Below are 65,481 nucleotides of genomic sequence, written 5' to 3'. Positions count from 1 at the left end.
TTTAGTAGTTATTGTAAAAAGAAACCTCCTATCTTATGACTGACATATATGTATTATAATGAACTTTTAAGTACTCACATCACCAAGGTCTTTAGCCTCATCCAACCTTTAAGATTATCTAATAGTTCTGAGAAAAATTATATATACATAACCACTATGATGTACTTAATATCCTTTCTCATTCTATGATTCTATTTTTCTCTCCTTACCTAGGCCTAAGTAGATCAACCATCTGTTGTATGTGTAGAATTCAACTATCTAATATAACATAATAGGAAGCCATCAAAATCACTATAATAATCATCTTGGAATAGCCATATGACTCCTAAACAATGTTTCTCAAATTAGATCAGATAGTGAACCAACAAGCTATTTGGCTCCCTGATCAATCAGTGACATCTGCAAGATATCATTATGATGTCATAATTATATTTTTTATTTTATAAAAAAATAATAAATAAGAAATAAATAAAAAATATATCTCTAATTATTCTCTCTAATCTAATTTCTAGCCAAATAAATTAGCATAATATTATTTCTTTAATGATAAGTGGAAACTTATATCTTAATCACTAATTAAAGATCTAATGATAAATATATGATACCAGCTTAAAATGAAAAAGAGACATATGATGCACCGGACTAGATTTCTCTCACTTGAGACATAGGCCTCAATCACTCTTTCCCCTTTTTTCCTTCTCTTCCTCTCAGTTTATCCCCTCTTCTTTTTTGCTGGAAATAGATCTCGCCTCTCTCAAATCTCATAGCCTCAACTCTCTCCACTTTCTTAGCTCGATATATATAATAGATGGAGGTGGATATCAGTATTAGTATTATTAATATTTGTTGAACATTAGATAATAAACTTTAATGTTGATTGATGAAACTAATACTAGTATAATTAATACCAGCATCTATATGACTTCTGTCAGTTATATTTTATACCAAAAATTCTCTCTTATTTGATTTTATCTGTTATTTTTTATATTGATAATTTCCCTTCTATTTATGTTTACCTTAATTATTGATCTCTCAAATGGGTTGAACTCTATATCTTTCACTATTTCAATTTGCAAAGGGATTGAACTATTTGATTCAACTTCTAAATGGATTGGACTCTATTATTTCTCCTCTCTTCTCCCAAATATAGTTTAGTAGTCATTATAAGAGAAAACCACCTATCTTATAACTGACATGTATGTATGTATAATAAACTTTTAAGTACTCACATCACGAAGGACTTTAACCTCATCCAACCTTTAAGATTATCGAATAGTTCTGAAAAAAATACTTATACATAACCACTATAGTGTACTTAATATCATTTCTCATTCTATGATTCTATTTTTCTTTCCTTACCTAGGCCTAAGTAGATTAACCATCCGATGCATGCACAGAATTCAAGTATCTAATACAACATAATAGGAGACCATCAAAATCACTATAATAATCATATTACCTTAGAACAGCCATCTGACTCCTAAACAATGTTTTTCAAATTAGATCGGATAGTAAACCAGCAAGCTATTCGGCTCTCAGATCAATCGATGACGTTTGCAAGATATCATTATGATGTCATAATTCTATTTTTTTATTTTTTAAAAAAATTAGTAAATAGGAAAAAAATAAAAAATATATCTCTAAGAGTCTAATTATTCTCTCTAATTCAATTTCTAGCTAGATAAATTAGTATAATATTATTTCTATAATGATAAGTGGAAACTTGTATCTCAATCACTAATTAAAGATCTAATGATAAATATATGATACCAACTTAAAAAAAAAAAGAAGCACATGGTGCATCCAAACTAGACTTCTCTCGCTCCAGACATAGGCTTCAATTGTCCCCTCCATTTTTTTCTTCTCTTCCTCTCAATTTATCCTCTCTTTTTTTTTGCTGGAAATAGATCTCATCTCTCTCAAATTTCATAGGCTCAACTCTCTCTAACTTTTTAGCTCGAGCTTGACTGCCAACTCTCCACTAATGACAGATGAGGCTAACTCCTAAACCTTAGAACTACTAACCTTAGATTTGTACCTCATCAAAACCCTAGTCAGTAGTAACATCCTCATGACCTAGTTCTTTGCCTACATTGATGTCTAGAAACACATGTTTGACATGATGGGGATGCCTATCACCACCATTGCCACCTAAATTGTCGCCTTCATCATTAGTTCCCTAGCATTCTATAACAAATATTCCACCGGCTACACCACCTCAGCATCTTCCTCACTGTCTCCACCCCGACCCTATCCACGACCTTACCGGTCTCTCCAACACTACCACAAATACTTGGCGTGTCATCATGAACTCCATCTCCTACAACAAAGCCGACTTTGAGAAGGGCAACTTCCAAGAGCTTGATCAGATGACTATTGTGGAGGCCTTCATTGATGTTGCTCCTTGAATTGATTTTGATGATTACAAAGCATTTGAGGGGGTTACTAATGATTTTGGCTTGAAAAAATATTTATTATTTTTTAGGGGTAAAATCATAATTTTATCAAGTCCTAATTCGAAAGCCTCAAAAGCAAGAACAGAAAATTTGTGATATATTGGAGGAAATTTCATAATTTTTGAATGTATATTTTGAAAAAAAATAATATTTATAAAATTGAGTTGACCCCATGAGTCGACTCATGTTAAATGGAGCTAAACGGCATGCTGTTTTTTGACTGGCACACCTAATTGAGTCGACCCTATGAGTCGATCCCTGTGCATGAGTCAACCCTATGAGTCGATCTTTGTTGCTGTGCACGCCAAAATTATAGAACAATCATTTTTTGTTCTGTGCCACAGTAGTCGATCCCATGAGTCGACTCATGTGTATGAGTCGACCCTATGAGTCGACCCCTGCGATGGAAAAACTTCATAACGACTAGTTTTTCAGCTTATTTTGACGTATTTAATGCTCATTTAATGATCTCCAACGACTCTAAAACTATCCAGATCACTCTCCACCATCATTTGAAGCTATAAAAGACACTTAAAGGAGGGAATAAAAAAATTTTTTCAAGCATTCATTTCAGTCTTAAGCAAAGAGCCTTTTTGAAGTTAAAGAAGCTTTCATTTCAAGTTCACCAACCCCTCAAGAGCTCATTCAAATCTTCAACAACCTTGAGGAGAATTAGAAAAGCTTCTTCATTATTGTGTAAAGTATATTTAAAGCTTTATTTGCTCATTAAAGGAGCTACATTTGTATTTTCATGTGATTAATTGTTATACTCTATTTTTGAGTTGATCTTTAGTTTTAGAAAGATTTCAAAACGTGGAAAGGTTAATCCGAACCTTGAATCGGATTGTATTGGATTGGTTTGTACCCGAAAAATAAGTGTTCTAGCTTGAGATAGCTAGAGTCGGAGGTACCAACGTTATATTCTTGTTGAAATTGATTTAGTAGATTTGAATTTTCAAGTAGGAGCTTGGAGAGTGGATGTAAGTGCAAGGTTGGCACCGAACTACTATAAATCTTGATTGTTTGTGGTGTGCTTACTTGTTCTCTATCTTATTTTCTTTTTCTTCTTGCACTCTTACAACTAATATCTTCACTTTTCTTAAATCACTCACTTCAACTAACTTACCTTTTATTACTTAATCCTTGTGGTTCTAGATTAATTTTAAATTTTCAAAAACCCAATTCACCTTCCCTTTTGGGTTGCATAGCTGGGCAACAAGTGGTATCAGAGCTCGGTGCTCTAGTCCTACTTTGATTTAACCATCAAAGAGCTAAAGATCTATGGTAACTCAAGTTGGTGCTTCACTAGCCGAGGGGCAGTCCACAAACCGACCTCCACTTTTCAATGGATCAAATTATACCTATTGAAAAGCTTGGATGAAAATCTTTATTCAAGTACTTGACTATGATATGTGGAGTATCATAGTAAATGGACTACACACACCTACTAAAATAATTGATGGTGTGGAATCAACCAAATCCGAAAAAGAATGGGATGAGATTGACAAAAAAATAGCTCAACTTAATGCAAAAATCATGAATATTTTATATTATGCTCTAGATACTAATGAATTCAATCGTATTTCAATATGCATGTCAGCTAAGAAAATATGGGATAGATTAGAAGTAACTCATGAAGGAACTAATTAAGTGAAGGAATCAAAAATTAACATGCTTGTGCATAAATATGAACTCTTTAAAATAGAGCATGATGAATTAATAACTGAAATATTTACTCATTTTACTGATATTATTAATGGTCTAAAAAATCTTGGTAAGTCTTATTCTAATAGTGATCTCGTGAGAAAGATTCTTAGGTCTTTACCAAAAACTTTAAAGGCCAAAGTGATCGCAATCTAAGAAACCAAAGATCTGAATATCTTATGCTTGGAGGAGCTTCTAGGATCGTTAATGACACATGAGCTAAGTATGAAACAACATCAAGAAGAAGATGTCAAAAAGAAGAGGACAATCATCCTCAAATTCACTGCTCAACTTGATGAGGAATTCGATGATACGAAAAATGAAAAGCAAGATGAAAAAATGACCCTCATTATTAGAAATTTTAAGAAGTTTTTAAAGAAAAGAAGATAAAGAATAAGGAAGAGACCACTTACAAAAGGAAAACATAGCAAAGAGAAGGATAAGGAGCAACCTCTTATTTGTTATGAATGTAAGAAGTCGGGACACTTTAAGTCTGAATGTCCACAACTTAAGAAGGATCCCAAGAAGTACAAGAAAAAGGCTATGATGGCTACATGGAGCGAAAGTGATGAGTCAAGCTCCGAAGAAGAAGATTCAAATGAACAAGCCAACTTGTACCTTATGGTACATGAAAATGAGGTAAACACTGAAACTCCTAATGACTTTACCTATGAAAAACTTCATGAAGTATTTTACGATCTAATTGATGAACTAAAGAAGTTAGGGATAAAGAACAAAGAATTGAAATCAAAGAATCAATCTTTACTAAAAAAAAATGAGATTATTTCAAATAAAAAATTAATCTTATCTCAAAAAAATCTGAACTTAAAAAATGAGATTGCCAAGTTAAAACTAATAGTTGAAAAGTTCATTTTAAGTTTAAATAAACTTCAAATGATACTTGACAATTAAAAGACCATTTATGATAAAGTTGGTCTTAGATATAATCCTTTAAAGAAATAAAAACTTCTGAAAAATATCTTTGTAAACTCATCATGCAATAAATTTTCAAATATTACTTGCTTTAAATGTGGTAAAGTAGGACACAAATCCTATACATATTTTTCTAACAAATCTGAAAATTCTAATGTGAAGAAAATATGGGTTCCAAAAGGAACCATTGTGACTAACTAAAGAGGACCCAAGAAAACTTGGGTACCTAAAGTCAAAACTTAATTTTTGTATGTAGGTGTGTCTTGCATCCCAAAGAATAAATCGAAAATAATATCTTGATAGCGGGTGCTCAAGACACATGACTGGTGATAAATCTCAATTCATCACACTTGATGCTAAAGATGGAGGGATGGTCACCTTTGGAGACAATGGCAAAGGAAAGATCATCGGTATAGGTAACATTGGTATCACTCCCTCCAAGTATATTAAAAATATTTTATTAGTAGATGGTTTGAAATATAATCTATTAAGCATTAGTCAATTTTGTGATAAAGGATATAAAGTCATTTTTAAATCTTCATTATGCATAGTAACTAGTCCTATTGATGAAGGCATTAAATTTGTTGGGCATAGACATGGTAATGTCTATATGGTAGATTTGAATGATCTTTTCAAAATAAACATGCAATGCCTAGTAGCCTTGAATGCCGAGATTAATAAGACTAATTGACTTTGGCATCATAGGCTTGCACATATTAGCATGCATTCACTTTCAAAATTTATTAAAAAGAAATTGGTTACCGGCTTACCCAAATTGAATTTTGAAAAAGATAGAATTTGTGATGCATGCCAACTGGGTAAACAAACAAGAGTCTCATGCAAATCAAAAATATTGTTTCAACTTCTAGGCCTTTAGAGCTATTGTACATAGATTTATTTGGACCCACTAGAACTACTAGTCTAGGTGAAAAATGATATGACTTTGTGATTATTGATGATTTCTCTCATTTTACATGGACATTCTTTTTGGCACATAAGGATGAAACTTTTCATGTGTTCTCAAAATTTTATCGAAAAATCACTAATGAAAAAGATTTTTCAATTCAAAATATTCGAAGTGATCATGGAATCAAATTTGAAAATCAAGATTTTAAAAAATTTTGTGATGAAAAAAGTATTGACTATAACTTTTCAGCACCTAGGACATCCCAACAAAATGGGATAGTAGAAAAAAAAATAGAATATTGAAGAAATGGCCCATACCATGCTATGTGAAAGCAACCTTCCAAGATATTTTTGGGCGAAAGTAATTAACATGACATATTACATATTAAACCATGCTTTAATTAGATCAATTTTAAAGAAAACTCCCTATGAGCTTTGGAAAGAAAGAAAACCAAACATTGCATATTTTCATATTTTTGGTTGCTGATGTTTTGTTTTGAATAATGGTAAAGAAAGACTAGAAAAATTTGATGCAAAATTCGATGAAGCTATTTTTCTTGGTTACTCCTCTTCTAGCAAAGCTTTTAGAGTTTTCAACAAAAAAACTTTAGTAGTAGAGGAGTCAATACATGTTGTTTTTATGAAACTAACAATCTTCCTTCAAGAAAGAATGAAGGTATTGATGATGTAGATCCTCTTATAGAAAGGATGAAGGAGATCACCCTAAAAGACTCAATAATTCAAAATGAAGAAGAACATGAAAATAAATAAGAGGATGAAGGTGAAGAACAACAAGAACAACCTCAAAGCTCAAATGATCTATTTAAAGAATGGAGGTATGATCACAATCATCCCAAAGAATTGATCATTAGTGATCCTACATATGGAGTAAGAACTCGTTCCTCTCTTAGAGATGCATACAATCATTTTGCATTTGTTTCTCATTTTGAACCTAAAATCATAGATGAAGCTGAAAAAGATTACAATTGGATAAATGCAATGCAAGAAGAACTTAATCAATTCGAAAGAAATAATGTATGGACTTTAGTATCAAGACCTAAAAATTATCCAGTAATTGACACAAAATGGATATATAGAAATAAACTGGATGAATATGAAAATATAATTAGAAATAAAGCAAGATTGATTGCAAAAGGTTATAATCAAGAAGAAGAAATAGATTTTGATGAGACTTTTGCACCTGTTGCTAGATTAGAAGCAATTAGACTTTTACTTGCATATGTTTGTTTTATGAATTTTAAGTTATTCCAAATGGATGTCAAAAGTACTTTTCTAAATGGATATATTGCTGAAGAAGTTTATGTAGAATAACTTTTCGATTTTGAAAATCATACTTTTTCTAATCATATTTTTAAATTAAATAAAGCATTATATGGTTTGAAACAAGTACATAGGGCTTGGTATGAAAAGCTAAGTAAATTTTTACTTAATAATAATTTTTTAAGAGAAAATATAGACACAATCTTTTTCATTAAAAGAAATCAAGATAATATCTTAGTTACACAAATATACGTTGATGACATTATTTTTGGATCTACTAATGAAACTCTTTATCAAGATTTTGCTAAGCTCATGCAGGGGAAGTTCGAGATGAGCATGATGGGAGAACTTATATTCTTCTTTGGACTCCAAATCAAACAAACAAATGAAGGAATCTCCATCACTCAAAGCAAATATATAAGAGAACTACTCAAAAGATTTGGAATGGAGGGTTCCAAAATAATTGGTACACCCATGAGCCCATCATGTAAGCTTGACAAGGATGAAGGAGGTAAAAATATAGACTTAAAATTTTATAGAGACATGATTGATTCTCTATTATATTTAACTGCTAGTAGACCAGATATTATGTTTAGTGTATATCTTTGTGCTCGCTTTCAATCAAATCCAAAAGAATCACACTTGAATGCAGTTAAAAGAATCCTTAAATATTTAAATGGTACACAAACTCTAAGACTATGATATTCTAAGGACTCATTAATTGACTTAATAGGATATTCAGACACCGATTTTGCTGGATGTAGATTAGATAGAAAAAGTACTAGTAAAACTTGCCAATTCTTTGGAGTTAACTTAATCTCTTGATTTAGCAAGAAGTAAAATTCGGTGGCACTGTCTACGACCGAGGCCGAATACATTGCAACCGAAAGTTGTTGTGCTCAAATCTTGTGAATTAAGCAACAACTTGAGGACTTTGGCATCAAACTCAATAAAACTCCCATAAGATATGATAATATTAGTGCGATCAATCTAACTAAAAATCTAATTCAGCACTCTAGATCAAAACATATTAAAATTAGACATCATTTCATAAGAGAATACGTTCAAAACAATAATATAATTCTTGACTATGTATGTACTGAGAAATAATTGGCTGACATTTTTATCAAGGCCTTAAGTGAAGATAGATTTTGTGAAATTAGAAGAAAACTAGGAATCCTTAGTCCATCAGCTTAAGTATCTCTCTAATTCCAAGTTCTTAATGCCAAAAATTCATTGAACTAAATTTGTTGAGCTCAATTCTCATCTCTTCTTTTCTCTTAAAAGCTCAAAACTATACTTCACATGATCAATCTCTAGGTAAATACTTTTTTCTCAAAGTTTCAAATTTTTTCAAATTTTTTCATCATTCTTATGAATTTTTCTATGCCATGAGTCGACCCCCAGGATCGACCCTAGGGTAAACTTGTAATTCTATCAAAACCCTTCGGACGCTCTCTTTTTATTGAAATTTTTTTTTGAGCCGACTCAGCCCTTCTTCTTCTTCTTTCCACCAAACCAAAAGCTCTCCCTCTCTTCTCCCTCAAACTGAAGATTTCTCTCAAATCTCTCTTCCCACCAATTTTCACCCTTCAAATCGCCCGTTTAGGAACCAACTTCCTCTCCTCTTTCTTTCTCGTTTGGGTGATTTGAGCTTGTCCTAGATTCTATCCCTCTTCTTTAAATCAGTGATTTATCTCTCCAAAATTCTTACTTTTTTTTTTCTAAAATTCTTTCCTCTCTACCTCTCATTTAGGCTCCTAAGCTCCTTGCAAGTCTCTTTTGTCCAAATGGCTCCCAAAATGAAGCTATCGCAAAGAAAAAAATCTGTTCACGGGTTGGAAGAGAGTATGCACAGAAAAAGAATAGCAGCCGAGCCCTCTCCTGCTCCAATCCCAACTCTAGGTCCTGCTTCAGCTTCTACACAGTCTCCAATCAGTCCAAGCAAGGTACCTCTCTCTGATCGAAAAGTAAAACCTGGGAAGAATATAAATTTCAAATTTTTTGAAAAAGAAGGATTTTCTATTGGATTGAAGATTAAAAATCAAAGATGGAAGTTTTACTGTTTATTAAAGAAAAATACTTATGTTGATTTGGTCAGAAAATTTTACTTAAATTTGAGTTATTGCAATGGAACAGTAAAGTCTATAGTGAAAGGTGTTGATATTATTCTTGATCCAGTGCATTTGGGACAAATTCTGCACTTGCCTTGTGAAGGCTATACTAATATGGAGCTCCCAATCAAAGAAGAAGGAATTAATATTATCTTAGAGAGAATTTTTACTGAAAATTTAAATAAATTAGAAGCAAAAATTCTTTCTGTTGAGATGAGGCTGTTATATCACATGGTAACCAAACTGTTTGTCCCTAAGAGTGACAGACATGACCTCTTATCTGGTAGAGATATTTGCATCATGTACCATGTGATCACCCAGACCCCCTTGAACCTTCCTGCTTTGATGTTTGAGGCCATGAGAGAGATCCTGAATAGGTCTAAGGCTCACTTGCCTTATGGTATGGCACTCATCCTGGTCTTTAGGAGGTTCGGAGTCAGTTTTGAGGGGGAGGTAGTTACTAGGTTGTCTTATTCTGACACCATCAACCGCCACACACTGCATCGCATGGATTTTTCAAAGACTGATGGCGGTTGGTCAAAGGATGTCGAGGAAATAGCAGAGGAAGAGAGACTATCTTCACCTCCTCGTGATCACAAAGTATCTCCTGATATTCAGTTCATGTCTGATCACGAGGCTGGTCCCTCAGAGTCAGTGAGGAGGCATGCTTTAGTTCCACAGTCAGGAGTAAGGTACATCCTTCAGAGTTCAGACTTGCAAATGATCAGATTGAGCTGATGTCCCAGCATGTTGCCTCCATTTTATCTCAGCAGTTTGCCACCTCAGTCTTTGCTCAGAGATCGACATCTCAGGATGACTCAGACCAGACTTTGATCCCTCATATCTCTATTATTTTTCAGATGCTCATAGCTCAGTCCGTACGACTTGAGGAGCTTGAGGGATGTGTTCTGAGACTGACGGGCAGAGTTTTAGACTTGCAGGGATAAGTTTTAGTCTTAGTCCATCTCCAGCCGTAAGAGAACATCGCGGAGGTCTCAAACCTATCTGCAGAGGTGGCTAGACTTCGAAGAGTTTTAGAGAGTGAATTTGACTTTTTGAGGAGAGAGATCAGGGGCTCTAGTGAGACTGTCTCTACTCAATTGGTGCTTTGATGCAGTCCATGTCGAGAGCTTTGGAATAATTAGACACCATCAGACTTTCTCTTCTAGCACAGTCCGTAGCTTCCCAGGCTCCAGGATCCTCTCGCCCCTCTACTTGTGTCGGTACTTTTATCCGTGGCCGAGGCAGACGTGGTCAAGGTCATGTCCGTGGATTTGATCCTACATCTCCTCATCATATCTCTGATTCTTCTGATTCTGATGACTCCAGCCATGACATCTATTAGATCTAGAATAGTTAATCTTTTTTTTATTTTTATCTAGGATCTATCTTATGGCCTTTGTATTTTGTTGGCTGATTGACTCTTGGATAGTTGTTATCCATGATTTTTGTATGATCTATGTATTTTGACTTAATGTATTTAGTCACATTTTGATATATATATTTTTTATGCTTTGAATTTCAATAAATATCTTTGGATTAATGTTTATGAATGAGATTAATTAAAATATTTTAATTATAAGATATGAAAAATGACTCATATATGTGTGATGAAATATCATGAATAGTAATATCTTCTAAATGAGCAAATTGATATGTCTTTTATAATTGCTATAGTGAGGGAGAGTAGAGAAATAAATAATGAAAGAGAGGGAGTAAAGAAATAAAATATGATATAAAAAAGGAAGAGTAAAGAAAATATATCCTTTATGTTATCCTTTTTTTTCTCTCTTCAAAATCTCTTAAGATCTTAATTGATGCTGTCAAAAAGGAATAGAGAATCAAAAATCGAGATCGAGCAATAAGCAATAGAGAAATAGAATCGAGAGCAATAAGCAAAATTGTCAAAGCAAATGAGCAAAATTGTCAAAGCAAATATGTCAAAGAATCAAAATTGTCAGCAATTTTCAAAGTAAATGATCTAATAAGCAAATTTTAAATTGATCTTTAAACTACTCATGATGCATTTCATTCAAATAACTGACTATGATGTTTAAGTGATGCATCTTCATAAATTTGAAATTCATGTTCAATGCTTTATATATGTTATACTCTACTTTTGCTCAAGTATTTTGTCATCATCAAAAAGGAAGAGATTGTTACTCATTGAATTGATTTTGATGATTACAAAGTATTTGAGGAGGTTACTAATGATTTTGACTTGAAAAAAGATTTATTATTTTTCAGAGATAAAATTATAATTTTACCAAGTCTTAATTTGAAAGTCTCAAGAGCAAGAACAGAAGATTTGTGATCTATTGGAGAAAATTTCATAATTTTTGGATGTATATTTTGAAAGAAAATAATGTTTATAAAATTGAGTCGATCCCATGAGTCGACTCATGTCAAATGGAACTGAACGGCACGCTATTTTTTGGCTGGCATACCCAATTGAGTCGACCCCTATGCATGAGTCGATCTCTGTTACTGTGCACGCCAAAATTACAAAACAATCATTTTCTATTATGTGCCACAGTAGTCGACCCCATGAGTCAACTCATGTGTATGAGTTGACCCTATGAGTCGATCTCTACAATGAAAAAACTCCGTAACGGCTAATTTTTCAGCTCATTTTGACGTATTTAATACTCATTTAATGATCTCCAATGGCTCTAAAACTATCCAGATCACTCTCCACCATCATTTGAAGCTATAAAAGGTACTTAAAGGAAAGAATAAAGAAGGTTTTTCAAGCATTCATTTCAGCCCTAAGCAAGAGCCTTCTTGAAGTTAAAGAAGATTTCATTTCAAGTTCACCAACCCCTCAAGAGCTCATTCAAGTCTTCAATAACTTTGAGGAGAATCAGAAAAGCTTCTTCATTATTGTGTAAAGTGTATTTAAAGCTTTATTTGCTCATTAAAGAAGCTACATTTGTATTTCTATGTGATTAACTGTTATACTCTATTTTTGAGTTGATCTTTAGTTTTGGAAGGGTTCTAAAACGTGGAAAGATTGATCCAAACTTTGAATCAAATTGTATTAGATTGGCTTGTACCCAAAAAATAAGTGTTCTAGTTTGGGATAGCTAGAGTCAGAGGTACCGACATTGTATTCTTATTGAATACGGTTTAGTAGATTTGAATTTTCAAGTAGGAGCTTGAGGAGTGGATGTAGATGCAAGGTTGGCACCAAACCACTATAAATCTTGATTGTTTGTGGAATGCTTACTTGTTCTCTATCTTATTTTCTTTTTCTTCTTGCACTCTTGCATCTAATATCTTCACTTTGCTTAAATCACTCACTTCAACTAACTTGCCTTTTATTACTTAATCCTTATGGTTCTAGATTAATTTTAAATTTTTAAAAATTCAATTCATCCTCCCTCTTGGGTTGCATAGCTGGACAACAATTGAGATGTTGCCAAGGCCATCCACATCTCCAAGATCCCCTACCTAGTCCATGAGGTGCTAGGTTTTGCCATTGTTGGATAGCCTGGTGGGTGCTATTTGGACCTTCACTCCAGAAATTTTGGGTTAAAATTAAAAAGAAAAACCAAATTGGATCAAGCAACCTGGTCTGACCATGTTGTCTAATTCTCTTTAGCTTGATCAAGTTTTGACTATCTTTAAAAAATTCTTAGAACTGAACTAGATTGATGACCCATTCATATTAAATCAGTTGAACCAACTGTACAGTCCAATTTTAAAACTATTGCTGCAAGGATCCGAAGGTGAGGTTGGCAATGAATCGAGCTGAAGTGCTGAGAGTTGTGCTAATATGAACCACGAGCAAAATCTGTAAAAAAAAGTTTCAAAATCATGAGGGTGCCCTCCGATTTAGGATCCTCCGATGTTTAAGTCAATCGGGGCCTTGAGAACAAATAGTGAAAATGGAGAAGTAGAAAGCTAAAAGTAAGAGTTTGAGTAAAAAAAAGTGAAAAGAACTTCAATTTTTTTTGAAAAATTTAGCAGAGTTTTATCTCTATTCACTTAGATTTGACTTACCTTCTGGAGAGCATTTTATTCTCCTTTTATAGAGGGAGCTCGTTTAGGCCTTAAAAAAAAATTGTTAGGCCATTAGAGATCTGTTAGACCATTAAAAATTTGTTAGACTGTTAGACCATTAGAAATCTGTTAAGCCGTTGGAGATCTGTTAGACTGTTAGATTGTTGTAACAGAATGGCCAGCTGTGTAGAGATCGTTGGACAGCTATCCACGTGGCAAATGAGCTGGAATACAATTGAAAGACAGTTACAGCTAAGCTGGATGACAGCTATCAGATAACTGTCCGCACTTCTTATGGCACATCGATAAGAGATTAATGTGGAATAATTAATATCGATAAATATCTGAACTAGACGTCATGCCTTGAGTGTCAGTAATCAAATCAATTCGAAACCAATGTAAGGTGATGGAGATCAGAATCAGATCGAGATAAGTGTCCCACTTATTAGCAGTTCTAGATTAAATCGATTTAGCAGATAATACTGAAGAGACAGATCGATCTTGGATCGATGTAACTTGAGAGAATATTTACCTCAGATAACAATCTGCCGCCACATATCCAGATGATGATGAGGTCGGACTTATAATGAGGTTGGCTTAATGATGAGCTTACATCGATATTTTTGTCAATCTGAGAACTCCTGAGTATAAGTCTCGAGGACATCAGTTGAGGTGTTATGATCCCTACAATACTTACCGCCCACTTCTGAGTCTGAAGAAGTTACTTTGGACGAAAGAAGTAGTCCATGAAAAAAAATTTTAGCTTGTCTGAGGTGACGAATCCATACCGTTTGGTTCTTCAAGTGAATCACTACATCCTTCCACTTGAGCTTGAAGTGGGCAGGTCGGATTTTCTATATATCTAATAGGATTTTAATCTTTGATGTCTCATTTTCTTTCCTTTCAAGGGCATATTGTTTAAGAATATGACTTAGAACATAAATATCCTTGAGCTAATGTTGCGAAGTCTAATCCGTAAGTCCAAATGCTTTACATTGGATATTTATGAAATTAAACACTAAGTTGTCCAGATTTGGTTGGGATTTTCATGACCTTATCATGACTTTTTCTAACCTCATTCGGACAAACTTAGTCTTTTTTTTATCTCATTTGATTGGAGACATTTGTTGCGGTCAAGGGGTCGGATGGTTCGGATGATTGGGTTAACTCTGCTTCCATGCATATGCGGTATTGTCTACTTTGGTTCTGACCAATTTTGGATTTCAGTGGGCTTTGATCATTTGGAGTCTTACGGTTTTGCCCTTTAATATGGAGAGAGAATGTTCCAATCCATATAAGCCATATTTTCTCTTGACTCATAATCAATATGGGACTAAGGAAGCCATCTTTGCCTTTTTCAGAGAAGGACTCTTAGCTGCCCCTCAATTTCCACCATAATCTTTCGTTGCTGCTCTATGGTACGTTGGAGCTATTATACCGCAACAGTAAGAACTTGGACTTGTTGAATTAGAAGATTAAATTATTGTAGATCTATCATAACTGAAGGTTGAGTAGCCTCTGGTGCACTTTCTGGAGAAGATGGTATGGGTAAGGAATGGTTTTGTACCTTTCTATTCATTATTTTTATTAAAAAATTTTAGAAATTGCCCTTCCTCTGGCGCCAATCTGTTGCTGCAAGGCTCCAGAGATGAGGTCGATAATGAACCGATTTAGAGAGCTGAAAGTTGCACTGACATGAACCACGAGCAAAACTTACAAAAAAAGTCCCAAAACTATAGGATGCCCTCCGGTTTAAGATCTTCCGATGCTTAAGTCAGTCGGGGCCTTAAGAACAGATAGTGAAAATGGAGAAGTAGAAAGTTAGAAGTGAGAGTTTAAGTGGAGAAAAGAGGAGAGAACTCTAATTTCCTTTGAAAAATTTAGCAGAGTTTTGTCTCTGTTCACTTAGACTTGACTTACCTTCTGGGGAGCACTTTGTCCCCTTTTTATAGAAAGAGTTTGCTTAGGCCTTAAGAAAAGTTTGTTAGGCCGTTAGAGATCTGTTACATTATTAGACTATTGAAAATCTATTAGGTCGTTAAGTTGTTGTAACAAAATGGTCAGCTATGCAGAGATCGTGGAACGGCTGCTCACGTGGCAAGTAAGCTGGAATACAATTGAAAGACAGTTACAGCTGAGCTAGATGATAGCTGTTAGATAACCATCTGCACTTCTGATGGCACGTCGGTAAGAGACTGATATGGAATAATTGATATCGATAAGTATCTGAACTGGACGCTATGCTTTGAGTGTCAGTAATTAGATTGGTCAGAAATCGACATAAGATGATGAAGATCAGAATCAGACCGAAATAAGTGTCCCACTCATTAGCAGCTCTAGATTAAGCCAATTTAGCTGATAATACTAGAAAGACAGATCAATCTTGAGCCGATGTAATCTAAGAAAATATTTATCTCAGATAACGATCTGCTGCCACATGTTTAGGTGACGATAAGGTCGGACTTATGATGAAATCGGCCTAATGATGAGCTCTATAATTAAATCTTATCGATATTCTTATCAATTCAAAAATTTTTAAATATAAGTTCTGAAGACACCAATCGAGATGGTATGACTCTTACAATGAAAATCATCACCGTCAAACATGGCTTCAAATTGGCACTTGATCTCCATACCCCGTTTAAAAATTTCTTCCTCGTTTCCTTGCTCCGATCGAATGGGAAAACCGGTGTGTCCCCTACGCGTTTATCTGTTCGCGGGCCCCACGACGTTTTGACTTCGAAACCGCTTCGGGTCAGGTTTCCAACCTCTCGTCTGACAGCGGATCCTCTGCCTCAAAAATTATGCACAAATATCTCCTTTTACTTGCGTTATTCCTCCGGAACTATAATCCCTCAAATCGGGCAAAAATCGATTTTTTTTCCCGAATCTTGATGTTAAGCATTTCTGTCTCTGTGGGTGATCCTTTGTAAGCTTAGTCGGAAAACAGGAACAGCGGAACCCAAATCTTAACAGTTTTTTTTTTATTTAGGCAACTAGACCACCCTCCTGTCGTGGAATCGTAGCTGCTCCGCGCGTTCTCTCTCTCTCTCTCTTCAACCGCGCCTTCGACTTCCTTTCTCCCGAACACCCTCGTCCTCCGCGGAACTCTCCCACTCCGATTCCAAGAACCCTAACCCTAATTCTCCATGCAAGAAACCTAACCGTAATTCTCCATCTAATCTTAGCGCAAGAAGACGACGAGGGGGAAATCGGAATCTATGGCGGAACCCTCGTCGTCCAGCCGCTGAATCCGGCCCCGATTGGGCGGCGATGATGGATCCGCCGCCGCCCACGTCGGAGGAGAAGAAAGACCACTCGCTGTCCCTGGAGATCTCCCTCCCCTCGCCTCCCCCGGCCCGGCGGGGTCCCGCCGGCGCCGCCATCCACTTCAGTCGCCTCCTCCCCAACGGCCCCCCCGCCAACGCGGTCCTCTCCACCTGGCTCGAGGTTCGCCTCTTCTACGTCCGCATCACCCCCTGCGCTGCCGACGCCGTGCCCCCCCGCCTCACCCTCTCCCACCTCCGCCGCGAGATGGGCGCTGCGCTCGAGATCAACGGAGCCCGCGTCCCCAACTCCGATCCTACCTCCCTCCCCCTCCGCCGCGATCGCCTCGACCGCGACGCCGCGGAGGTCACCTACGTTAGCACCGAGGGCGTCCGCCTCACCGGGGCCGTCGATTTCGAGGTTTGCGATGATTGGGGCAATTTGATCCTCTGTGGTTCTTTGGAGAGGGTGGAGGCTCCGTGGAGCAATGGGGTAATTGGATTCGACAACCATTCAGGGTCGTGTGATAAGGATCCAAAGACCGGGTGGAGCATGGATTGCTATTCTGTCGCATCGATTTCTTCCTCTGCGTTCATGCAACCCAAGCTTGGGATCTCGTCGCCGTCCATCGAGGTCTATGTGGCCGGGTGCTATGCAGGGGTTCCTTTGATACTCACACAGACCGTTCAGCTCAGCCCGAGGCGGAAGGCCGTGAGGCCGGGAGCGCTGGATGCGATACCGGAGGGTGAAGAGACTGCTGGGAGGGAGCAGGGAAGCAATGAAGGCTTGATCCACGGCAGAACGCCATCATCTGTAAGTGGAGTTTTTTTTTTTGTAAAAAAAAACCTTGCAATTTGCAATTTTGCTCCTCATTTCACATTGCTAAAACATGGTGAAACAGCTATTTTCTTTTTACCTTTAACTGTTTTTGTTTTTTGTTTGTTAAAATTTGATAATAGACAACAACTTTGCTTAACATAGGTTGTACGAACTTGAATTGCTAGAGCATTTTATGCTTGGTATAAGAATGTTCATGGTAAGAGTTAAGGGAATATTTAACTGCCTTCTCCTCCACATAACATTGATGAAGAGAATGTTGATGGATCGCCCGTAATAAGGAACTGAGTAACAATTAATAAAATGGTTCATTAATTTGGCCTAAGGATATACATGTAGAAACATGTCCTAATCAAAAGGCAAGGTTGATGTGCTTGTTTGTTGTTAAGACTACTACTCATTCCTGTAAAATGAAAATAAAAAAAGCTATAGACATCTTAATATAAGAATGGCTACAACATGGTCTTGCTAAGCCCATATTAGTGAAACCCCCTATTCGAATAGGAGGGTAAGCCTTGGTGCAATGATAAGATTGCTCCATTTTAACTTTAAGTTCATATATTTAAAACATGGGAACAACTTCTCTGCTTGTAGGCTAGGGCTGTGTATATATGAGTCTCCCAAGACCTTGCAATGGTGGGAGCCTTGTGCACCGGACTGTCCTTTTAAGATATTTGAGTAGTATTTTGGTGAAGTTACTTTGTCCGTGTTCATTTTGCATGATTACATTTGTACATCAAAGGATAAATAGATGCTCTCTTGTTTGTGAAATTTAATTAATTTGTTTGGTGTTTAGCATTTTTTAAGTCATCCTGGTGAAATTGTTATAGTGAATTTTGTGCATCACATAAAGACTTTGCAAACTTATTAAGGAAGGGGGTGTGATGGAGTTGAGGTTGTGATTATTAGGGATATTTGGTGTTTTAGTCAAGCCTCAAACTCATAGGATTTGACACACATCTATTTTAGTCAAGCCTAATAGTCATAGGATTTGACATACATCTATTATCACCATAGATTGTTTTTTTGGGATTTTAAGGGGTCCTTGTGTCATCTTATGTTGGTTCTTCGATATGCCAAAGAGACTCTCGTAGTGACCAATTTGAAAACCCAATCATGAAGTAGGTAGGAGAAGAAGAAGTGCTTGGAAGGGGGGGAGTTTGGTATGAGAGGTGATTTGATCATAGAACTCATGAATCCTAGGTGTATTGCTTTGGTCTTATCTCATTAGAAATAATATATGCTCATGTAAGGGAGGTTTCATATAGCAATATTCCTTCTTACTGCCCCAAATCGGCTCCCACCCCTAAAAACTAGTTCCCGGGCAAGATTTCTTTAAGAGCAATGTGCACATAGATAGAGTCCGCATAGTGTTCATGTAGATAGGTCCACCTGGCAAATTGTGGGAAAAACCTAGGTTGAAGGACATCCTTTGATTTTTATCCTTTGATGTCCAAAACTTGTCTCTTTAGAAAAGTTATCCTAGAACTCCAAAAAGAAAGGTCGAGTTTGATCATAATATTTTAATAGTTACATATCATCCATAGCATGTTAAGTTGATGTGCTCTCATTTATGTTCAATTTTAAATATCTAGTGGAACACTGATGAATGTAGAACCATTTTAGATCATCATAAAGGTGAACTTCTTCCTTGTTGGTGATATCTACAGATAACAACAGAATTTAAAGCATATGCATGAGAGAAACCTGTAATATGAATATATAAGTAAGAGGATTAGATCTAGCCTGATCATTGTCATTAGAGGGCACTTAAATTTTTTATGTATTGGAGAATTTTGTGAGGATATATGTTTCATTTACTTAGTGATACCTGTAAGTTCAATAGACTATATATATTTATGACACCAATAGATGGATGCCAAACCAAAAGTCTTGGGAGGAAAAATGTTTAGGTGGTCAGGTGGACGAAGTGGAGAGTGCTTTGAAGTTTTTTGTTGAAATTGCCATGAAAGTAAAATTTTATGTATGTTGGTATGCGAGGCAATATTTTTTTGTTAAACATATCATTCACGTATGGTACATACACAAAATATAGGGCAACTATATCATTTAGGTCAGGATGTTGATAGAAATTTGGATTCACATACAACAAATTCATGGTATTGTAGAGACAAGAGCATTGACATGGACGCTAATCTTATTCGGAAAGACAGGAGTAATTATATGCATGTAGGCACTGGAGTTGCACTAGTAGAGGATAAAGTGATTTGGAGCCAATAAAAATTGCATCGTCACGTGCATGGAAGCATGAAGATTCCTTGATAAGACGGGAGCTTAGGTTTATGTGGTGAGGTTCCAGAAGATATATAAGACTTCAGGAACATTAATGGAAGAGACAACAGAAAACATGAAGCTTATACTGGCTGAGATTGCCTTAACAGAAATAGATGTCCAAGGACTCTCAAAGTCTAGACCAATTGGATTGAATTTTCTTTCAGGAAGAAGAAATAGTACCTCTTTTTGAGAGTAGCATGGTTTTGCACATGGGATAAGAGTGTTTCAGTGTTTCTACAGCTATATGGTGTTGGTTTGTACAGAATACATCAGATTCTGAGGAAGGGAAAAGTAAAATCTGGTTTATATTTCAAATGCTTGAGTGGTTTTGTGAATATTTAAGTAATGCAACTTTTTAATGAGGATGTTACATGTAAAAAAGCTGATGGCAACACAATGTTTTCATTAATATGGTGACTGAATTGAAATACGGAAATTTAAATATTTTGAAATTTTATGTATTGTTTTAGTGTTTGAGCAAAAACAGATTAGGCATTGGTACGAGGAGTGTTAATGACCTGGGCTGGCTTGATCAGCTTGAAGGCCTAGACCTGAAAAATCTAGGTTTTGGTTCAGATTTCAGGCACTTGAGCTAACTGTGGGCCAGAGAATTTGAGGCCTGGTTTTTTCTAGCCAGGCTTGGTCATAGATTTCACAAAAAATTTCACTGGGCCTGATTTTAAGCTTGCTTTGAACCTGAAAAGGAAACACCAAATTTGAATTGGATTATAGGGTCTGCTATGTACAGGCCAGGTTCAAACCCAGGCCTGGGCAGACCTTGCGAATGTTTTTTGATCAGGCCCCAATATGTCACCTCTCTATAGATTGGTCCTGAATTATGCCGGACAAGGGAAGTGAAGGGTGTACCTTAAAACTTAATTGGCAAATTGATGGATAAATGAACCTTCCTGGTTGTGATTTAAGCTCAAGTGTAAAGCAACCTCAAAAGTTTCCCCGAACTTGGTTAAAGTTTGGACAAAGAAGGGACTCAAGATTTTATGATTGAAGAATGCTTGAAGATTCTGCTGGTACAGGAAATTTAAATAATGATATAGTCATTTGTTTTTATTTATTCCAATGAGAGGAGACTTCTATTAGATTCTACAATTAAATGTTTGAACAATTGGTTTTAGAATCTTAGAAATGCTAAATGAAGGATTTAAACTCTATACGTACAAGATTTTAAATCCCGTGGGATGGAACTGTCCAGATTTTCTCATGGAATGGGACGTGCCGCCGTCCTGTCCCATCCCAACATTCGGGATAGAGGATATCTCAAGATGTCCCAATCGGGATGCTGGGACGTTCGTTGGAAGGTCCTATCCCGACACATGGGATGGTATCTGGTCCTGGTGTCTCGTTGGGATCTGAATCCTTACATATATATATTTTAAGTAACGAACTTCTGATCATGTGCTAAAGGTAATTTCCTTTCCATGATTATGTGAAGAGTTCCCACCAATGTAGAAGCTGTGTGCCTGCATTGGTAAGGAAGTGGACATAGGGTTTAGAAGAGGAAGAGGATTCCGATCCTTGAACCCTTCTTGACAAGCTACCAAGGGGCGGATCCCCTAGTCTCCAAGGCAAGAAGAGCAACTAGCAGGGGACATAGTGCTTGGAACTTATATTCTGTAGCCAATGAACCAACTAAAATTACTTAACAATTTTTTGCTGGATGATCAATGGATGTAGATAATGTCCTTGCTTGTTGCTTTGTTCATATATCATCTATTTAAAATTTTAACGTGATTGGACCTAATCAAAGCTGTACAACTTTTACAGGTTACAGAAGAGATTGATGAATATGATCCAAATATGAAGGTTGGTCATAGCTACTACCCTGAAGGTTGGTACTCGGATGATGATGGCCAATTAACATGGTTCAATGCTGGTGTTAGAGTTGGTGTTGGGATAGGATTGGGAATGTGTATTGGGATAGGAATTGGTGTTGGACTCCTCATGCGATCATACCAGGCAACTACCAGAAACTTCAGGAGGCGATTCTTCTAACTTCAACCAGAATGCATGACTTTGCTTTTACAACCAATTCTCCTTGCCATGATGCTCCTAGAAAATTTTGACCACATAAGAAGCTTCTTTGATGCCTCCTGTGCCCCCGGCACAAGGTTCGGCACCAATTGTATAGTTCATGGTTTGTTGATCAGTTGGGTTTTCTGTAAATGCTCTGCAGTAGAGCTGTTCTGTGTATCATTTGTGTCTGCTTGCACTTTGCTTCTGAATGAGATCGTTTTTGTGGACAGATAACTTGTCTGACCAGACCAAACAAGACTGCACTTTGTGGGTTTTAGAACAGAAGATTTTTTCTGTTATCTTCCTGTTAGTTCTGAGAAACTTTAGAGAGTTGAATTCAACAATGGACAAGGTGACTTATTTACGTGTTCGTGTGTTTAGGGATAACCTGTGAAAATTTTATTAGCTAAAGTGTATATGAATACTACTATTATTTTGTCAAACTTATTTTAAGTCACACGTCTTTTTATTTAGTTATATTGTGATGTCTCGGTTCACCATTCATGATGTAGGTTGAACCAGGAGCTTGATGCCCATGTCGTTCCACGCGTATTTTTAGGGGTTGGACGGTTAGGGATGCCGTGACTGCTAGAGCGGGGTTTCGAGAAACAACAGAGGAACGTGACTAACCAAGCTTTAATCAGTTCGCTCCCTTGGTGGAGGGAGGATGCTGGGTATTTAATGTCTATACTGCAAGAATGTGGATGCCTGGCTAATGGATGTTGTTGCTGCTCCTCTTCAATCGGGGCGATGTGGCATGGATGGTGCGATAAGGAGACTGTCAGATTGGAGTGAGAGATGTCGGGGGTGGCCTTCAGACACCTATAGGAAAAGTCCGCACGTTGGAGAGGTCGGTAGAAGTTTTTGGATAGGAGACCCTCTAATGCATAAGTCAGAGAGGAAGAATAGTGGGAAGTGAGTGGTGAGAGATAGAGAGAGATATGAATCTTTTGTGATGTTGGCTTTGGCCCTTTTTTATGAGAGGAGGTCTGTCAGGTGGCAGGTTGCCGCTCGTCAGAGAAGTGGCCATCAGAGGGCCAGAGATAGTGGATGCCAATTGGTTCTTACAGGATCGGTTCTCCATTAGTAGGAAAAGACTGCTAATGCTGTCGGCTATCAGATCGGGATGCCCTGCACGTCAGGGAACCTTCGAAGTCTAGACAAACCTTGTAATAGACTGGGGTGGAGAATTGAGTGGGGTCAGCGGTCACCTGATCATGTAGATATTGCCGAGCTGCCAATTTCATCCGAATGGTCAGATCGGAGCTGAAGTTTGTGGAGCTGTCGAAGGAGCCACACGATGTCGCTCGGTCTCGGTGGCCAGGCCATGTCGCTATGTTCTTGCTACGTCATTGGGGAGTCGCCACATCATCGGGTGGACAAAATGCAGTCCAACACATGCCCCCCACTTCTTAGTTTGAAGAATTCATTCTAGGAAGTGGTTCGTTGGTCGGACCTTGAGGTGGCATGCCAAAGCATGTCTCCCTATCGTCTGAGGCTTCGCTGACGTGGCTGGGGTAGGGAAACATACCTAGTGCGCCAGAGAGTTGCCGATCAGTTCTGGGCAGTCGTTGGGATGCTCTTTTGGTCAGACTTGCAGTTGTTGGGCGCTCATGGGTCCGACAACCATTTGCCGCTCATAGTGGTGCCCTCGAGGTGGAATTTGGGCTGGACTATCTCTTCAGTCGCAATCTTGAGGGCAGTAGTGGGATTCATCGCGATCAGGTCTCGTTGGCGCTGAGTTGGCTTCTTCTACTCCGGATCTCGTCGAGGATTTTTGGATGACATCGGAGTCATCGGATGACGCCCCAAATACCAAAATTTTGGCTTCTGAAGATCCTTCGATGTGGATCACTGTTGTCTTAGTTGAGGTTCATCTGACTCAAAGACTTTTGGTGAGTAAACCCAAGGTCACCTCAACATTAGTTCGGGGGTCCCGTCGGTTGGTGTAATCTCGATCAAGGCCGATTCGCTGGCTCGCTCGTTAGGAACCCAAGTGCCAAGCTGTAGGATGCCTTGAAACTTCATCTGCCATAATAGCAAACAGGATTGTCTAAGGGAATAAGCTGGGGATTTGTCCCAGGTCAATCCCAGATTGCCACATGGTGGATAGGAGCAAGTCTCGAAGTATTTTGTCGGTTGCTCCTTGGTAATGAAAGCATGTTGTTAATGGCCGCGGCAATTGACATTTCAGGGTCGGACATGCGATGCGACCCGATTGCTGGTTGGTCGAGTGTGCACTACTCAAATCCTATATAAATAGGTTGCCCTCCCCACAGTAGATGCATCAGTCGGAGGGCTTTCATTGGCCCTTCCTTTGATAACTTAAAGTGATGGAGCTGTCGTTGAGATCCGTAAAGGACGTCATGAAGAAGAAGGTGGTGAGAGAAAGGCCTCCACCTAAGAAGTTGAAGATCGCCTCGCTCGAGCCCCCCGATTTCAACGGGATGCCATTTCCTCCAAGGGCACCGACGAGGGGTCCTCCACCAGGGGATGGCCTTTAAGGGACCCTCCACCGAGGCCTTTGACGAGGCCCGACTCCACTACGTTGTGGCGTATAAGGCCTTTGAGGCCTTCAGAGGGGAGCTTCTAAACGTCTCTACCGTCGGCTTCATCCAAGAGTTCGAGAACTGCAAGGCTCTGCTGAAATAGATAGTGCTAAAGCTAGACCTATGCCGCCTTCGCCTCGAAAATAGCATGAGGAGGTCGGGATATTTTTCTTGGATGAGGACTAGGCCCTCCTCGTATCCTTCATTTTTGCCCCTTTTTTTCTCTCTCTTTTTTGTACATGGTGCCTTGCTGGTGCCATTTTTGTAAATATTGAATGAATGGAAAAAAGACTCCTGTGTGTACCTCTCTTGTATTTGAGTTCTCCTTTATAGTTGTAGTCTTCCCCAAAGTTTTCGAAACCACACCATTGCAAAACCATTGGGTCACTGTCTTTAAGATACGCTTGATATCCATCGTCGGGTAGACCTATGGGTTAGTTTGGTCTCTCTAGAAATTCATTGGCCGTCATCAAGTTGTCACTGAGACTTCTATCTATGGAAAGTTTTATTTAGGATTTGAATAGCCTCTCATTCTCAGTGCCTCGTCGACTTGCATTCTAGATTAGGGCACACCTGATGGTTATAAGTTGATCCAATTGTCGATATTCAGTGCAGTCCCGAACACCTTTTTCGGTTCCTCCTGGGGATTGGAACTAGGTCTTCTCCCAAGGACTATGCATTGGTGAGTTGTACTCCTCAGGCATTTGATGCCAGGTGCCTCCCTGGTGACGATGACATGTTGAAAGGGATGACTGCTGCTCCGACTTCTAACGGCATGGCTCTCGAGACCTCTCCCTTGGTAACACCTGTCTCATGTTAAAGGAATAGTTGGAGGAGCTAGGAGGTGACCTCTCCATAAATAGAGCCTCCTACTACTCATAGTCAAGGTTGTTTAGCATTTTCTCTAGGATATTGTCTTTTCGGGCACTGGATGCCGACACCACTTGCTCATTCTGAGCGTAGCTCTCTCGTGCTTCTGCATGACCAGAGTTTATCTTGAAGGAGCGCACTAGAGGGGAGCATGTCGGGCGGTGTCTTGCTTTGTCTTAGGAGGTGTTGGAAATTTTTGTGGAACCATGGTGGTGGCTATTGAAGCTACTCTTAGTGTTGTTCCCTGAGAGGGCTCCGGTTCCTCTTCGAAGGACTCTTGAGTGGTCTCACAGTTTTTCTCCTTGCCACTACATCTATCGGTCCGTGGTGACGACCATTGGGGTTGGTCTAGGATGTCACTTCATGGAAGATTTTTGGTCACCTCCAAAAACCATCTAGCCTTCCCTGACGGCCACGCTATCTTTCGTCCCTCTGGGGAAGCGTGTTGTGAAGGTGAGCATGCCAAAATGGGCCATAAGGTTGACATCATTGAGTCTCTCAATCTCCATGGCACCAGTCTAGTTGGGGGCCTCTTTGATAGTTGGACTTGTACCTATCTTTTTCCTGTTGTAATAGGATTCATCCGATCGGAGTCGCCATGTAATGAGACCTTTTTCTTTTAATGAAATACTCATTTTGCTATCAGTGCCTCCCATATTTGTTCCGATGTTGTTGCGAACTTTTGCTTTGGAAAGTCTTCCGAACTCGTCCGAGGTTGTTCCCACTCCTCGCCCAATTCACTTATGATGGACGGTCGTGTGAAACTTCTGGTGGTCTTCGGCTTATCCCAATGATCTACCTTTGGCTTGAACTCGGGTGTTCATCCACATTTGGAAGCGGGTTCTTCTGGTCGGGGGGCGTCGGCTTCAGCACTGGCGCTGCAACGTTTAATTGCCCGTCACCTGCACGATGCCATTTGGTTTCGAACTTGCACTCCGATGATTTGTACTGGGTGTTCAGCTCTAATCTATTCGCTAGTGTGGTCGATTGCCGAGGTTGGCTACCCCATCTAATCCGATGTTGTTGAGGATGCTCGATGCTCGCTTCCGCCGAATGGGATCCTTTGCATTCTTGCTTTCTGTTCTTCTACCCCTAACAGGTTTTGAGGTCGCATCCCAAGTTTCAAGCATCAGATTTTCATCAAGTTATCATACTCCACATCGATAGTTGTTCGATATTCTCGAGGCATTCTTGATGGGTGGAGTCTTTTGTCTCATCCTTCGATTGGTGACACCCCTTGGTGTTGCGACCGCCATCGTAGTAGAAGTGGTAGGACTTTTTGGTCCTCTCAGATCATGAGCACCCTCATCTTCAATATACGAAACTTTACCTTTGAATCTCTTGAGGGTTTGGATGCATGAAGCTAGAAGAAGCTTGGTTGTCGAAACTACGTGGAGGATTCTTCCACCTCCTTTGTTCAGGGATGATCTTCTTCTCCTTGTTTCGGAGCTCCGCGATCATGATCGGGAGGCCATTTTCATCGTTGTTCTTCCTCTCTTCCCCTTTCGGATGATGTGTTTTGCCTTCCTCGGCCCAAGTGTGCTCTTGAGCTCGGGTTAAGAGGTCAGTTTGATCTTTTGAAAAGTTCTCATTAGGGGAGAAAACTAGATGCTCATCTTCAAGCCCTCGTCGCTCTATCGCCATAGCGATGGACTTGTCAAGATGTGGTACTTTAGTCATGACAGTGTTAAAATACATTACGCATCCTCTTGATGGCTCGCCTTTTCTCTATTACAAAGAGAGGGGGCCATTGTCAATCTTTGGCTGTGATTTTCGGTTGTTGGAGCATATGGCGACTACAGCTTGGCCGAGACTTCGATGACTCCTATTACACTGTACAGGTCGGTCATGTCACAGTTGATGACTCAATCTGTCCAGCTTCCTAGGTGTGTCCCGAGAGTCTTGCAAAGTCATATCTGAAAAGCTATTTTCGTAGAGTCCCAAGGATGTCAGGTATTTATTGCCGCACATCTTGAAAATGATGGTCCCATGAGGATGTATGATTCAAATTTTTGATAGGCAATTGCGGCAATCTCTACGACCACTCCCTTCTTGACACTTGTTGCTGGTCCACAGGAGTTGTTGGGGAGCACTCGATCCTGACCCCCTTCATATAGGGGACACTTCACTGCCTGGGATGGAGATCTATCAATGGTCCTCCATGGTGCGGTGGGGTGGTTCCTCCTGCTATTGGTGAGTAGCGGATGTCTTCTTCTCGACCAAAGGAGTCAGTTCTTTTGGTCAGGCTGCTGCCAGTCATTCGAGAGAAGGATGTTGTTACGTGCACTTTGGCTTGACTTGAGAGGTATTGAAAATTCTCTATCGCACTGGAGGAGGATTCAGACCTATGGCCATCGGAGGCCACTCCTGCATAGCGCTCAAAGTAGAGGTCTTTGGTCTATAGGGCTACTCCTCTCTCCTCATAGAGATGGCTTCTTCCACAGTCTTTGGTGGGGCATCTGATGGATGGACATATCTTTCCGGACTTCTCTCGAAGGATGATCGAGAGATATGCACCCCCAAGAAGGATGGCCACCTGGCTGTTGAAGTACCCTCCGAGGAGGTTGTGACCTCTGTCGGTGGGAGGATCCTCACACGGGGACCCTCAGTGGCCTATTGGAGCGGATTGGACCAGTCGATGCAACTTGTCGGTGTTGTTTCTCTTTATGATTTTTCTTTTGTTGCTATTTTTGTAACAAAAATCTGGCTTGTAAGGAATGAGATTTTTCTTTTCTTCTTGTCTTTGCCGTGTGCCTTCCTTTTGACTCCCACACGATTGTTGTTGTTGTGCCTCGTCTCATGTTTGGGAGGTCCTCAACTTGCTTATCCACGGGTGGCTTACTCATGTGTAGGCTTAGGATGACATCATTTCGTGTCGGTGATGCACTCTCTCGGCTCGCCTACTGACAAGGGTGGTGCATCAGACTTAGATCGGAGACGACCTTCACTGTCAACGATGTTCTATCTTAACTCGCCTATGGATAAGCGAGGGCATTGGCTTGAAATCAAAGATGGTCCTTGCAGTTGACGATGCCCTCACTTCATCTGTTTGTGGGCAAGGAGGGGCATTGGACCAAAGATGGAGACGATCCTCGCAGTCAATAATGCTCCCGCTTCACTCGCCTGTGGGGCATCGGACTGTAATCGAAGATGATCCTTACAGTTGATGATGCTCTCACTTCACTTATCTATGGATGAGTAAGAATATTAGACCGAAGTCGGAGACAATCCTCGTAGTCGATGATGCTCTCACTTCACTTGCTTGCGGGTGAGTAGGGACATCAGATCGAAGTCGGAGATGATCCTCGCAGTCGACAATGCTCTCGCTTTATTCATCTGTGGATGAGTAGAGTCGACAATGCTCTCGTTTTACTCATCTGTAGATGAGTAGAGACATCAGATCGAAGTTAGAGACGATCCTTGTGGTCAATGATGTTCTTACTTCACTTGCTTGCGGATGAGTAGGGGCATCGGATCGAAGTCGGAGATGATCCTCAAGATCGATGATGCTCTCACTTCACTTGCTTGCGAGCAAGTATGGGCATTGGATCGAAGATGAAGATGATCCTCACAGTCGATGACGCTCTCACTTCAGTCGCCTGCGGGTAAGGAGGGGCATCAAACTTGAGGTGTCATTGGCGTGATGCAGCCATTGGAGTGTCGATGTGGGCTTCAGATCTTGAGCGCTTGTGGCAGTCAAGAGGACTTCACTGGATCATTGCGCTCCTGCTTCCGCACACACCCTTGCTCACTTGAGACTCCTACCTCTTTCTCATTGATGCGCCACTTCACTTGCTCCAGCCCTCCTGGTTGCCCAAGAGGTTGGTGGATGTACTGGGCAGTTCACCCGACGGCATTTTGAGCCAACTCGAGTTTGGCTCACTCGAGGTTTTTCGAAAAAGTAAAGGCTGAGTCATGAAGCCAAAGCTATCTTTCTGCTGACGGTTGGCCCCCTAGAACCTGATTGGGTGCTTCAGTTCTCGAACCTTTGTCTCAAGTCTGCTCTTGCACCAGGAGTGATGTCATCGTAGGAGAGAATTGGAGTGGGCATCCCCCTTGGAGGACTTCGGTGATTGGTCTTGTCGATAGTCTCCCTAAGGGGCCCCGAAGGTGTCAGAGTGAAGGACATGAAGTCAATTCAGCTGACAGTGGTCCTCAGCATGAGGCCTAGGCTGCATTCGTGTGCTCCCACCATTGCCCAGATTGCTCTATGTAGGTCCGACAATCTCGCCAGGGTGGAGCCACTAGTGGAGCTTTCATCCCTTTTACATCTCGGGGATGCAGCTGCTATGCAGCAGTCGTGAGCATTTGGACTTGCTCTACTGGGGTAGTGATTGAGTCTGGGCAGACGGTGGCGATCTGTCGAGGAGCTTGCCCCCCGGTGCTCCATCCACTAAGATTATTGTGCGGCGAGGATTGCCAACATCTGTCGAGGAGCTTGCCCCCCGGTGCTCCATCCACTAAGATTATTGTGCGGTGAGGATTGCCAACATGACATGGTGAGGTGGTTCCGTCACTAGACTCTTATCGCCTCCTTTCAGAAAGTGAGGTAGGCAGCCCTTCCTCTAATGCCATTCTATTGCTGCTCCTTTTCAATCGGGACAATGTGGCACAGGTAACGCGACAAGGTGGTTGCCAGGTTGGAGCAAGGGATGCCGGGGGCAGCTTCTGGATATGTGCAGGGAAAGTTCGCAGGCTGGAGAGACCAGTTGTGGTTCTTCGATAGGGGATCCTTCGATGCTTGAATCAGTCACAGTTGGAGAGGAAGACTAGTAGGAGGTGAATGGTGAGAGCCAAAGAGAGAGAGGAACTCCTTGTGATGTTGGCTTTGATCTCCTTTTATGAGTGGAGGCCTGTCAGGTGACAGGTCGTCACTCATCGGAGAAGCAACTGTAAGAGGGCCAGAGGTAGTGGATGCCAGTCGGTCCTGATGGGACTGGTCCTCCACTAGTGAGAAAAGATTGCTAATGCCGTGTAGTTAGGTCGGGACGCCCCGCGCATCAGGGAATGTTTGAGGCTTTGATGAACCTCGCGGACTGGGGCAGAGATTTAGTGGGGCGGTCACCTAACAATGTAGATGTCGTCGAGCTGTCAATTTCATTCGAATGGTTGGATCGGAGCTGAAGTCTATGGAGCTACCAAAGGGACCACGCAACGTCGGTCGGACCACACGATCTCGATGGCCAGGTCATGTCACCATATACTTGCCATGTCATCGAGGAGTCACCACATCACTGGGTGGACAAAATGCAGTTCAACAAGTGTGTTTCCGGCATGTGTTTAGGGAAACAGGTTGTGGAATGGGCCAAAAGAGAGGTTATCTAAAGAAATTATTGATTACAATCATTCAATCATGTGTATCTTGATTCTTTAATTAAAAGCAATATATCATCTCAAAAAAATAATTTTTTTAAATTTAAAATAATAAATGACATCAGCTAGCTAATTATGGTTAATAGTGAATTTTTTTATTCAAAATCTATATTCAAACTTAAATAATATTGAATCTTTTTTTCCAATAATACTGACTTTCTATTGGAGGGTAATTCTGTGCACCGCGGGCGGTGTAGAACATCCGACTGGAGCACACCACCTTACATGATTGGTTCACGTAGCCACTGCTTTCCAACACGCATTTAATATCTGCAGTTTCATTTTTTCATTTGAAAATTTTGAATAACGAAAATATCCCTGCTCTTTGAAAAAAATTATGACATCTTATGTCTATATTATGACATCCTACATGCAGGAAGTCATAATTTTGACGTAAGATGTCATAATATATCATAGAATATCATAATTTTTTTCAAATAATAGGGGTATTTACGTCATTCAAAATTTTCAAACGATAAAGTGGAACTGCAAGCATTCAATACATATTAAAAAATGATTGGATGAAAATACCCCTTCTATATTATGACATTCTAGGTCATATTATGACATTCTGCATGCAAAAAGTCATAATTTGACGCAGGATGTCTTAATATGCCACAAGATGTCATAATTTTTTGAGCCATATTATGATATTTTGTATATAAGAAGTCATAATATGCCAAAGGATGTCATAATTTTTTATAAAGAGCAGAGATATTTTCGTCATACAAAATTTTTCAACGAAAAATTGAAGCTGCATGCATTAAATGTACGTTGGAAAGCGGTGGCTACGTAGACTAATCACATAAAGCAGTGCGCTCCATATCAGATTTTCTATACCACCGGTGGTGCACAAAAAATTTTTCTAAAGTAGAACAATTCTAATAATAATTTCTCAATTATCTTGGTAAAAGAGAAGTTGGGGAATGGGCCAGGAGAGGTAGAGAGGGAGGTCATCTGGTGAATGTTTTCTGTGGTAAATGATCGTGATCGCCATCTAGGGGTGGAAATCCGCTGTGTTGAAATAAGAAGTGCTGTTGTTATGTTGTTGTTGTTCATGTGGGTCGAGACAGGGCTCCCGACATTGAGCGTGGGGATCGAATAGCGATGATTGGTCAGCACCATGGGTGGATACACTGTGAAAGAGAGAATAATGGGATCGAGGAGTGGAGCTTGGGGTGGTGATTATAACAGGAGAGTGGGGTGAAGCGATGTCATGGCCGTCAAGATACTATCTGGTGGGTTAAAAGTCCTCAGGAGTGACTAGTTAATAGTCACCGGTTCAGGTTGGGGCATCCCACACACGTGAGCTGGAGACAGGTCCCAATTTGTTTTGAGCTTAACTAGGCTTCGGCTGAAGTCTGGGCCCGGGCTCGAGTTGGGGTTGGGTCTTATTGTTCTCAACTTTTAGGCCTCAGCCCAGCTTGAAGCCTGAGTAATAAATTTGGCCTGGGCTCAGGTACGCGATGGTATGGGAAGATAAACTCGGCTCTTTAGTGATCCTGCATGGTGTATTCCATAACGGATAAGGTCAAGGAGTCAATTGTTTTGGCTAAGAGAATGAAGCATGACGGACAAGGTCAAGGAGTCAATTGTTTTAGCTAAGAGAATGAAGCTTTTAGTATAGAGTAATCATCCTAGAAAACCCATCCTTGAGGTTGGATATCTAAGATCACTTTAGGGAATTTATCTTGGACTGAAATTTGAAGACTAAAATATCCTTCAATCTAGGGAAAAAAATTGGTATACCAATATAACTAATATATTATATCAATATGAAATACAATATATTATACTATATTTATGATATATATTATATTATAATAAATTGTTAATCATATTATTTCATATTATTATTCAATTATAGATTTAAAATATAATAAAAATATATTACTATACTTCATATTTATATTACGAAATGATTTAATATATTACTTCTATTTGTCTTATTTTCCTAATCAAAATAAATATTAGTATCAAAATAATAATATATTATAAATATATACATAAAAATATTAATTTTATAATAATAATCAATATAATTTTATAGGATTAATTTATAGAATTGATACATAGTTTATAAAATATATCAAAGATAGTTTTGATATTATATGATCAATAATCTTGAATTCTCATGGAATATTAAATAGATTATTTATGAATACTTAGAATCTTTAATCATAGAAACATAGCATATCAAATATAGTAACCTTAGATGATCATTATCCTATAAAAAGGATCACTAATGATCCAAGATTATTTTGATGATTCCATTTCAATCATCAGACACCATCCAAGTTGTATAAGAAATTAAGGAGTCACAAATGGGTGAGATGAAAAAGAAAAGGTTAGCAGGTAAATTTAAACCCTCAACCTTATGGTTTATAGCCATATGCTCTCTCATTAACTATGCCAGGAGGAACGCAGAATAGAAAACATGTGATACTTTAAAGGATATTAACTAAAAATGTTGTTGTACTTTAGTGGAGCCTCACCAGATGCTGGGGGTGTTTCCATTCAATAGTAGATTGTAGGTTGCCAGGTGGGGGAGGGTGGTGGTGGTGTAGTGGGGTTCAATTTAATAGTAGAATATATGGTGTTTTAAGTCATGACGTATCCGATAAATTGAAAAAGCATATGCAAATTCTCCACAATAATATGCACATTCTCTTCATCCTTCCTCAAATGCCTGCTCTCACAGCCCAGTGACCTCGGAAGATGTTAAATGCGACATGGTTGCAGATCACTTCTCTCAGAACCAAGTATGCCTCCAGCGATTAATTGATTTGTATCACCATCATACCTCGCTGAGGATCCAGGATCTTTTGTTTACTTTTATAGACATTATATATATATATATGCTATTCACGATTAATGTAGACATAATACCGCATGAAAAATAAATTAGTTGAGTTTTCAACTTCAAATGGTCCCAACTTTATCCTGACTTCTATAAGTTTTATTTTGTCATCAAACAGCAGAACCTAACATGCATCTGGGAATAAGAAGTGAAGAATAGGAGCTGCAATACTATTATCAGAATCCCAATTTGTACAGGCATAAAAACAAATAGTTAAGAAAGAATCGAATAATGCCATCAGATTTAATGAACAGAGAAGCAAATGAGGAGGCCTGCAGTGTCCAAATATGAAGTGAAGCTGATCCGACATGCCAAATTGCTAACCTAGGATGAGCAACAAGAAGTCTTCTGGTTGACAGGTTGTCCACGAATCTGCACTGTTGGAGGCCTGGCATTGTTCGTGGCTGGCTGGCTCGCCATCCTGAAAACAAATACACAAGTTTAGACATTTACCATACATGATATGCTGCTTAATATGATGCTTCCAACATCCCAGTTTGGTCAAGCAAAGATACATGCCTATTCTTAATTGCAGCAGCCATGGCCATGAAAGCCTGCTCCACGTTAGTTGCATTTTTGGCACTAGCCTCCATGAACGGGATACCGATTTCATCAGCAAATGCCTAGAACAATAACATCAGGATTAGACATTTCCTAAGATAAAACAAAATTGAATACAGATAGATGCCTAACAGAATATCCATGAAAGGTAGATAAAACATGGGACATATAAATATATTACCTACCGTCGTACTGATAAAATCCATTTCTCTATATGTTACACTAATCAGCTAATAACCGAAAAGGAATAGATCACCTTGGCTGTCTCATATGACACAACTTTGTTTGCAGTAAGATCACATTTGTTTCCAACCAGAAGCTTGTTGACATTTTCACTTGCATAACGATCAATCTCATTCAACCACTGCTTAACATTATTGAAGCTTTCCTGGTCTGTCACATCATAAACCACCTGTTCATCGAGTACAAGTAATCATCAGGAAGCTTCCATAGAGTAAAGAAGAAAGGTTATGTAGGATGTACGAAAAGATAACTAACAATGATCCCATGAGCTCCTCGGTAGTAGCTACTAGTAATTGTCCTAAAGCGTTCTTGCCCAGCAGTGTCCCACTGTAACAAATAAGGGAAATAAAGAGGCTCAACATAAACAAGAAATCTCAGATAACTTGAAAACAACAATAAACCAATAGCTGCAATTTGATGGATAGGGTTGGCTTGAAATGTGGATCACTTTTCTACATGGGTCAATGTGACTCTGAACCAACCAAAACCCAAATAAGAAATGGATCCAAGATAACCAATAAGACAACCAGAGAGCTTCTAATCTAGAGATATGATAGCTACACTTCTGCAAGATTATAATTTAGCTTTATATTGATCATAATTCTAATTCTCTAGGACTCTGGCAACATCTAACTAAAATCTGATATTTTTTTGGTCAAATTAATTTATCAGTTTTCCAAAATAAAATTACAGAAACAAGTTTGGAATCACAAAAAAGAACTGATCTAATAACTAGTCAAAAGATAATTACTTACGATACAGTATTCAAGATAATACTAAAAGATGGTAAATAAACACACTAAAAGAGATGAGAAAGGCATTTTAGCATTTTTTTTTTCCACATTCAATTCTTAGCATTTGTATTTGGAAGAGAGCAATTAATGTTTTGTTCATCACCTCTTTCACCTGACAGCATGAAAAGCAAAAGACCTCCAATAGCTGGGAACTCCAGCAGGAGGATGCTCCTAAGAGACAGGTGCAACAGTTATCTTTCTTCTATAATTTATGTGAGCAAAGATACTTGAAAGAATCTGGGTGAACAGGAGCATTCTCACCTGCTATTAATCCCAATTAAAACCTAAAACACTGGACCGGATCCAGATCCAATTCACACCTTACCCTAATCCAACTATGAATTGAAAATGGCTTCGCTGTTTGGATAAGACAATGAGATATGCCTTGATAAAATACAAGCTACTTCAAACCCTAAGAAAACAAACTATCATCATCATCATCATCATCATGATTTCTCCCTCCTTGCCTCCCTGGGAAAAATATCATATCCATATATTGCATTAAACAAGAACGTCATACTCACAATCTGAAGTTTAATGGTCTTCCCATCCTGCTCCACAGTGCGTATTTTCTACAAAAAAGAGGACTGAATTAATATAAATTATACATTCTCCATCCAGTCAAAGCCATCACCAAGGAAAAAATTATACTTACAAAATCAACTCCAATGGTGCTGATGTAACTATCCAGATATGAATCATCCTAACATAACGAAAATGATGAGTAAGGCTACAGACCGCATGCAAACAATCACCTTAGTGATAAAATAGAATAATGCTATAAGAAAATCACAACCATTGAGTCCCAAAATGGTAGGTAGAAAATTTTGCAACTCCAATTTTCAAGGAAGGCGTGCTTCACAATACTTTACTACATAAATATATCACTAGCTTTTCCTCATTGTGCTCCCCAGATGAAGTAGCAGTTCAGAGCACAATGAAACAAGGAAAAAATATTTAAAAATTTTCAGCAAGAATTTAGCCTGAGAAGTCCTCTTTTCTTCAAATTAGTGCCTATGACCAGACTGCATAACACTGTGATGTTTAAATGGTCATTTCCATCTACAAGCACACCATGAGTATCATTACTGTATGGGTCCTGATACTGGTCATACGGGAATATAATGTTGTAAAACAGTTTAGTAACAACTTCCAAATTTGTCGGAAAGAGATACGGTGCTAAATTCTTTTTCTGGCAACTCATGAATATGCATGATATTTAATCAAAATTGATGTTCTTCCAGGTACTGAATGATTTAAAAGAAAAACAAAAACCACTTAGTGTACAGATATGGAAAAATGACCTAATCTCCTTACCGCAAACCTTAGAAGAAGACATGATTTGCCAACACCAGAGTCACCAATAAGCAGAAGCTTGAACAAATAATCACTGCAAAAGAGAAAAGCTCGCAAAGTCAATCCTTTGCAAAAACATTTTCAAGATAAAAAGTAAGAAATAATCATTCTTTTAACTATTATGAACTGCTAAAACATTTTGGTTACATTTTATTTGGTCGACATCATATTATGGCAAGTGCAACCAAGGAAACACAAATCTCTTGGCAACAAATGCGAGCAGTACCTTGGCTCTTATTGCTCGAATGACATCGTAAACTGATTCAAATATGCAGATTAGAGTAAGAAAACAATGAGAAAATGAGCTCATGTTTGTGCAAAAGGGACCGTAACAAGAAATAAGATATGCAATAATGGATGGAATCCTATACATGGACAAGAAAATGCACGCACTGAGAAGATTATATGATAAAGTCCCTCGTGGATGGCAAAGGTGGATTCATATATCCAACAGAATAAGTCACGATATACACAGACAAAATTTTTTAAATAGGTGCTGGATTCACTTCACAGTTTCAATATTAAGATATTTTTTCTTTATCGCAGATAACCACTCTATCAAAATCAACCATTCATTATTTCATTGTGCCACGAGCAGATTTACTTCATAATGTTCAACATTATTTATTTAGATTCTTCTGACATGTTTCCATTTCTTAATTTTATTTAAAAACCCTGTTTCACCACGCACACCCAAATTCACTTTTGCAGCTGTTCTTGATTCAGGTATCTAAGGACAAAATATGGGTCATCGATCGCTACACTCATCTTATGCAACCTAATAATATGGTTAGCTTGTGCTTTCTTTGGGATTTGACCAATGTGTCTCTATACAATAAAAATAGCTCTAAAGGATCCTCATAAGAAGCTCTTGAATAACTATTCCTGCTTGACAAGAAACCAAGACCATCTGTAGTTCAATTATAGATTGTCATTAAGGGAAACACATAACTTGTGCATGCTTTCTTAGAATGAGCCAAACAACCAAAATTTATAGAGCGATTTCGTCCTGACAAGTAATAATCTACAGAAAAGACCTGTGATGGTCACGACATGCAATGACTGATGATTTAATTTTGACCCATCACTATGTCACAGTGACAAAATTGTCAAACACATCTTTATCATGTTGTGAAAATACAACACCTACAACCAAGCATGCATGTCAATAACTAGTCTGACATGTACCGCCAAACAGCAGAGTTCGTAAAAGTTCAAGAGCCATTTAATCCAAAGGGGAATATTTCAATTCTCAATGGGACTGTACATCTGTGACAATGATACATTGCTTAAGCTAACGAGCGATGCCCTGTACTCTCTATGGTTTCCTCTACATATGACTTCATGTTAGTGCATCATTACAGAATTACACTTGACATGGAATGGCAAAAAAGCAAAAAACAAGGCTTTCATTATCAGGAATTGTGCCTACATGAACCAAGAACTGGCACGGTATTATTTATACCCCACCATGCTGACACTTGGCATGTACAAATATGGGAAAATACAAAGCTTCCCAGAGAGCTTTGCAGCTGGCAGATCAGGATATGCTCCTTTATTCATTTTTCTACAATAGATCATCTATTTACCACTTTATAGTACTACATTTATATGCTTTGACATAACATAATCTTCAATTCATCTTTTTAAAAAATTAGCATCATATATCCTAACAACATTCTTTTTTTATTGTTATTTAATATCTGCACTGCACAATTTTGGCTGATTCATAAATAATCATATTCACATAGTAACGACACAAATAAGTTTCCAATTCATAACAAAACTATAGGGAGACATATAACTACATTTGACAAAATGTTGCAAGTCCTTACACTCAACTGCTTTGACTGTAAAGAAGCTTACATCGTGATAATACCATGGAGGCTCATAAGTCATAGTATCTTAAACCTTTAATCAGCTTTGGTTGATAATGAATCTGATTGATAAAGTGAACCTCAAATGCTCTAGAAAAAGCAAAAGGAAAACAATGAACAAGAGCTTCATCCTGCCCGAAACAAGATTATCCAGAATAGGTGTGTGTGATTTTGAAATGGGAAAGCAAGCTGATGACAGACACTACTGCTTATAAATCTGTTCCATGTGTACCAAAGAGATATGTATCAGAACAAGGTGATATGCAGCAATGAAATCCAACATGAAGGTTAGAGATAGAATAACATGTAAGGTGCTGAAAATTTTTGATTGGGGCAGAACAATGATATGATATGAATTGAACATTGGTATATCCATATTAGTACCCACTTTTATTTAGTTGACAAGGACATGAATATATCATTAAAAAAAAAAAGAAAAGCTAAATTTCATACCCAAATTTGTTCTAAACATATATGGATATACAATACAAGTATATTATTAGTTATACCCATACTTGTCTGAAATGAATACAAGTCAGATAATAATCATCATCATACTTGTTATAAATGAATACATATATGGATCAAATACTAGTCATATCTATATTTGTTAAAAGTATTTGAACACAATTTGAGTATTAGTGCGAGGGAAATAGAAAAGGTGGAAGAGATAGAACCTCTACTAAGGCTTTTCAGTCTTAAAAATGGCCTAATTAAAGAAAAACCTTTCACTGTGTCAAGAGAAAATCTGGTGAAAGAAAGAATACAAACCCAAGCAATTGATATTGTCCTTACAGTTAATAACATCCCCACATTCAACAATATCAGTTGCAATATTAGAGATCTATAATCAGATAACCAAGGCTCAAGAATGTTAGTAGAATTTCTGCAAAAAGAAAAGAAAAAACTTAATTAATGCTAGAACCTAAAGGTGACCAAATGATACCGCATACTGTGGTACATATCAAAACAACACAGAAAAGGAATATCAACACAACAGCCATATTTATGCATGTGGGCAAGTTAAAAACCACTCCAAGGACCAGGATTGCAATTTATATAAACTACATTATCTGCCATTCGCTATACTTCTAAAACCATCACTAAATTTACATCATTTTATAACCAACACTAAAGCAGATTGTATACATCTTATTATTATACTAAATTCAAGACTTATATCCATCGACAGTTCGACCTTATATTAATCGATAGTTTAACCCCAACCCTAACACCATACGAAATCCTTAAACACCATTAAGAAGCAAAACTCCCAAATAAAGATACAAAGCTGAAAACTAGCACCCAGCACAAAAAAAAAAGAGAGAACTCCACACGCCAAACTCCAGTCTAGGACCCATTTAGTTTGGAGTAATTCTAGGTTACCAGCCAGTCCAAGCCATAAGAGAATTCTTCAGCAAGGCACCATTGAAACCCTTGCCCTCCTACTCTTATTCCATTCTAGAAAGGACCAGTATGTTTCCCACCCTCCTATTGAGAATCAGAAACTTGGCTCCATAGTCTTGAGGTAGAGGGACTAGAGGGTCTCAATCAGCTTAAATTACAAACACCCAGATCTGGATCCAGCAAAAAATCATCAAATGTACATCAATGCTCGAAATCCTTTAAAACATAATTTGGATCAATATGGAAGTGAATCCAAGCAGATCTAACCGCTTTTCATCATTATCTATGGGGCCAGTATGTATCAGCACACAGTTTGCTGCAACATGGGACTTGAATCCTCACATGAACATATACCAAATGTTGATGTGCCTATTTAAAACATACTAGAGCAACACTAAATCAATGAACAACCCTCTTAAACAACACCTATGAAATAGGATTAGACCCACCGAAATCTCTAGCCATAGAGGAGCTTCCATGGAGGAACATGGCCTTTACAGCTAAATCCAACAATTAGGCACTACCTCTTTTGTAAGGGTTGCTATTAAGAACTAAATTTTTCTCCTTACTGGTTATTCTTCTTCCAAGGTCTAATGTTATGTACCTTGCTTCATATTTCAGCCTAGCCTAAGGCCAAAACTGTTAGAATTATTACCTTGACAACATTGATTGACATAAGCCTAGAAAAAAGAAACATAAATTTTTAAGTCAAAAACCAGCAAAATTGATTAGAAATAAAAATAAGCAATAAGACATATGAACAAAAATAATTTCAGGCATCATGTGGATTGATGAAAAACTTTAATATTTTATATATTATAATGTATACTTTACCTTAGATAAGTTAGTGCTCCAATAAAGAAAATAGGTAAACATGTTAAAACATATATATCCATGCAATAGATGTAAAACAAAACTACCTAGCTCTGGAAAGGTCATTCAGTTTCCTCAAAAACAACCCAAAACAACTACACTATCATTTGTGCACCATATTTTTATTTCAATATGACAAAGGTTCTGAAAAAAAATTAGCAAAATGGTTAATTTTAAAATAAAATTTTCAAATAGTGTTGCTTCCTTTAGCTAACACTCTAAACCCTAAAACTTTTGGTAAAAGAGTTTTCAATTGATGGACAACATAAATCTGGATCTTAATCCACATGTTAATTATCCAATATCTATGGAGAGCATCACTTTAAATTCTCATGTGCATCTTATGTGACCACAAGAAATTTTTTTATTTTTCACTAAAGAATGTTGATCTACAGAACTTATCACCACAAAATATTGCTTCTACTAGGCCAAAACAAAACGAGAAACATTAGCTTTTTCATTAAACACCAGTATACAAAAGCCTTCAAAGAGACAGATCTAAAAGCTTACTGTACCTTTAGGCAGATAAGATCTGATTGATTTCGGAATTATTATTAAAACTATTTATAACATTTATATCCACTTAGGTGCAATCAGACTTCTACTTTATTGTACATCCATCAAAATAAAATCTTACATTTCCCATAAAGCTTCATAGACTCAGCCTAAACACAAACTAAAGCAAAAGAACAAAATAAAAGCAAAAAAAAACTCCAAGCAATTGATTTAAACATGTCAAGCATTGCCATAAATCTTTGGACTCTGTGCCATTTAATGTGCTCAAATATCAAATGATGCTACCCTCTAGTATGTCCAAAATACAAAGAAAGCAACAATGTCTTGCAAGAACATTTAAAAGAAGTAGCATGTAAATGGTTTGACATTCTCCACAACATTGTAATAATTCAAAAGTTTAAATTAGTTAATATTAGCAATTTTTATAATACTAGATAATAATACTATGGTTTCTTCAACAATGAATTAATATTCATTCAACATTATTTGTCACAGATTCTAGTTAAACTGATTATAACCTCTGACTTTCTTGTCATGATGCATCGATACATAGTTATATTTTCAGCTTTTGAAGGCCTTGCATAAGAGTTTGACGGTCATCTTGGTAGCAAATCGAGTGCAAGTTTTGTAGATAATGTATGAATGACATAGGAATTCCCAGATAAGTTAACAATGTTATGCACCAGTCTGGAGCAGAAATTTTAAGCAATAATTGCTGCCAGCAATGTTAAGCAGAAGGTTACAGGTTTGTAGAGTAATAGCACAAAACAAGCTTGGGAAAATCTCTATCTAGAACATAACTGGATTTCTGAAAATGGTATGCTGTAATTACTATACACGGCACACCAAAAATACAAGGGCAAATGCCTTCATGAACCACTTTTAAAAAGGGATCCCTCTAAAATATCGTGAGATGCTCTCAAGAGCAATACTATTATGAATCAAAAAATCTTGGATGTACATATCCACTACTTACGCATACCTATACCAAAAAAAAAAAAAGATGTCATATTAGTCAGACCACCATTATACCGATGTTTTATTACACTACTCTAAAACGGATCAGCTAGTAACCATAAACACATAAAAGGAAGTTGGGATATTTCCAAAATATGAAGGTAATTCTTCCTTTTCTAGACAATGTTCCATTAACTTACAAATATAAATAAAAAAAAAAAATCTCAAACTTAACATGATGCAAATTAGCAAAAAAAACACATTGTATTCCTTAATGCACCACAAGAGCCATGCATGAACGGCTCAACTCATAGCATTACAATGGATGACGACCAAAGATCACTCTTTTAACGAATCCACCGGCACATTCTAACACAATTCGACAAATCATCAACCTCAATCTACACGCCACTGGTTTCGTGCATATACTTAATTCACAGACAATAATAACCAAGCTACGGCATCAACCCAGAATCAAAACCCAATCTCACACCAGATCTGGAACCAAAACATCCGATCAGGAATGTACAAGTCCATGACGCAAATTAACCATCTAACCGCCCCTCCCAATCCAACTCACCAATCGAAAGAGATCATAGACGCCAGATGGCTTCAACAAACTGACGGAAATCTTAATGGAGCAATTACTTAGTTACAGATCGAGCGAGATCCTATTCCAGCCCTAGTGCACCGATCAGAAGCCAAAAAAATTATAGAAATATGCCCAAAATTTAGCTGTCTTCGAATTAAATCTTGTAGAGGGAAGGACAGAATATTTGGAAATTTGATGACTTACTACTCCGGATTCATGGCAGGAGATCAAGCGCACTGGTGCTCCAGCCACAGGGTGATTCCGGCGGGGTTCGGGATGGCTGTTTCGCCGGAAAAGCAGGATGCAAACGATGGAGCCGTCCCACTCTAGGGTTCCGAGAAGAAAAATAGAATTAGGAACGAAGAGAGAGGATTCTAATGGCGAAGAGGGTGGTGGAGAAAATAAATAACAAGGGCGTGCAAGGAAGGTTGCGAAAGCGGAACGCCGAAATCCGTGCGAGATCAAAAAGGGTCAAGTTACGTATTTAGCCCCGTACTTCTTATGAATGGCATTTAACATTGTTCCGTGGAAAACTCCAATACGTTACTGCCGTAGCTTTGATGGTTAGAACTTGGGAAAAGATATTAAATAGCAGGGTTGTAACTGTTATAACAATCATTATAACAGTTTTCAGACCCTCCTAATATTAGATTTGCAAAATTAGTAATTATAATATTATTTACCATTATAATTATTCATTACACTAGTAGAAGTTATTGCCACGAGGCTCCATAAGGTAGTTGATATGATTGGAGATAAGCGTCATCGAAAATCTAAGACACCGAGAGGAATTTGAAAGAAAATCTATACTCATCAAAGATGTTCTGACGGAACATCCTTTGATGCTTAAATTTGTCAAAGCTTTAGAAACAGTTGAAAGAAATGAGAAATATGGATGTCGACAAGCAGAATACCTTTCTCCTCCCCATCTGACTTACATTTTTTGGTGAGTTAGCTCTCTCTTATCTGGGATCCCCTTCATATCTCTTTTATCTAGATGTTCAGTCATGGGCCATTAGTCAAAATTTATAAGTTTGTCAGACCTGATTCTCTAGACCGTTGGCCATGTCCTGTTCATTTATTTGGATAAAATTTACCTACCAACCATAGAATTAAGGTTATAAGTCATGGGTGTTTGTCATGGGCTTCATCCAGGTGATCGATGGGATTGGTGATTTGAAATAGGTGTGCAGTCAAGATCTTAAGCCGGTGTTTGGTGTGATTTGGTCAAGTCATTTTGGGCGCTCCCCATGGAAATCATTGATCCGGGTGGTGGATCACTTCCACAATAATTGCGCCCACTTTCAAGTTTAAAGTGGCCTTTCAACTTCGGGCAAAAGAAATAATTGCCTTGGTAGTCAAACCACTGATCCAGTCCCCTCTTGGATGCATCTGCATTACTGTATTTGGAGGGAAGAACTTTGGGGATTAATAATGCATTATTTCGCAACTCGCGCTGCCATTGTTAGAGAGGGCGCTCGAGGGATAATGGAATGATGCTTTCAAGAGAAGAAATCCGAAGATTGTCCCTGGATTCATTAGGACTTGCCACATGACAGGTGGTGGTAAGTTCCGAAGCACATTTTGTAGGTTGTCTCACGTGGCTTGATCAGAAAAGGATGCGATGAAGTGCTGCGGATCTGTTACTCAAAGATTGGCCAAATGACAAGTTCTAGTGATTCGATGACTGAATCCATACCGTTGGTGGTCTGTATACATAGACCACCCATCTGGTTACAGTTCTATCACCCAACTACCAATTGTTCTTTTATCGTTATAGCCGTTGGAGGAAGATTCTCTTTTCCTTATCTTGAAGCAACGAAATCATCACTGTCATCCATCAAATTGGCGGTAAAGAAAAAGATGAGACCTTTGAGTATGGAGTGTTGGGAATTGTATCCTAAAACCAATCGCGTGACGATTGAGTTCATCCTTGTAGATGAATTATTATTTAATGAATAAAAATTATTCTAACATTTTTCATCATAAAGTAACATCTTCTTTGAACTCTTGTGTGGTGATGAAGTCCTTAGAACTATGCTAGTGTGCAATAAAGGGAGAATTTATCATATAGTTCTTAAATATGTTCGTGACCAAATGATACATCATTACAGGATGATGACGTTTATTAAATGGAGGTCGTTATGTGCCATATAGGTTGGTTGTTCTCTTAACCAAGGAGTGTGGTGACACTGGTATGGCATACAAGTGAGACATAAAGGTACATCGTCACTGAACAAGTGACTCACCTACTGAGCATTTTGCTGTCAAGAGCTACTCGCGAAACACATGGGTATAAGTATCCTTCAGATCTGAGATCACCATAGTGACTTGCAAGCAACTCACTGTGCTTTGATACCGGACTATCTGGATTTCTAATGTAGTGATAAAAGGCTACTGGGTACAGTCAAGTACTTACAAAGTTTGTGTGTGGATCAAGATGGGATTGACCCATCCAGATTATTGGAGTTGATGTATCACTATATTTCAATTTAGTAAAGCCTTAGCTAGGGTAATCTATGAGATGGATTTGAAAGGTTGAAATATAATACGGATGAAGCAATCTCGATTGACAGTTAATCTGAGACTATCCTAGAGCATTCAAGGTCAAAAAGATGAATTATGTGGTAACCATGCGTATAGGTTCTGAAATATTTCTTTATGATAATTCGACCTATCTGGATATCGAGAATCATTGCTAGATGATATTTCGATTAGTATAGAAATTGATTCATGTGTTACTGGCTTAGTATTTGAACCTATGGAGTCACGCACACAAGTCAGACAAAATAGAAAGAAATTGATCTATGTTTATATGTCTAATTTAGAAGTACTTGACTTGATTGAACATATAAGTTAACTTGATTGAAAATTAAGTTATGGGTCAAATGGGATTGAAGAGTTGACTATGTCTAGCTAGCACTATACATGAGGTTTAAGTTCAATCCCGAGGATGAACAGTTTTTGATCTATGATCCATGAAGCATATGAAAGATTGAATTTAAGAGCTGATTAATTTCAGATTAGATCTAAATTAATTAGTCTTAAATTGGATCAAAAATTTAAGTTAGGCTTCGTACAAAAGTCCTAAAGAGTTTGGGATTGACAGCCTTTCGAAATTATTTCAAACCAGCTTCGAATTAGATTCGAATTGGATCTATTTCGGATGAGATATGAGTATTCCTACTTGCACTGAGAATACCCTCCCATGTGGACTGACCAACACCTGATATGGATCTGGTTTGGGGCATCCCATGTGGGTGAGGGAGTGGGTGCAAGTTGAATGTCATATGTGATGGCAATTCTATCTCATGTAGGAATCCTTCTTTTATGAGTATTGGACCCATTCAAATCAGATTTAAGTTAAGAGTTCTACTCTTATTAGGTCATGAGAATCATCTATAAATAGCGAGGGTCTCTACCTATGGATGCATAGTAAATAAATTATATTGAGAGAAGAGAGAAAGAGAGAGAGAGGTGTGTGAAGAGAGAGATCCTTAATCTTCTCCTACATCTCTCCCTTTGTTGCCGCCTCTTCTTTTTGGGTGTGGATCCTTCTTGGGCATCCCATCTATTGGTGTGAGGTGTCATACCAGCACATCTCCTCCCTCATTTGGTTAGCTTGCGAAGGCAATTGGATTGGAGTTCATCCTGCTTTCCTGCGGCATCTGGCGTGCATGCGAAGTAGAGGGTCTGCATATCCAGACCTCCAGAAAGATTTAATCTAGATAAATTAAGATTTGATCTCTGATTTTACTGCTAATTAGGTAAGAATTTAATCCTTAATTATGTAGATGAAACCTGGGCAATCAGAGGAAAAACAGTTTCTTTCCCTTCAGTTGGTATCAGAGTAGGCCTAAAATATATACATGTATAATAAAATTTTTTGAAAAAAATTACATAAAATATAATTAAAATTTTTTGTGATACATTAAATCTAATTTAAATCTATTTATATAAAATTTTTTATTTGATTTTGATTGGATTAGAGGTGCCTAATCAATAGTTGATTGAAGTTGTTATAAATCTGTTATAACAGAATTCTACTGTTGCTGAATTTCTGATGAAATAACAACGTGAATTAAAATTTATTTTAAATTTATTTTAATAAAATTTTAATATGATTATTTTTTTATGAAATAAAATTTATTGTAGATCTGAATTGGATTCATTTTGATAGATATTTAGATCTGAATCCTATCAGAATTCAGTACTGCACGAAAATAGATTTTATCAAAAATTTATTCCTTATGCATTCATATTTGCATCTAATTAATTTTTTATATGATATCAAATCTGAAATTAATATTTTATAATGAGTATAAGATATGTTTCAGATCTAATATGATGTATATGATATATTAAATCTAATTTGATTAGATAAAGAATATAATTGATAAGATCAAAGATATGTTCATGACATAAAATAATTTTATCAATAATTACATGTTGATGTAATTATGTATGAAATTAGATTTCAGATCTTAGTAGTCTAGTACTCAGATTGATGAGATCATCAGACCATCCGATCATAGGAGATTGAAAAGATTAATCTCTCTTTTGCAGTTCTCTTATGACATATAAAGGTGTTATTGTGATCCGAATTCATGAAGAAGAAAAGTGAATAAATTTTTATATATTATTTTAATCATAAATATATTTAAATTAGATCTAAAATAATTTATGATTTATTACAATAGAATAAAATTTAGATATAAAATTATTTTAGATCTGAATTGTATATTACATATGATATAAATGGTATAGATCTAAAGGTTATCATGATACATGAGATGTATGTATGAAGTTTAGATCATGCCTATGTATGTTTAATTATTAAATATATTATGAAAATTTATTTTCATGTGTTGAAACATATAGTATGCTTCATCTGAAATTCTTATAGAATAGTTCTATAAACTGAAACATATGTTTCACATACTTAATTATGAATTAAATTTTGAATGATCTAGATTTGAGAATTGAAGATTATTAAGACATCACATAAAATGATGGGCAAAGGGTTAGCATGAATCAGATCCTTCTAATGTGTTAGACCTAGGATTAGAAACATATGTGGACCATGTAGAGAAATTGATTAAATCTAATCAAGTGTTGAATTAGATCAGGTCAGTATTTTTCTAGATCAATCTCAATAGTTGTAGTTTGATCAGGTCCATGTGTTTGACCCTAATAAATAGACCATGATCATGGCTCCGTGGTTGAGCCCGAATCTTTTGGTGAACCAAATCGAAACTAATTAACCAGTTAGTATCTAAGGTAAGTTTGGCAAATTCGATCAAGTGATTTTTAATTGAGAGCTATTCACCTAGATGCGTCTACAGTGAGTTAAGAGTATATCCCTCTCACTGATCTCACTTACCTGGCCAACATGGTAGATTATGTTTTGATTAGGTCACTAGTCGATTCGTACAGACCTATACCATTAAGGTGAATCAGTGTGACTGATTTAGATATTTTTTGACTAGCTTGTGTCTAATCCTTTACATGACTTGGTAAAGTCAGTGGAAGGATTTGCAGCTTCCAGATCCACTTCTTCTCTTATTCTTAGATCAATAAAATTAAATCTTCTAAATTATTAAGTCCATAAAATGATAAAGTTATGAGATAACTTGATCATTGCCTCCTATTAAGGTGCGTGATAATGAGTCTAATATTTCAAATAGGCATTGGAGACGCCACACGTCTGGAGTCTATTACATATTGAAATTGTCATTCATCATATGACCATCAAGATATACCTTCAAATCAATACTCAGATTGGCCGAGCCATACTTGGATCTGGACATCCATTTGTTGGATGTACTTGGTGTGCCATATTAATGGTTGGACTTAACCGAAATTTTTAGTGGAGGCACCACATGCTTGTTGAAGGGATGCCTGGGGCAAAACTCATTGCTAGAAGTTATTTGAAAAAATAATTGGTTTATGAATCTACCCATGAATGCACTAGGATTGGTCGAGCCACACTCGGATCTGAATGCAGTTTGTGTGGATTCTAGTACCCGCTAAGAAATTAGTGTAATTTTTTGAGTTGGAGGTAAGGTAAAGGCTATCAATTCATAAAAATAGTGAGAGAATCTTTAAACTAAAATCTATATTTTCAGGATTAAAAATAATTTATATACTAATAGACTAATATTTTTTCTTTTAGTTATGGCCAACACACTATCCCTCCGTACGTTGTTGGACAGTGACAGACTCACCGGATCCAACTTCGATAGCTGGTATCGAAAGTTGAAGATCGTCTTGGAGCATGAGAGAATTTTGTACGTCTTTACGGATCAGATATCTGAAGAACCTGCAGCCAATACTTCTCGTATCGTGAGAGACACTTACATGAAGTGGCTCAATGACCGCACAATCGTATATTGCGTGATGAGGGTAGCCATGAACGACAAACTTAGTCATAAGTTTGAGGATGCACAGCTAAAAGAAATCATTCAAATGTTGAATGAGTCCTTCGGCACTCCTGAGAATGCAGAGAGATAAAATTTTCTGCGTAGTGTTTAATACCCGTATGCGAGAGGGAGCTTCAGTCATCGATTATGTATTGTACATGATTGAGCAGATTGAATGCCTTAGCAAACTTGGCTTTCTGTTACATGAACAGTTAGGCAAGGATGTTATCCTCAATTTGCTACCAAAATCTTACCCACTATTTCTCAGTCATTACAGAATGACGAAGCCTACGATAAACTACCATGGTTTGCTAGGATTACTGTAGACTTTTGAGAAGGATCACCAGCTTCAGAAGGAGCTAGTGAATTTAGTGAGAGGTTCATCTACAGGGTATTGATCTTCTAAGAGAGGAAAGAAAAAAAAATATGCAAAAATCCTGTGCCGTCGATCCCAAGCAGAGCAAACCGTCAAAAGTTGACAAGAGCCAGGCAGAGTGCTTCTTCTGTAAGAAGTTGGGTCATTGAAAAAAAAATTATCCTGCTTATATAGCCACCCTTGATCCCAACAGGCCTAAAAATAAGAGAAAGAAGCAAGCGGTTGCTTCACAAGGTACTTATATGATAACTCCTTATAATTTCTCTATTTTATGATACTACTACCTGAGTATTAGATACCGAAAGTCTTATTAATATATGTAATTCGTTGTAAGGACTGCAGGTAAGTAAGAGGTTTCGAGAGGACGAGCGGTTCCTTAACGTTGAAGATGGAAGTCTTGTTCCAGTTCTGATCTTGAAAACTTTGCAGCTTGTCTTCGAATCCAATAGTATCATGTTAAATGATTGTCATTATTGTCCCTCCTTTTTGATGAATGTCATATCTGTAGGCCTTTTGGCCAAACTTGGCTACAAGTTTATAATAAAGGATGAATTTTGTGGTATCATTATGAATGATACTATAATTATGCATGGATAATTGAAACATGACATATACATAATATCACGGTCTGTTAGTGTAATGTACACACCCAGTAAATATCCTAAATTAGGTAATGTCAGTGAATCCTACCTTTGGCATTGTAGGCTTGGTCATATGAACAAGAATAGGATCAACAGGTTGATCAAGGAACATATCGTTGAGATAGATGATTGTGCATCATTGCCTACCTGTGAGTCCTGTCTACTTGATAAGATGACTAAGTCACCATTTAAAGAAAAAGGTGAAAGAGCCAGCAATGTCTTAGGTCTAATACATACTGATGTATGCGGGCCTATGAACATAAGTGCCAGAAGAGGATACTACTATTTCATTACGTTTACAGATGACCTATCGAGGTATGGATATATCTATCTTATGAAGCATAAGTCAGAATCATTTGAAATATTCAAACGATTCTGTGCTAAAGTAGAGAAACAAATCAAAAAGAGTATTAAGATCCTTCGGTCAGATCGAGAAAGTGAATACCTCACCAGTGAGTTCCTGACATATCTGGAAGACAATGGGATTCTTTCACAGTAGATCCCTCCTGGAACACCACAGCATAATGGTGTGTCTGAGAGGAGGAATCGAACCTTGTTAGACATGGTCTGATTCATGATGGGCTTTGCTAGTCTACCAATCTCTTTTTTGGAGATATGCTCTAGAAACTGTCTACTACATTTTAAATAAGGTGCCCAGCAAGTCTGTCGATAAAACTTCGTATGAGATATAGACTGGACGTAAGTCGGTACTCTCACACCTTAGGGTCTGGAGGTGTCCATCTTATGTCAAGCATTTAAAGACAGATAAGCTTGAACCGAAGTCCGATAAATGCTTGTTCATAGGATACCCAAAAAAAATTAAAGGATACTACTTCTACTTCACTGCAGAGTAAAAGGTGTTTGTCAGCAGTCGGACAGTCTTTTTGAAAAAAGAATTTCTTGATGAAGGAGCTAATGTCTGTAAAATTGAACTTGATAAAGTTCATGAGGTGGGAGGACTGATACACACAGAATTGAATTTGATTGGCAAATAAAATTCGGAGGTAATAGAGGTGCCATTAAGGAGATCCGGTAGAGTACCGCATCAGCCGGACAGATACTATAATTTTCTGATCTGGAATGGTGACACCATCAAACTTGATGAGAATGATGAGGATCCGATCATCTATATGGAGGCCATGCAAAGGCCCGACTTTTAGAAATGGCTTAAGGCCATGAAGTCCGAGATGGAGTCCATGAAGATTAATGGTGTATGGACACTGGTTGATCTGTCTGAAGGGATAAAACCCATAGGGTGTAAATAGATTTTCAAGAGAAAAAGAGGAGCGAAAAGAAAGGTGGAGACCTATAAAGCCTGTCTAGTTGTCAAGGGTCACCGTCAGCATTATGGTATTGACTATGATGAGACGTTCTCTTTTGTGGTAATGCTCAAGTCAATCCAGATTATGCTTGCTATCACTGCATACTTAGATTATAAGATTTGGTAGATGGATGTCAAAACTGTTTTCTTTAACGGAAAGCTGGAAGAAGAGGTGTATATGATACAATCTGAAAAATTTACATCCACAGATGAGTCAAAAGTGTACAAGTTGAAAAGATCTATTTATGGACTTAAGCAGGCATCTAGAAGTTGGAACATGCATTTTGATAAGGTGATCAAAATGTATGACTTCGTTAGGAACAGAGAAGAGCCTTTCATCTACAAGTGGACTTCTGATTCTGTAGTCATCTTCTTTGTGCTGTATGTGGATGATATACTGTTACTAAAAAATGACATTTTGACTTTACAGTGTGAAGCTGTGGCTATCATCACAGTTCTCCATAAAGAATTTAGGAGAAACATCCTACATCCTTGGGATAATGATTTATCGTGATAGATCTAGAAGGCTGCTTGGACTATCCCAATCCACATACATTAATATCTTGTTGAAGTGGTTCAATATGGATAATTTCAAGAAAGACTATCTTTCGATAGGCCATAGAATTACTCTTTTCAAGAAAAATTATCCGACAACTCCTGAGGAGAGAGAGCGCATGAGTAGAATACCATATGTTTTAGCTGTGGGATCTATTATATACGCTATGACATGTACGAGGTCTGATGTAGCCTTTCACTAGAGGTAGTGAGTAGGTATCAGTCTGATCCGGAGGAGAAGCATTGGAAGATTATGAAAGTAATTCTTAAGTATTTGAGAAATACTAAAGACCAATAGCTTATCTATGGAGACACTGACTTAAAACTTGTGGGATATACTGATTCTAATTTTCAGTCAGATTGTGATGACAGCAGAAGCGTGTCGGGTTACATATTTACTCTGAATGGAGGAGCTATTTGTTGAAAAAGTTTCAAGCAACATACTGTGATCGATTCTGTTTGCGAAGTAGAATATATTGCTGCATCGGATGCTGCAAAAGAGGCGGTGTGGTTGCAGAAGTTCATCAGTGAGCTGGGAGTTATACCTTCCATTGATGGCCCTGTATTACTGTACTGTGACAGTTTCAATGCCGTAGCCTAGGAAAAAGAACTCAAATCGCACCATCGCACCATGCATGTTCTGCGCCGCTATCACCTGGTGCGAGAGATCGTAAACCATGGTGATGTCGAACTTCAGAAAATCGATGAAAAGGAGAACCTAACCAATCCCTTCACTAAAGCTCTCGGGATCAAAGAGTTTGATGACTTCAAATAGAAGATGAGTATAAGATATTGCCTCGATTGGCTTTAGTCTAAGTGGGAGTTGTTGGAAATTATGTCCTAAAATCAATTGTATGACGATTGAGTTTATCCTTGTGTATGAATTATTGTTTAATAAATAAAAATTTTTCTGATATTTTTCATCATAAAGTAACATCTTCCTTGAACTCTTGTGTTATGATGAAGTCCTTAGAACTATGCTAGTGTGCGATAAAGAAAAGATTTATCGTATAGTTCTTAAACATATTCGTGATCAAATGATATGTCATTACAAGATGATGATGTTTATCAAATGAAGATTATTGTGTGCCATATGGATTGATTGTCCTCTTAACCAAGAAGTGTGGTGACACTGATATGGCATACAGGTGAGATATAGGGGTACATCATCACTGAACAAGTGACTCACCTGCTGAGTATTCTACTGTCAAGAGCTGCTCACGAAACACATTGGTATAAGTATTCTTCAGATCTGAGATCATTATAGTGACTTACAAGTAACTTACTGTACTTTGATGTCGGACTATCTGAATTTTTAATACAGTGATGAAAGGTTACTAGGTACAGTCAAGTACTTGCGAAGTCTGTATATGGATCAAGATGGGATTGACCCCTCCAGATTATTGAAGTTGATGTATCGCTGTATTTCAATTTAGCAAAGTCTTGATCAGGATAATTCATGAGATAGATTTGAAAGGTTGAAATACAATACGGATGAAGCAATCTCAGTTGACAGTTAACCTGAGACCATCTTAGAGCATTCAGAGTCAAAAGGATGAATTATGCGATAACCATGTATATGAGTTCTGAAATATTCTTTGATGATAATTTGACCTATCTGGACATCGAAAATCATTGCTAGATGGTATCTCGATTAGTGCAGAAATTGGTTCTTGTGCTACCGACTTAGTGTTTGAATCTATGGAGTAACGCATATAAGTCAGACAAAGTAGAAAAAAATTGATCTATATTTATATGTCCAATTTAAAAGTACTTGACTTGATTGAACATATAAGCTAACTTGATTGAGAATTAAGTTATAGGTCAAACGAAATTAAAAAGTTGACTATGTCTAGCTAACACTACACATGAGGTTCAGGTTCAATCCCGGAGATGAACAGTTTCTGATCTACGATCTATGGAGCATATGAAAGATTGAATTTAAAAGCTGATTAATTTCAGATTAGATCTGAATTAATTAGTCTTAAATTAGGTCTAAAATTCAAGTTAGACTTGGTACAAAAGTCCTAAAGAGTTTGGGATCGACAGCCTTTCGAAATTATTTCGAACCAGTTTGGAATTAGATTCGAATTGAACATGTTTTGGATGAGATATGAGTATTCCTACTTGCATTGGGAATACCCTCCCATGTGGACCAACCAACATCTGATATGGATCTAGTTTGGGGCATCCCATGTGGGTGATGGAGTGGGTGCAATTTGAATGTCATATGTGATGACAATTCTATCTCATGTAAGAATCCTTCTTCCATGAGTATTGGACCAATTTAAATCAGATTTGAGTTAAGAGTCCTACTCTCATTGGGTCATGAGAATCATCTATAAATAGAAAGGGTCTCTACCTATGGATGTATAGCAAACAAATTAGATTGAGAGAAGAAAGAAAGAGAGAGAGAGGTGTGTGAAGAGAGAGAGATCCTTAATCTTCTCCTACATCTCTCTCTTTGTTGCCGCCTTCTCTTCTTGGGCATGGTCCTCATCTGAAAGGGTAAGGAGCACCCAGCTAGAGCTTCCTACTTTTAATCTGTCGCAATCTCTAGTAAAGACCAGAGATTAGTCAGTTGCAGTCGAACTACCCCAAGCTGCCATATTGGTTGCATCGGAGTCACTTCAAGCTTCTTTTGTTTTGGACTAGGCTCCGCATCCCTCTAAGATGTCAAGTAGGTCGGCAAGGCTCGAGGCAGACCTTTTTTTGCTTGGAGGTAGAGAAGGGGTCATCGAGGTCATATCTAGAGTTTCTGTCGAGGTTAGGTTCAAATGCATCGAGGAGTACAAGGGTTCGACAGATTTTGAGAACGAAATCATCAAGGCATCTTCGGCCACTTTTATTCAGGACTTTCAGAACTGCAAGGCACACTTATAGCAAATAGTCCTGAAGCTGGACCTCAGATGCCTTCGCCCTAAGAACAGTGACAAAAAAGTCAAGGCATTTTTTTGGAATGAAGACTAATTCTTTTTTCTATTTTTGTTTGCTTTTGATGCTTTCTTTTTGACAAAATTCTATAAATAAATTTTTTGATTAATAAAAAAAAATATTTTCATTGTGTTTACCTTTCACATAAAGTTTTTTGCTTCTTATGATGTTTATGCTGATTAGCTCTCACCGCAGTAAGAACTTGAATGATTCAGATGGATCGACCGAGTCAGTTACTATGCCCAAGCCAAGATCTCTCTAGATCTTATTCGAAGCATGTACTTCATCAGCATGAGGCAAGCAAATTTTTCAAAGTTGTGGACTTGTTTGTGCCCTAGGTGTTGGATGTTGATGGGTGTGTTGGATGTATGCCCTAGAAGCTAAATTGGCCGACATATATAAAAAAGATCTTTATCCGATCAGATGGTTGATCCGTGATTATAAATCATAGAAAAATTTAATTATCAATATGATTGATGATTAATCCAATATAATTATTACAATTGTCAAACTTACTAAGTGTTAGCGAGTTATAGGAGGATTAATTAGCAGTTGGATTGCTAATTGACTCAATTTGATTAAACAATTAGATTAGGATCAAGTCTAATTGAATTGGATTCAATTTGACTTGATTTGAATTTGATTAGATCAAGCTTAATTGGATTATAAGATAACCCAATTGCAAGAGAGATCGATTTCTTATTTGATTTGAATTTGGGTGCCACTTAATTCTTAATTAGATTAGGATCTAATCAAGAGAAATTGGTTTCCTAATTGGATTAGGTTTTCAATCTCTTTGGGTGCACTAATTTCTAATTAGATTAGGAATTGAATTGAGTTTGACTCAAGTACCAAGAGAAGTCCCAAAATTCTGGGACTCTCTCTCTCCTTTAGCACTCAATCTCCTTGGTGCCAACAACATTTAACGCGCCCCCTTTGCTTAACTTTTACGTGAAAAAACCTTTGCCTAACCCATCTCATGCCTCCCCTTCTCTCTCTTTTGGATAAGGTTTAGGATGGGTTTTTAAACCCTATCCTTTATGGATGCCATCTTTAAGAGATATTGGGTGGAGATTTTTTAATGTGGGAGTTCTAATTTTTGCATGAAGGAGTTCACGCTAAAACATGGTCATGCTCCAACTCTTCTAACATGCTAAGAAAATAGGAAGGCATCCAAGAGTTGGATGCCCCTTAAATTCTAACAAAAACTCTAATCCAATACCTATGAAAGAGGGTCCTTTTGGGCGTGGGTTGTAGAGGCTTTTCAATGTGAAAAAGAGAGAAATAGTTCCTCTTGGGCATGAGTTTTGGAGATTGTTTTGAGAGGTTTTCAATCTGAAAATTCAGAAGAGAAAGAGTTTCTCTTAGGCGTGGAAAAACAAGAGGAAGAGTTCCTCTTAGGCATGGAAGAAAAAAAAGTTTTTTCTTGGGCTTCTAGATCTCTAACGTAGAGATTTTATGCATGGATTCTAGGAAGAAAAGAAGAGAGTTTTTTTGTTCTTCATTCTCCTATTCTTCTTCTTCTCTAAGAGAGTCTTAGAGAAAAGAAAAAAGATCTTCAACCGTCAAGAGGCATCTTTTACAAGGAAGCTAGCATGCATGTGAAGACGCAGTCCTCCGATCGGATTCAAGGGACTCGTGTAGATATCCTAGAGGTTGGATGCATGTGTGGCTAACCGAGGATCTCAGAGTATACCACGATCATCAGCTGCAGAGATCATCGACCCATACAAAGATATGGAGATCCAATCTCCTGCTTATGTTTATTTTTCTTATAATCAAAATTTTTAGATTGAATATTTCATGTTCGTGGATCCATGATAGGTGGCTTACAGATTAGATCTGATACATGTCTAGATTAAAATAGTTTAATCTAAGTTTTCATTCTACTATAATTAAATCTGAAAATTTTAAAATACATGCATAAAACTACGCTATTCTAACATGATGCTGTGTCATCTTCCGTGGATCAGAGAAAGTGATTTGTCTCGAGGTCGCCTGGCAGAGAACCGTACATTCAGAGGCCTAGTGGGGCTTCGCCTTTAATGGTAGTACCATCTGATAAGGATGATTCATTGGAAAGGACCTTTGGTGTTCCTTTCTCTAGGAGGCACAGTCTTTAAGGCTTCTCAAGTGGTGACACTTGTCACATGATCAGTGGGGCATTCAAATGTGCTCGGGGCTGGTTTTGCCCTGATATCTTCTAAAATATCGTGGTGGCGTCATCTCATCTAGCTTAAGGAAACATCGAAGCTTTCCTCCATCTAGTGGAGTCTTCTTCTTCTTTTAACCAGTCGTAGAGTGCATCAGGGGGAATGCACTAGTGGATATTCCGCTTTGACATGAGAGGCATTGGAAAATTCTATCGTTCTGACTGTAAAGCTACAAAAGCAGTGGCCTAGGGGCTGGTGGTGTATTGTCTTCTCCAGAAAGGTCTTGAACTTTTTTAGAGGGCCGTCTTCTGCCTCCCTTAAGGTAGCTTTCTAGCTCTTCTTAGAGGAATATCCTAAAAATGGATGAATTTTCTAAGGGAAACCGGTTATGCCATCCTCAATATCCTTTAGTAGGGGCTGGTGATCATTGAAAAAGTGCTCCACTTTAAGTGGATCACTGAGGATGGCATCGAGTGGTATTTGATGCTTCATCTGAGAATACTGGTTTGAGCCCGTGGAAGCCAATTGAGCTCGAACCTTGTATCCCTTTTTTCTTGTAACAAGCCTTGCTTGGATGAAATCGACTTGTAATAAATTTTTTCTGGATTTGGGTACAAACGTTTTGAATGAGGTATTTCTTTGTTGATATTCTCTCCATATGTCTTCCAAAGTTCCTTCTTCATGGCGGGGTCCTTGAAGGGTTAGCCCCTCTTTTGTCATTATTGCTAGCTTTTACTAAGAGTATGGGGTCTCCAGAGGATTAGCCTCTATTGGCTTTAATGGGCCATGTGGGGTATCTGGAGGATTAGTCTTTATCGGCTTCAGTGGACTGTGTGAGGTCTTCGGAAGGTTAGCCCTTATCGACTTCAGTGGATTGTATAGGGTTCCTAGAGGGTTGGTCCCTATTAATTTCAGTGGGCCATGTGGGGTCCTAAAAGGATTAGCTTATGTTGGCTTCAACGGGCCATAAGAGGTTCCTGAAGGGTTAGCTCGTATTGGCTTCAGTGGGGCATGTAGGGTTCCTAGAGAGTTAGTCCCTTCATCTTCATCATCATGGCCTCCGCTTTGATCTGCTCTTAGGTAAGGAGTGCCATGTAGCTTAATGGGGTCTTTGAAGGGTTGGCCCCTTTATCTTCATCGTCGTGACCTCCACTTAGACCTATCCATAGGTAGGGAGTGCCATATGGTCTGATAGGATCTTCAAAAGGCTAGCCCCTTCATCTTTATTATCGTGACCTCCACTTCAACTTGTCGATTTGCAAAGAATGCTATGTGGCATGATAGATTTTCTAGAGAGTTAGTCTCTTCATCTTTATTATTGTGGCCTTCGCTTCAATTTACCCATGGATAGAGAATGCCATGTGGTCTGGCATGGTAAGGCATTGGCTTGGATGTCCTCGAGTCTTTGCATTAATAGGACCTCCAGATTCTAGAAAGTTATGGAGAGCTCTTCACCTTTTCTCAAATATCGAGCAACCTTCCGTTTTCAAGCCCCGAGAGATTTGAGGCCTTGTCCACATGAGGGGTCCAGCAGGGGATCTGGTTTTCTCGATTGGTTTGGGGTTGACTCTTTGTTGGGTCGTTATAGGCCTTATGAGCTTTTCGAGGCTGCCCAGAGGCACTATCATTAGGGTCGAGCCTAGTTTGACTTAGTCTTGGCTCCATTTTGGTCTTCCTTAGGTCGGTTGGCAATTTTATCCTTCAAAAAGTGTTATGAAATAAAATATCAGTCAAATTTTTATTATGAACTGAAATTATATTTACATTATAGTTGGTTATCATCAGTAGTATGACAATGGTGCCATTGCAAGGAATGTACTTCCCTCGAAGGTTAGAAAAGAAAATAATGCTCTCCAACCACTGTCTCCTTTTCTTCCTTACTTTGGTCTCCTTCCCGCCATGCCACTGGAGAGGGGTGGAGATGGCGTTAATGACATCGACCATCGATCGGTTGTCATTATTTTTCTCATCGAGCATTTGATTCCATTACTCCCGAACATCTTGCTGAGGTAGCCTTTTTAGATCAAGGCCTTGATCTCATCCTTGAGCTGGTGGTATTCCTCGATGTCATAACTATGGTCACGATGGAAATAACAATACTTTCTTTTGTTCCTCTTGTCTAGAGGGGCCTTCATTGGCTCACATTGCTGCAGATACCTCTTTGGCCTTGATCTCCATCAAAATCTGAGATCAAGAGATAGACAGAGGGGTGTAGTTGTCAAAACGTTGGGGTAGACTCCTCGATCTATAGCTCTTTGGTGGTTGGAAAGAGTCCCTTTTGGATTGGACCGCTCGAGGATCTTCTCGGCCTCTCTTCTTGCTAGAGCTCTTCTTTCTTTCTGCCTGCTTGCACACCATCCGGGCTTCTTCCACTTTAGCATACTTTCAAACTTAGACTAGCAGGTCAGCATAGTCTCTTAGAAACTTCTTATCAAGGGAGAAGATGAGGCACTTATTTCTTAGCTCTCGCTTCAATGCTAATATTGCTCCTAACTCATCGAGGTTGCACACCTTGAGTATGACGACATGAAACATGTGATGTAGCCATACAGTGACTCATCTCCGCCTTGCTAGAGAGAGAAGAGGCTATCAGAATTCTTTGGTTGAGCTCGATTACTCCCAAAGTGAGTAAAGGACAATCTACTGAGCTACTTGAATGAATGAATGGATCCAATTTGGAGTCCTAAATACCATGCATGCGTCGACTTTCTAAGGATGACTGGGAAGGCGAGGCAAAGAAGGGCGTCTGAGGCATCTTACAGCTTCATGAGGATTTTATAACTCTGTAGATGATCAAAAGGATCCATAGAATCGTCATATGGCTCCAACTAAAGTACCTTCAATCAATTTGGGATCTATTCTTCCAGAATGGTTTAGGAGAATGGTGGTTGGGAATTAAAGCTGAGGCCATTATTGCTCTGATAAGGTTCACTCTGAACTTCGCCAAGGCGACAGTCAATGTCTTGAACTCTTTTGTTGAGCTTCTCTTTTTGTTGAGATCTCTCAGGCCTAGAAAAGTAGGCTGGGGCCGAATCACCAATAGAGAAAGAGCTTGTCGAATGTAACTCCTCCCTCAAGCTCCAATAGGAGGAGAGGCGAGCTGTGAAGGTAGGAGAATGGTGGAAGTGCTGTTGGGAGATGGATCTCAGGTTCTAGGTGCGAGATCATCGATCATGATGGGAGGTAGCCATTGGGGGTTCAGCTCCACATGCTGTTACTGCTGCTCTATCACTTGTTGAACTTACTGCACCATATTGGTTAGCACCTGGATCTAGTGAGCTAGGACATCAGTGGTGATGGATCTATTATGGCCGAAGGTTGCACTACAACAGACCCGTGGGTAGCACTATTCTGAGTGCAATTGATGGATTGCTAGTGGGAGACAGTAGAGTTCTACACTCTTGTCTACACCATACTCTCTTTTCTCTCAAAAAAATAGATTGATCCTTCCTCTAGCGCCAACCTACTACCACAAGGCTCTAGAAGATGGCTGATGTGGCTAGAGATGTGCACCATCAGGAATCGGAGATGTCAGAAGGAATCTATAAGGAAAGTCCGCACTTGTCGGGGGTGTTTTGATGGAGGATCCTTCGGTGCTTAAGTTAGCTGGAGTTTTGGGAACAGTCGAAAAAAATGAAAGAGAGGAGTGTCAGAGAGCAATATACCTTTCTCCTCCCCGTCTAACTTTTTTTTTTTTTTGTGAGTTAGCTCTCTCTTACCTGGGGGTCTCCTTCATACCTCTTTTATCTGGAGGTTCAACTTTAGGCCATTAGCTAGAAATTTTAGGTTTGTAGGCCTGATTCTCTAGGCCATTGGGCCACGTTTTGGCCATTTATTTAGAGAGAAATTTACTTGCCAACTATAGGATCAACATTGTCATGGACTTCATGTAAACGATCGGTCTGATTGGCAAATTTGAAATAGGCATAGGGTCAAGATCCTGAGTCCGCATCTAGTGTGGCTTCGTCAAGCCATTTTGGGCATTCTCCATGAGAATGGCTAATTCGATTGGCGGATCACTTCCATAATAAAAATTATTATCCTTTTGATTAAGAGTTAGCACTCATTACACCTAACTAGAGTGTATCAACAAAAAAAAAATTGTAGGAATTTTATAGGAAAATCAGAATAATATAGCTGGTCGCATTCACGCACTGATGATTGGTGAGCAAATCTGCATATTTTTGACTTCTTGCTAACTATATCTGATAGTGTAGTGATGTAACCGATGTAGAAGCTGTATAATATCATCTAATCTAATCATCAAAAAGATCTTCTCCCCATACTACTATTAGCCCCATCTCTCTTAACCACATTCATGATAGCTGAGGCTCTCTTAGGCCAACCCACAAACGCCTGTTGCGCCCAGCAAGAAGCCGTACTGGGGCTAATTAATGAGCTCAGGTCATGCACCGGAGAGGTCGTGCTCAAGTTGCTGCCAGGCTATCCATGCCATCGAGAACTGTTGCTTGCTACCAATATCGTCGGTGTCGGAGGACTTGGTGCATTATAGGGTTCCTAGTTTTAATGCGCTTGTGATGGAATCCATGGTGTCAGACTTGTAGTCTTGCGTCATGTGCATTTTTGCCATCAATTGTAAGTAACAATTATTTCTTTCTGTATCTCGAGCAACGTAAAATATTTGGCACGAAACGCACTATTTTATATAATTAATTTATATAATTATTATTTTTTAATATATATGATTTAAAAAATTTATATGATAAAAATATTTTTATTTTTTAAAAAATTTATGATATTCTATGGCATATTATGATTTTCTACGCATAAGATGTCATAATATGATCTAAAATATTATGATATCCTATGGCATATTATGACATCGTACATCAAATTATAACTTTTTGCATGCAAGATGTCATAATATGGTCCAGTATGTCATAATATAGAAGAGATATTTTTATCCAACTATTTTTTAATGCATATTTAATATCTGCAGTTCTATTTTTTCGTTAAAAAATTTTGAATGACGAAAATGCCTGACATCCTGTATCAAAATTATGACTTCTTGGATGGAGGATGTTATAATATATAAACAAGATATCATAATTTTTTTCAAAGAGCAGAGATATTTTCGTTATTCAAAATTTTGAAACGAAAAAGTAGAACTACAAGCATTAAATATGTGTTGGGAAGCGGTGGCTACATAGACTAATCACATAAAATGGTATGCTATACGTTTGATTTTCTACACCACCTACGATGCACAAAGAATTTCCCCAACTATTATTATTGTTCATGGTTCAAAGCCCATATCTTATAAGTTTCAAAAAAAAAAAGAAAAAGAAAAGGCCCATACCTTATGTAGAGAGTGAGTGTGAGGTCCAGAGCATTGCAACACATTTGCTTTGGCACAGGAACAATCTCTTAGTATCTTTTCAAGAATCTACAAAATAAATGAATGAATAAATTTAATTTTAGGAAGTACCGTTTTTGTAACTTTACAATATTAACGATTTTATGATTAACATATATGTGAATATATAGATAAATACAGACTCTTTCGAGGAGATAAAGGAAAGTTATAGATAGGTAACAAAACATGTATCCCAAAAAATATGGTCATAGAAGGTTGTATAAAAACCTATAGAAATCAAAAATTTGTCCAGGTCACTTCTTATGCAAAAAGATTTTACGAGTGCAAAAGTGATAGCGCGTGGGATATGCATAGGCTATTCACTAGGCAAAAGTCTCCACCTGCCCACCTGCCTAGCTCTGTAGATCATCAAGGCGCTTTGGTCGAGGAGTGTTGGATTTTGAAATAAAAATAAAAATAAGTAATTTTTATTCTAACTGTTTGGTTGGAGGGAGTTCCATTTCTATATCAATTTCAAAGAAAAATAAAAATATTTCAATTCTTTAAAATCTAATCTTTATTTTTTTGAGTATTCAAATTTCACTCCAATTCTGATTATAAACCAAATATATTGATAGATATGGTCATTATAATTTTTATTCTGATTCTGATTCCAATTATACTTGTACAAAAAATGCATTTTTAGTCAATCCATTAAACAACTAAGTAAAACAGGAGTGGGATTATGGATTTGCACTCCTCTAAGACGTAACCGAAAATTTTAAAGGAGGTGCAGCAGATAATGCTTCAGACTCTTGATATGAAATGACTTGTGGGGGCACATCCGGCTTGCTAGAAGTCAGCAAAGGGGAACCCCATCAGCTGTATGTCATTTGGGTGTCTCATGTTTTTGGATAAGTTTGGCCAGCCAAATCGTTCTCATGTCTTCGGATAAGTTTGGCCAACCAAATCCCAAAGTGACAACACTGGGGCCGAAGTCAGCTCCTGCTGTGATAGAAACAGGGTTTAGAAAGAAATATTGCTTCCACAAAGGATTTTCGCAGCCAAGGGAAAGAGAAGTTTGAAATACTCTTGGATAACGCTAGAACCTCAGGGAAGCGATTGAGGGGAACCCTAGGGAAGCGATTGCTGCATCATCTTTCCTTTCATTTAGAGCTAAAACCAAAGATCTCTGCAGATATGTTGGTTTGGCCGATATATTGCATGGGTGTAGAAGCTTGGTGTTCGACCTAGAGTTACATTGTTTCTTTGGGAAGTAGTTTTGCTCTGGATCGCATGCCGAGATACTAGCAAAGAAGGGGATCAACATTTTTTATTATGATTGCCATAAAAAAAGTAGAGGAGACCGTTCCTCATGTGTTGTTTTAATGCCTAAGGGCAACGTGGGTATATGGTGGCTACCAGATGATCCCTCTTCAATTACTCTATCTTCCTCTCTAATAGATGTCTTTGGGGACTCATTTGGTTCACGGGAAGAGAAGAAAAAAGAAATACGGTTAATACAAAAATAAAAAAAATTTTCATTTTGAACTTCAAAGGAGAGAGATTAGAAAGTGGTATAGAGAATAACATCCTCCTATTTTTTGGAAAAGAAAAAATCATATAAAACATATGTTTTTGGCTTTTCCACATGTTAGAAATTAGAATTTTTTTTGTTTTCAAAAATACTCTTAGAGAATGGAGTATCTTTTCTTTTATTAAAATATAATAGGTTATGTTATGGTATAGAAGAGAAGGTATCATTAGTCCTGTATTGATTGTAGATCGAGAAAAACTCTGACTTTTATAAGAAAAAATCATCTTTTTCACGTGAGGTATTTTTTGAAGGATAAAATAATAAGACTCATCAGTCAAAATGAACAATATCTCTCGTACCGAGCTGCAAGTCTTTGGTCGCAATAATAGCCCACTAGGGGACCATCCTTATAACTGTGGAGCTTCTTCTACCTATATACTAGTCTATGGTAAAAATAAAGATGAGGACACCTCCCATCCGTATGCAGACTCTTCTTTGACTGGAAAGCTATGTTGTGATGTAGAAGAAAGGACACCATTAGTAAGGTGCTTTTTGAAAGGCAAAATCATGAGGTCCATTTGTCAGAACGGACAATATCTCGTATACCGAGATATGAGCCCTTGACCGCAACAGATAGTTATACTATTTTTCATAAAAATAAATACTCAACCAAATATAAGATATTTTAAAATATATTATTTTTTTATAGTTAATTAAATATATTAAAATTATTTTTTCAGATATAATATTTTTAGTAACCAACTTCTCAAAAAAAAAAAAAATTCTATGAGAAATAAATTATTATCACAAACATGTTTGACAATAGATACTACTCACTCCGACTCATCCTCATGAGAGCTTTGATGCAAGCTGTTGACATATCTTGTTTATCTGCCATTGGAGATTCGTTTTGTAGTTAGGGACATCTAGAACTCCCAGGCAAGTTCAGCATTTTCGCAGAGGACCTATATCACTTGGGAGCACCCACACTCTTGCTATCTCAAGATTAATTTGGATGGTGGTGAATTAGCTGGATTTGTGCTCAGAGGCTCGAACTCATGTTTTGTGACTGCAGGGGTTGCCACTTGCATGACACTACGTTCTCAGAAGGGATCAAATATGCTACAATCATCTTAGGAGCCAATCATTATCATTTTGGAGGGAGATTCAAGCATTATGGTCGGCCGGATAAGGAAACAACTTGACTCGGCTGGCACCGACCCACTGCTTTCGGATATTTGGAAAATCATTAGGAAAAAAGCGACTGATGTTTATGAAGAGTCAAGCAATGCCGTGGATTCGGGGGCCCAGGATCTTATCTGGGAGAACTTTTCTTTGGTTCTCATTCAGTTTTGAGTATTTTATTTTTTTGATTCTTTTGGATGTATCTACGCTAGGTTGGTACGATTCATCCACTGCAAAAAGGAGAGGCCTCGGCTTCCTAAAACTAAAGTAGAATAATAAGTTTGGGATGGTCTCGGGTCTAAGGCCAACGACCCATTTCCAGCCCCATAAAGAAGGGGCACTGGTGTAGAGTGGTTCGCAAGACAGGTTTTGTGAAATCATCC

The 65,481-nt window shown here is 38.0% G+C and overlaps 2 protein-coding genes across 2 annotated transcripts; one reads left to right on the top strand and one right to left on the bottom strand.

Annotated features, from left to right (window-relative positions):
- The first annotated feature begins 16,468 nt into the window (after nt 1-16,468).
- Nucleotides 16,469-22,193, top strand: LOC105059472 (uncharacterized protein At1g01500-like). The gene is made up of 2 exons (XM_010942770.4): nt 16,469-17,479; nt 21,581-22,193. Exons 1-2 carry the CDS (start codon nt 16,673-16,675, stop codon nt 21,806-21,808), a joined length of 1,035 nt encoding a protein of 344 aa, XP_010941072.1. The 5' UTR covers nt 16,469-16,672; the 3' UTR covers nt 21,809-22,193.
- Nucleotides 22,194-33,630: 11,437 nt separating this feature from the next.
- On the bottom strand, nt 33,631-43,077 carry LOC105059471 (GTP-binding protein YPTM2). The gene is made up of 8 exons (XM_010942769.3): nt 42,862-43,077; nt 36,397-36,469; nt 35,735-35,782; nt 35,604-35,651; nt 34,541-34,612; nt 34,299-34,454; nt 34,001-34,104; nt 33,631-33,902 (listed from the first exon to the last, which is right to left on the bottom strand). Exons 1-8 carry the CDS (start codon nt 42,873-42,875, stop codon nt 33,806-33,808), a joined length of 612 nt encoding a protein of 203 aa, XP_010941071.1. The 5' UTR covers nt 42,876-43,077; the 3' UTR covers nt 33,631-33,805.
- Between the last annotated feature and the right edge of the window lie 22,404 nt (nt 43,078-65,481).

This window comes from Elaeis guineensis, chromosome 16 (assembly GCF_000442705.2).
Source record: "Elaeis guineensis isolate ETL-2024a chromosome 16, EG11, whole genome shotgun sequence".
NCBI lineage: Eukaryota > Viridiplantae > Streptophyta > Magnoliopsida > Arecales > Arecaceae > Elaeis > Elaeis guineensis.
The sequence above is the reverse complement of the archived record's forward strand: the minus strand, read 5'-3'. Positions and strand labels throughout refer to the sequence as shown.

Excerpts from the sequence above, each read along its gene's own strand:
- LOC105059472 (XM_010942770.4), top strand. The coding sequence starts at position 16,673 with ATGATGGATCCGCCGCCGCCCACGTCGGAGGAGAAGAAAGACCACTCG. Across the intron at positions 17,480-21,580 it reads ACGGCAGAACGCCATCATCT|GTTACAGAAGAGATTGATGA; the intron begins GTAAGTGGAGTT and ends CAACTTTTACAG.
- LOC105059471 (XM_010942769.3), bottom strand. Across the intron at positions 34,613-35,603 it reads AGACCATTAAACTTCAGATT|TGGGACACTGCTGGGCAAGA; the intron begins GTGAGTATGACG and ends TATTTGTTACAG. Across the intron at positions 34,105-34,298 it reads TGTCATATGAGACAGCCAAG|GCATTTGCTGATGAAATCGG; the intron begins GTGATCTATTCC and ends TTATTGTTCTAG.